Here is a 53,660-nt window from a genome sequence, read left to right as displayed (position 1 = left end):
TCATCGAGTCAGCTAACAAGTCAGAAGTGTACACAATTCTCATTCAATGTGTTAGGTCAAAAGAGAAACTTGATCGACTCACTTGCGAGCCTTAAACCTAGTAGAGCACACAAAAAATTTTATTGAATAGACAGATTTGCATTTCATGAAACATTTAGAGTTTAATAACTTAATCATACATTTATAAAATAAGCCCAATTGAATAAACAAAGCCCGAAGATCAAATGTAACATGTCTTTAAAAAAGCAGTGCTAATTCTCTTGGTCCACAAAACCTACGACAAATTATATTTTTAATAGCTCTTGCGAAGCTAACCTTAAGCCACAGTGAAAGTGCTATCAATTTTTTATTCATCACGTTAAGTTTTCAAATTTTAATTTATAAATATTAAAAACTAAAATTCTCGGCTAAGGACACCAACAATATCATCGCTCTTTGACTTTTCTTTGATAATTGAATTTACGAAAATTAATTTTTAAACATGAATGCTTATATTTGCAAAATGCATAGTGCAGCTAATTTCATGCTTAACTTATGCATGAATCCTTGTAAATACTAATAATTTAATTTATCTTCAATCAGCTCACTGAATTCAGCTCATGAAATCACTTGGGCTATATTCGTTCCTTTATGAGCTTTTAGAACTTAGCTGATCAATTAGTTTATGTAAGTCAACTTATGAAGATCAGCTCAGCTGATGTGATCAGTTTAAGGGGCTGAGCTTTCCAAATTAAGGCAGCCCAACTCATTTATAGTAAGCTCAGCCCAACTGAAGGTGAGTTTATTAAACTTAGTAAATTCTCGGCCCAACACAAACAGCCCAACCCTTTCTTTCCATTCACCACTCACGCTGCAAAGCCGCCGCCGCCCTGACTCCCACTCTGTTTTCGCCGGAGCAGTGGCCGGAACCCACTGCCGCCCGCCTTCTAATCAATATCTGTTGTTGCTCTACATTCATGGCTCTTGTTCATTTTGTATATACAAAATTCGGATAGGTATAGATTTGATCTTCAAATATATATACATTTTGTATAGATGAGTTGGTTCAATGTGACTCACTAAAATGAATGTATGCATGATTGATTTGATTTCTGTTCTCTACTCTCAATCGAGACTGAAATGTGATGTGTGAATCAAAATATCAAGTTGGAAATCAAGTGTGAAACTTTTGGTGAGTCATCTGACTTTGCTTGGCTATAACTTTTCTTGATAGTGATGATATGTAGAGTAAGAATTGACTTTGATGGTAAGGGTTGTCAAAGTAACGAGGTGATATGATGTAATAATTAAAATCCTTCTGCATTATTAATCGGATCTCTAAATTCGTTGGAGTTTCATTAAATTAAATGGTCCATCATATTCTTTTCACATGCTCAAACTTAAAAATTATGCAATCCATAAGAATTTAAATAAGTGATATTTAGAAAAACTTTTACATATAATTTTGTTGAAATTAAAATGATGAAAATTCATTTTCAATTTTCGGGTGTAGATCATCATAAGCTTCTAGTTTAAAAATTATTCTAAATTTAATAAGAATGAACGGAATATTACAGATATTTTGAAAATATTGTTTTATAAGGATATTTGTAATGCATTATCATTGCACAACGTATTCATGTGCCAAGCCAAAATTTTATGTAAGTTCATATTTTTATGCACAATTACTTTGCCTCATTATTCTAAAGGTAATTTTATACATGAATGGAGTATAATCCTCCGTTTAAAAAAATAAAAAATACTATATATAAATAAGAGTTCTATTTTATCTCTATAAAGCCTCCAATTAAATTCGTAACAAATATAATTACATCATTGTCGGAAATCACGTTGAGTTCAAATCCCCAAAAGTCAGCACCCTTATCTCAACGTCTTAGTGGAAAAGAAAATTTGTGAATTTTAATTTTCTATTCGGACATATATAGGTAATGGGCTTTTAGCAATATGTATTTAAATAATTAATTTATAATGGGCTTTTAGCATGTAATTTTTTTTTAATAAATCATGAAGATATTGAGTCAGCCTCACAAATCACGAGAGTAATTAAATTATCTTTGTTACTTTATTAGTATTTTATTTCATTATTTAATCTATTTGGCATAATTTTTGGTCTATATAAAATTATAAATCATGAAGATATTGGGCTCAATAATCTATTATTTTAAATTTTTATAGGTATATAAAATTAATTTAATATATTTTAATTAAATATTGAAAACAATCATAGAAAAGTAAAGAAAAGTTCACAATTGCAAAATGTGATATTATGGAAAGTAAATAAAATATTTAAAAAAAATACTAATATAAAAGAATTAAAAAGTAGATTTATTCAAAAAAAGATGAGAGAGGAGAGAGAAATTTTTAAAATTTTAATATTAAAAAAATACTAATATTTATATTTTAAATCAAATATTTACATAAAATATATCAAATTAAACCTATTATCGCGATCTTCAACGAAATTTCAAACTATGTTCAATGAAAATTTCCACTAATTCTAAAATTTGTCATAATTAAAACCACTATAACATGATTAAAAAATTGTCCAAGTCATTTTCAGTGAAATTCCTATCAATAATTACACTGGTCATTTGAATAAATACAAATTTAACATGAATAAATCAAGGTTTCCCGTAAATAATTATGTGGCTGACTATGAATGAGTATCGATTATTCTTGAATAAATAGCAGTTAATCATGAATAATCATGATTTTTGTGAATGATTATTCAATCATAATTAAAACTACTATATATTTCATTTAATATTTAATTTATATTCATAAATATTATTTAAAGTAATACATTATTTGAATGAAGTAACTTTTTATTTTTTTATATTTTCCTGATATATATATATATATATATATATATATATTACTTGATTTGACTATTAATTATAATTTTGAATCTGAAAGTAGTTGTTAATTAGGTTTATATCATTAGCAACTTATTATATAAGTGATACTATATCTATATATAAACAAATGTTATATTTTTGCATAAATTACATGATTATATTAAAATATTAGATCAATTTGCAAATAATAAATTTGAAAATAAAATTATTATTTTTAGGTTATACTAATAATTAGGGATGTCAATCGGGCCAGCCCACTCGGTTTCGGGCCAGTCCATTCGGTTTCGAGTTATTTTCGGTTCGGGCTAGTCGGTTTTTTATTTTTCGGGCTAAAATTTTTCGACCTTAACCCTAACCCACTCGGTTTCGGGCTAGCCCGTTCGGGCCCGCAAGTTTTACGATTTTTTTATATGTTTTTTTTATATATAAATAATCATATTCTTTTAATAAAAATATGTCGTATTTTTTAAATCAAAACAATTCGCTTTATTTTAGATACAAAAATTAGTATTTTTTTAACATAAGTTTACATAATATCTAACTTTAATTAAAAAAAAAAACTTTAATTTCATTTTGATAAAAATTGTATATAGATTTAATATAAATTACTATCTTTCTTTGACTTTTATATCATAGATGTTTGTTATTTACCGTTGGAAAAAATCAAAACATATTCTACATGCATCAAAATGTTATTATTGAATTAAAAAGTAAAGTATTAAAGTTTAAAAATCAATTATTAAGAATGTGTTCGGTTAATCGGGCCAACCCACTCGGTTTTCGGGCCAACCCTATCGGGCTCGGGTTATTTTCGGTTCGGGCCATTCAGGCTAAATTTTTTTCGGGCTAAAAATTTTCAGCCCTAAGCCACCTTTTTTATCGGTCTATTCGGGTCGACCCGTCGGTTTCGGGCTTTTTTGACATCCCTACTAATAATTGTTCTCTACGCCCACAAAAATAGTCTATTTTTACCATTTAAGGATGCCCACAAAAAATTAGTCTCATTATAGTTTTGGAAAAATTGCATCGCATGATGGATCTAATGGATCTTTTTCTTCACTCACAATATAATTAATTAATATTATTTATATTAATTTTTAAGTACGATCCTTTATTCATTTACAATACACTAACCATTTTTATTAAAATCTGTATCATCTATTTCTAGGACTATTTTTTGTGGACGAAGAAAATATAAAATACATACACAATTTATACGAGTTTAAGATTACAATCGCCGCGCATAGCGCGGGAGATACACTAGTATATAGGTAAAGAAACAATCATTGGATAAGCTGAGCATTGCGAACATTTTCTTTTATAATTTTATTTGAAAAACTTCGAAAAATTAAAGGAAATAATTTTGAAAATGGACCACAATGGACCTCGGAATTAGAACAATAACGTCGAAAATTTACTCGTAATTAGGCCTATCAACATTTATGAAAAAAGATGGGACACCCTAAATTCGTAATTTAATAAATCATAGTAATCCTCAATATTCTACTTTAAAAATATCAATCATCCACGGGAATACTACATTTAATTTTGATCTTTGTCGCGAAGTGGAGATGCAATCTTTTTGGTATTGAAATGTGAAACCTTCTTGAGAAACCAATATTTTTCAATATCTCCACAACCTATTTCCTAAAATTTAATAACTCGCATAGATACACGATTTTAATAGGAAAAAAATAAGTTGCGATTTTTAAAGAAAAATGATCATATGGTTGTTGTTAATCTAACCCTCGAAACTGATTTATAAGTCTAATACTCCATCTGTCGATAAAAAAAACTTCCTACTTTATCTTATTTTTTTTATTGGTCCTACTTTTTCTTTTTAAACGTCCACAAAAAAAAATTTCTACTTAACTTTAGACTATACTTCACTATTTATAATATTTCAATTACTTTACTTTTTATATTTTTTCATCACTATCAATATTAATTACAACACATTTTCATCACTCTCAATACACTCAACAATTTTTCTTCACTCTCAGTACACTCATTAATCTTTTCTTAAAATTCGTGTCAGTGCCTCTTGAAATTGTACCTATCCAACAATCAATTGTCTCGGCCACACACAAATAACGTAAGCAGCGATACTCAAAGAAAATCAAGCAGAAAGTAAAGAACACAAGACACCAATAATGGTTACACAGTTCGGTGATAAAACACCTACGTCTGGGGGGCCTCGCCCAGTTCAAACAGTTCACTAGTGAGGATAAGAAATACAAAGGACTTACACGTGAAGACTCGATCTTCCTAGCCTCTATTTCTTCCCAAATCGCCACCTATGTGAACTACTGAGAGCAAGATAAAACTCACTCTCACAAACGTGATTGATACTCAATCCACGTTCCACACAACAATAATAAACACTCCAACAAGCTGAGTACAGATCAATGAACTTGAAACCAACTCACACTTCCAATGAAATAAAGTGTAAAACAACAGCACACACTCACGGATGGTATGCTCACTCAAAGGCACGAAAATACTCTCTCAAAGAAGTAGAATGATCATTCACGCAGCAGCCGCCTCACCTCTTCATCAACCCAATAAATATGCAAACCCTTGGAGAGTTGGGTTGAGCCCATGGTCTGCCAAAGAAGAAACAAAAGGGCCCAAGTAGGGTTGACAAGGAGCTGCGAATTCTAGGGTACAAAGAGACCCTAATAACCTGGATTCTCAAGTTACCACAAGATCTCAAAGATATCTTTTCCATATGGAGACTAAAAGCCCGCAGGGAAGAGAAGGAGAATAACAAGCAGGGAGAATAACAAACAGAGACATGCAACTGAAGAAGCAACTCATGAAGAGACATTCTGTGGAACTCTTGAAGAAACAACCTATGGTCTACACAATGACAACCAAGCATAGAGTGAAGGAATACTCTAACAATCTTCCCCTTTGTCATTGGTGTAGACAAAAACAATTTCTGCACAACTCATGAATGCACAGCAGAACCAATCATGCGAAAACTCCCCCTTACTGTGATCGCTCCCCCTCAATGATATGCAAAACCAACCAAGACTTCGCCAACCAAGACATCAAAACCAAGCCAAAACAAGTATACTCCCCCTTTTTTTCACAACAATGACAAAGAGATAACTCTTCAAAGCTTGCTGCGTCTTCATCTTCCTGTTCCGGGTCAGAAGAAAGACTGCCATCAGGTGAACCATGCTTAAGATCAAATAACAGAGCTTCAAAGGCTGCCTTGCGTGAGCAATGTTTGCAGAGACATGATGAATTTTTCGTTCAATTTCTTTAACCACACGAGTAGACTGAACAGAGTGAACAGTAGAAGGAGATGAAAGGTCTCTGGGCTTGGGCTCTTTTTCATACCAAAAGGGCTAAAATAGAAGAAGCCCAGTTGCTGCTTTTAGGAAGAGAAATAATAAAAGCCCAAATAATTAACCAATAGAAATTGAAGCCCAAAATAGCTAATAAAAATTGATCCATTCGCACAACACTTGAATGATCACAGGACCAATAAACACAAGTCTTATCAAGTTTGACTTGATTAACAGAAGATCGACCAGGATCAGTGTTCATCATATCTGCAAAGGTGACACTTCTGAAGAGACTCCAGTGGAAACAAGAACTTGTACTGGTACTTGGGCTAGCAAAACTCACAAAATAGCAAAGTACCCAAGTTTTCTCTAAAACGTATAGTCATAATATGCAGAGCCCCAGCTCTCCACGTAACTTCTCAAATCTTTCGGCATCCAATGGCTTCGTCAGAATATCCGCTATCTGCCTTTCAGTAGGCATGAATTCCAAATTGAGAATTTTCTCATCCACCAATTCTCGAATAAAATGATGACGAATCTCTATGTGCTTAGTTCTAGAATGCAGCACTGGATTCTTAGTGATGTCAATTGCGCTCTTATTGTCACAGTACAGAGTATAATTTCCCATAGAACAGCCATAGTCCTCCATCATATGATTCATCCAAATAAGCTGTGTGCAAGCACTACCCGCAGCTATATATTCGGCCTCTGTGGAGGATAGAGAGACACAATTTTGCTTCTTGCTATGCCATGAGACCAAGTTGTTTCCCAAATAAAAACAACCATCTGTAGTACTTTTGCGATCATCTGGACTCCCTGCCCAATCGGCATCTGTAAACCCAACTAAAGACGTAGTGCTGTCCTTAGTAAACCATAAGCCCAAGTTGCTTGTGCCCTTGACATACTTGATGATGTTTTTCACGGCAGTCAAGTGACTTTCCTTAGGACAAGCCTGGTAGCGAGCACAAACTCCGACACTAAAGTTGATGTCAGGCCGACTAGCTGTGAGATAAAGCAAACTACCATTCATGCTTCGATACAACGTTTGATCAACATTCTTCCCTCCTTCGTCTTTGGATAACTTTGTGCTGGTACTCATAGGAGTGCGTCGAGGTTTAGAGGTCTCTATACCAAATTTTTTAATCAAATTCTCAGCATAAGTAGATTGGCTGACAAAAATTCCATCTTCACTTTGTTTGACCTGAAGTCCCAGAAAAAATCGAAGCTCGTCGAAAAGGCTCATATCATATTCACTGGTCATGTCATCCACAAACTCCTTAATGAGTTCTTGCGATCGTGATCCGAAAACAATATCATCTACATAGATTTGAATGATTATCATATCCTTGCCATTGTGTTTGACAAATAAGGTCTTGTCTGATCCACCTCTCTTGTATCCTTTAGATAAGAGAAAAACTAACAGAGTCTCGTACCAGGCTCTCGGAGCTTGTTTCAAACCGTAGAGAGCTTTTCTCAATCGATACACATGATTTGGGAACTTGGGATCTTCAAATCCTTTTGGTTGTTCCACATAAACTTTCTCCTCAAGATCGCCATTTAGAAAGGCGTTTTTGACATTCATTTGATATAATTTGAAATTCATGGAACAAGCAAGGGCAAAGAGAAGACGTACTGATTCGAGACGAGTAACGGGGGCGAAGGTTTCTTCGAAGTCAACTCCTTCCATCTGAGAATAACCCTGAGCAACAAGGCGAGCCTTGTTTCTTATAATAAATCCAGCAAGATCGAGTTTGTTGCGAAAAATCCACTTCGTTCCAATGATATTAGCTGAGATAGGCCTTGGAACAAGATACCACACATTGCATCTTTCGAAATGGAGGAGCTCTTCCTGCATAGCTGCGATCCAAAACTCATCTTGAAGGGCTTCTTTGATGCTTTTGGGTTCCAGTTTAGAGAGATAACACACGTGAGCAATGTGTGCAACCATTTTCTTAAAATCAATTTTGATGCCTCGAGTTTTTCTCCCATCATTCACTTCTCCAATAATGTCAGCTTGAGAATGATACTTCTCAACTCTACTGACTTTAGTATCCTTGTCAACTTGCACTTCCTCTCCATTTTCTGAGTCACTTTCAGCTTTGACATTGGAGGGCACTTCTGTTTTAACTGTCGAAGAGACATCAGGAGAGACAATCTGACCAACTTCATCATCTGAAACAATCTTTTCTACATCATCAAAAATAACATTTGTAGACTCTTGAATCATTTCAGTTTTCTTGTTAAAGACACGAAAACCATGGCCATCTGAGTAACCCAAGAATATACCCTCTGAACTTCTATCATCCAATTTCTTTTTCTGTTCACGATCATTTAGGATGTAGCAGGTGCATCCAAAAGTGTGAAAATACTTAACACTTGGTTTTCTTCCTTTCCAGATTTTATAAGGAGTGGATGAGGTCTTTGGTCGCAAATAAACACGATTGATGATATAGCAAGCCGTATTCATAGCTTCAGCCCAGAAATTTGTTGCTATGTTTTTGGCTTTCATCATGGTTCGAACCATGTCCTGAAGAGTATGATTCTTCCGTTCCACGACTCCATTTTGCTGAGGAGTTTTTGGAGCAGAATACTCGTGAGTGATTCCCTTTTCTTCATAGAAGTTGTCAAACTCAGAATTTTCAAATTCTCTTCCGTGATCACTTCTGATACGTTTCACCGATACTTCTTTATCCTTTTCAAGCTTGATACATAAAGTCTTGAACTTTTCGAAGGCTTCTGACTTATCTCTTAGAAAAAGCACCCAAGTTAATCGAGAGAAGTCATCGACACATACTAGTACATATTTCTTTCTCCCAATGCTTTCAACCTGCATTGGCCCCATGAGATCCATATGTATTAGTTCAAGAATACGAGTAGTTGTGATTTTGGAAACTCTCTTGTGACTTGAATGAGTTTGCTTCCCGATCTGACACGCACCGCAAACACCTTTAGTATTAATCACCAGCTTGGGAAGACCTCTGATAGCATCTGTCTTCACGAGTTTTTTCATGTTTCTCAGGCTGGTATGTCCAAGTTTTTGATGCCACGTATCAGTATCATCTCCAAGAACCTGAAAACATGAATTATCAGGAGATACAATGTAGCAATTATCACTTGATCGCTTGCCCAAGATATACTCCTTATCTCCATCTTTAACAATGCACTTATCTTTGTCGAAAATGACTGTCATTTGTTCATCGCAGAGCTGACTGATAATGATCAGATTGGCCTTCAAACCTTCAACTAGCATGACATTTTTTAGTTTAGGCATACCTGGAACATTCAAAGTACCTGTTCCTACGACCTTTGCCTGGACACCATCACCAAAAGTTACTCTTTCTTCAGAAATTATATGAATATCTTCCAGATGCTTCTCTTCTCCCGTCATATGTTTGGAGCTACCACTATCCAAATACCATGACTTATGGAAGCCAGACCAAAGAGAGTTGTGAACAACATAACCTCTGTTCATCCTTGGCCGATAATTTTGAGAATTTCTCATATTTTGGATGTCGCGTAGAAGAAATCGGCATCTAGGTCTGATATGACCTCTCATTCCACAGTAGTGACAGGTTGGAACAAAAGTTTGATTATAATTCTTCTTTGGAGGAAGATTTCTATAAGCAACAGGACGACGAACATGTTGTTGATGAAGATGATTATTCTCTTTGAGAGGTGCAGCTTTAGCTTTAGCTCCATCATATTTGGGAATCCATCCTTTTCCTTGAAAGCCCAATCATGCTTTGTTCTCAGCGCCTTGACCGTTTTCCAGAATTTTATCTAGCTTTTCAGCCCCGGTATTCATCATTTTGACAAGTTTTTGATGATGCTCAAGTTTCCTTGTCTTCAATTTCATGGTCTGTTGAAGAACTGTCAGTTCAGCCTTTTGTTTTTCACAGAGATCCACAAGCTCATCACGTTCCTTCGAGACATTGCTAAGTTGAGTAGAAAGTGATTTATTCAGCTCAAGCATAGCCACACACTTCTTGTACATCAGTTCATAATTCTCTGTCAAGAAGCTTTCATCAATATCCTCATTATCACTTTCAGTCTCTTCCACAGTAACAACATCTGAAGAGACTTTGGTTGGGACTTCCTCCATTTTAGCAGCATATGCGACATTGTTATCTTGAATGTCTGAATCTATTTCAAGTTTCAAGGGATCATCATCAACCTTCTTCCCTTTGGTAAGCTTAATAGAGCTTATAAGAGCAACCGATTCATCATCTGACTCGCTCCCACTGTCATCTGTTTCATCATCACTCAATGAAACATTGTAGGATTTGTTTTCCTTTTTCAGCTTCTTCAAAGTATTCGCACATTCAGCTTGAATGTGTCCATAACCATGACATTCATAGCATTGAATTCCAGATTTTGAAGCAGATCCTCGTTCTTTCTTGCTTTGATACGGTTGGAAACCCTCAGCATTCTGTAATCATTTGTTGCCCATATTATTTTTCCTGTACTTATTGAAGGCTTTACCAAAGTTCTTGGTGAATAGAGCAAGAGATTCAACCAAGTCATCAAAGTCGAATTTTGTTGAGTCCTTCTTGTTATTCCCGGAATCGGCGACAAAGGCGATACTCTTCTTTTTCTCAAATCTCTCTGGCCGAAGATTCATTTCGAACGTTCTTAAAGAACCTATTAGTTCTTCAAGCTTCATATCACTGACATCTCTTGCTTCATCTATGGCAGTGAGTTTGTAGTCAAATCTTTCAGGTAGAGCATGCATCACTTTTCGCACAAGCTTTTCCTCAGGAATTCTTTCTCCAAGAGAGAAACTTTCATTAGCAAGAGCAAGGAGTTTGCCATGAAAGGTGCTAATATCCTCATTCTCGTCCATCCTTAGCTCTTCAAACTTCGTAGCAAGTTGCTGGAGACGCTGTTTTTTAACTTTAGAATTCCCCTCATAAGTACTCATCAGAACATCCCACGCCTCTTTTGCGTTAGCACACATGGATATAAGAGCAAACACCTCCATAGTTACAGCATTCTGGATAGAATTCAGAGCTTTTTGATTGGCATTAGAAGCAGCCAATTCATTGAACGTCCACTTGATCCTTGGCTTGGGTTTCCCTTCCTCATCACAAGGAGCAGTCCACCCTTCTTCCACAGCGGTCCAGGCATTCTCATCAACCGCACGAATAAAAGATGTCATACGCATCTTCCAGTAGATGTAGTTGCTCCCATCCAGTAAAGGTGGTCTAGAGACTGAACCACCTTCTCTTTGTGTTGCCATAGAGAAAAAAAACGCAACAGCAGCGGAAAAGAACGGATAGATACACCAGGAACTACCACCGACAACTTGGGTGATCCTGCTCTGGTACCAATTGAAATTGTACCTATCCAACAATCAATTGTCTCGGCCACACACAAATAACGTAAGCAACGATACTAAAAAAAAATCAAGCGGAAAGTAAAAAACACAAGACACCAACAATGGTTACCCAGTTCGGTGATAAAACACCTACGTCTGGCCTCGCCCAGTTCAAACAGTTCACTAGTGAGGATAAGAAATACAAAGGACTTACACGTGAAGACTCGATCTTCCTAGCCTCTATTTCTTCCCAAATCGTCACCTATGTGAACTACCGAGAGCAAGATAAAACTCACTCTCACAAACGTGATTGATACTCAATCCACGTTCCACACAACAATAATAAACACTCCAACAAGCTGAGTACAGATCAATGAACTTGAAACCAACTCACACTTCCAATGAAATAAAGTGTAAAACAACAGCACACACTCACGGATGGTATGCTCACTCAAAGGCACGAAAATACTCTCTCAAAGAAGTAGAATGATCATTCACGCAGCAGCCGCCTCACCTCTTCATCAACCCAATAAATATGCAAACCCTTGGAGAGTTGGGTTGAGCCCATGGTCTGCCAAAGAAGAAACAAAAGGGCCTAAGTAGGGTTGACAAGGAGCTGCGAATTCTAGGGTACAAAGAGACCCTAATAACCTGGATTCTCAAGTCACCACAAGATCTCAAAGATATCTTTTCCATATGGAGACTAAAAACCCGCAGGGAAGAGAAGGAGAATAACAAACAGAGACATGCAACTGAAGAAGCAACTTACAAGAGACATTCTGTGGAACTCTTGAAGAAACAACCTATGGTCTACACAATGACAACCAAGCATAGAGTGAAGGAATACTCTAACACCTCTTAAAAGAGTTTTTTCATGAACGGAGAAATTACTTTTTTGTCCATTTAATTACTGCTTCCTTTTTTTGCGGAGAAATAATAAATTAAAGAATTTTGAAAGAAAATGAAGGAGAGAATGCAAAGGGAGCTGTGAGAATAGAATGATAAATTTATTATTTTTTTATTATTCGTTTGGTACGGGTGATTAGGGTGTATAATATATATATATATATATATATATATATATATATGACACTCTAATATCTTTTTTGGTAAGAAGTAATACGAACACACGGTTCTTTATAAAATAAAAGTCCGAAAGTATTATACTAATTTGAGGGATTCTGTATACCACCTACGAAGGCGAGTATACGTAATACAAATCTTAATTATAATTATTATTAACTTTAGATAATCTTAATACATCGTATCAAACAAGACATTATATTTTATAGATACTTTAATGCATTCTATCAAATATGATATCAATATGACATATAGTAAAAAATATCTCAATCAAATATATCAGATTTTATTTTATATCGCGTATCAAACGACCCTTATTATTTAATAGATACTACAGTGAGTAAAATAGGGCTATGAATATAATCACCCCCATTTTTTTTATTTTTATTTTTCTGAAGCTAATAATCACCCTTATTCTAATAATTGTATCTCTTTGTGCAATCGTGCCCGTCAAAAAATTGAGCTTGAAAATGGGCTGGGTCGATCAACAAACCTTTCTACTTAGATGGCTTTGGGCCAACCGAAATAATCATCAAACCATCGGGAACAGTATTAAATTTCGGGCCGTATAATCGGGCCTACCCCAGCCTTAAAAGTATGGGCACTCATAAAATGTAATGTAATTAACCCATTATATAATCATTTACATGCACACATATGTATTTCGTAAATATGGAGTAGTAAAAGAAATTGGTTGGTGGTCCAAATTAAAAGTAAGAAATAAAGTTATGAAATCCATTAATGTGCGACAATAAAAGATTCCATTGAAGGGAGATGTGTAGAGATAGAAGAAAAAGTTAAAGAGAGAAGATCCAAAAAGTACATTCATTCATTGCTTTTCCTTTTTAATAGGTACACTACGTGAGTTTGCAGTATTAACGTCCAAATCTAATCTTAACCCATGTGAATCTGCAACTCCTTGTCTCACTATCAATAATCAATCATATATGTCCCCTTGGGATGACCTAGTGGTTGGGGTGGTTGCCTGTTGTCCAAGAGATCACAGGTTCGAGTACTCTCGGCCACAATAACCACTAGGTGGGGTGTGTGTGTGGTTTGTATTATTTATATTGTAATTTCATCAAAAAAAAAAATAATCAATCATATATTAACTCTTCTTCACATAAGAGTAGATGCTACATTTAGTGATGGGCCATACTTTTGATTCAGGAATGTTTACTTTTCATTCGATAAAATTAATATTGATTAAAAATTAATAATAAATCATTAACATAATTATAATATCATAAATTATAAAAAGTACCTTTCAAATTGACTTGCGATTTTATACAAAGCAACTTCAAAAAATTAAGACGGATAAAATTTTACAAGGTGAACTAGCTTTTAATATTAAATTCAAAAAATGAATCTCTAAGCATAAATTAATTAGAAAATATGTTGTCATATGACCATTTTGAACAAAAAAACATCAATTTTGGCCACTGATTTGTAAAACACAAAATCTGGCCATATTTTACGCATTCTACCCAAACTATCATTTTACCCATAGATCACGCCTATTTGTGTTGCACGAATGGTACAAGTGACCATATTAGTGCCAATAGAGTTATATAAATGCGTTGATATACTGTCTTATCTTATATAGATGAGTGTAGTTATATGGTAAGGTTTAAATTCTCCATTTATGGTTTAATCATCGAATGATACTTTTGACACTAATATTACCATTTGTGCCAAAATATCAATTTACTACTTTTTTAATTTCTATTGGTACTTTTGTCATTAATATTATAATTTGTGTCAAAATTACAAATTTACTTGATTTTTTTGTTGCTTTCTGTTTGTACTTTTGACACTAGTATTGTCATTTGTGCCAAAAATACCAATTTACTTGAGTTTTTTTTATATTGATATTTGTCGTATATCGCACGGGTAGACGTACTAGTATTTTATAAAGAAACACTAAAAACTAAGAACACAAAATATGATAACCTTATTCTTTATCATATTTTCTCAACTTATTCATAGAAAAAACCCCACCCACCGCAAAGTAAAACCTTTTCTCCATCAAAGAGACACTAAACTAACATTTCGTATACATATTTATTTTGATAAATTACATAAATAAATAAAAAAATTTAAAGACCACGCGACGAATGACTCGAACCCAGTACCTCAGGTCTTGAACATTAACCTCCTACGACTAGGCCAACACTTGCATATTATATTATCAATGCGCACAATTCGTATGGTATTATACTCTCTTTGTTTCACAAAAACATGATTTTTTTTTTGTCATTTCATCTGACAAAAGCATAAACATTTCTATTTACAATATAATTTTATCTAACATTTTTTAAAACACATATCACTTATAAATATTTATATTTTTGTGAGACAGATAAAGTATTACTCATTATAAAAAATAATAAGTGATGAAACATTAACATCATCAACCCACACCAACTCCCTCCAAATCCCATTTTCAGACCCCCAACACAAGAACCATCAAATCAATATATACCCCCAAATCCCAATAAGAAATATTTTCATTTTCTTTTATTCTGCAACTTAGTAAATAATCAAATATACTATCTCTCCACTAAACCATGTAAACCCAAGACTTTTTAAGAGGCTCTTAAGTCATCCCCACATGTAGAGAGGCTCTTCCATCGTATTGAGAGTTTTTTATAAATTAAATTTTAATTTTAATCTTATATTAAAATAAAATAAAATTACAGTAAATAAAATAATTTGCGAATTACATCCACTCCTTTTGTAAATTTTAACAACCAAATTATTGTGAACAAAAGCCAGTTCAATCAGGCACATTCTTGACATATCCTTGCTCATGATTTGGGAGTCGGCAAGGTCACGTTATGCTCGGCCGAAAACATCCATGTATTTTGTCACGTATTTTATAGCCTTAACATATTTGTCTTTTTCCCCTTTTGCTGACAACTCGATTTGTTTTGCTTTTTCCCTTGTCTCGCTTGCCCGCATTTTGACCTATAGACCTTGTCGTGATGCTCGAGTCGGAGCACGTCGTCGTATACCCCCATAAGAGCCCTTCGAATGCATCGAAGAATGGACGTCGTAGCCGATGGATGCGAATGTTTGAGATTCATGGAGAATATGCCAAGCCCCGAGGTGTTTGAATTGACCTCCATGCCTGGTTTGGTAATTTCTTCAGTCGCCGTCGTGATTTAGTCATCACGCATGCCGTTCTCTCAAGTTGCTCAGCATTTTTCCTAGATGGCCTCCCAAATCATGACGTCCTTTTGGACCTGTTGAAAGTGAGTAGGGCTGGGAATCGGGTCGGGATCGGGTACCCTACCCGAAAAAATCGGGTACCCGACCCCGAATAAGGTCCGAAAACGATACCCGACCCCGAACCCGATTTGTAAATCGGGTACCCTAATACCCGACTCGGGTACCCTAAATTACCCGGTCAAATTGCCAATTTCCAAAGTCAAACTGTAAATTCGGGTAAATCGGGTATTAGGGTACCCGAATTACCCAATTTGGCTTAATAGGGTATTCGTGTACCCTAATACCCGATTTATAAAAAAAAAAAAAAAGTATAGAAAAATGCGCACAACCAAACACACCCTCTATATATTTTAGGCTAAATTAACAAAAGCAAAGAAGTTTGTTAATAGAAAACACAATTGCACAAAACAGTAACCAAACATCCATTGCTAAAAGATAAAAACTAGGAATCAAACATCCATTACTTAAAGATAAAAACTAGGAATTCAGAAGACCAAATATTTCGATACAAGCCAAGCCAAAAATATAACAGTCAGCTTAACTGGTAATTCTAACAAATTCGATGCAGCAAATTTTACCAAGAATAGGAAATCGTCAAATCGAAATTCTAACAAGTCCTCTCTAACCACATTGACATCAATGACAAGGAAATGAATTCGAAATCTGTATAAAAAAAAAAAAGAAAAAAAAAAGAAGAAAAAGAAGAAGAAGAAGCTCATCTGTCCTCGGAGCTCGGAGGCAGCACAGCTGCTGCGGAGAGACAAGCTCGGCGGCGAACGGCGGGGCGACTGCTGACTGGGCGAGGGTCGCGGTGGGAGTCGCGGCCTCGTGGGACTGGGGAGGTTGGGACGACTGGCTCTTAAATATGAACGACGGCGAGGCCGAGCAGACGAGGGGCGCCGCCTCCCACGCCGGAGACGGGAACGATTTCTGGAGACTGGAGTGGGGCGGCCGGGCGGGAGTGCAGAGTTAGGGTTGGGACGATTTGGGGAGGAAGGAAATCAAATCAAAACAAATGGGAACAGGGGGTGAGGTATACGGGAGTGCAGAGTTTAGACTTTAGTTTTAATTTTAATTTTTAAATTTCATATTTAATTTAATTAAATAATTTAAAATTTATTAATTAAAATATCGGGTATTTCGGGTATACCCGATACCCGATTTTTTCACACCCTAAATACCCGACCCCGACCCCGATCCCGAATTTTTCGGGTATAGGGTACCCGATACCCGATTTTTTCGGGTCGGGTATCGGGTACCCGATTACCCGATCCCGAAATTCCCACCCCTAAAAGTGAGATTTGTTTTGCTTGTTGTCACGTAAAATAGTGTTGGGAGGTCGTTGCTCGTTGTATTTCTTCGTAATTTAACCCCCAATACACGAATGCCTTTTGATTGGCTCTCTTGATGATGTTGAGCGTCACCTCGGCCCATAGTTGGCAAATAAGCTCTGTCTCCACCCAAATGTAGCTGTCGCATTGCTCGACCGTATTTAGAAGGCACGAATCTCGGTCACTTGATCATCTTAAACAAATTGAAATTTGTTCAAATTGAGATTTGTTGTAATGACCCGACTTTTAATTAATGATTAAATTCTTCTAATGACTGATTTAAGGATTTATTATGATAATTAGGGTTCGGCATCCATAAATAAAATACAGACTTATATGAATTTGATGATTTATATACGTGATGAGTTATTTTATTTTTGTTTCCAGTGGACGATGCACTCAAAATATATTTTGAGTCCATTAATTTATTAATGAGGATTTAACATTGAAGTGTTAAAAATGAATTTTTATTAATTACTAAAGTTGATCCATGTGGTTAGTTAATTTATTAAATTGACAAGCCCAAATGAATTTTATACTTCAAATAAGAAATTGTCTTGTATGTGTCAATGTATTTAAATGAGTGTGGAACCATATGATTAATGTATTAATCTCTTAGATATTTTGATGATTAAGTTGGAACCATATTAAGTATGCTAAAGAAATTCCCCAGTCACACTAAGCATGCTGAAGAAATTCCCCAGTCATACTCAGCATGCTGAAGAATTTCAGTCATACTAAGCATGCTGAAAAAGAATTCCACATTCATACCAATCAAGCTGAATTTCCACGATCCTCATTCTTCTTTAAAGCCAACCCCACGCCTTCACCATCTTCACCATTTTCAACAACTGCAACCCATTTTCAACAGCAAGATTCACGGTAATAGTGCTGATGTTTACTACTATCATTTTCAATATTTCTTCACAGCACATATCTAACTTATGATGTATACCAGATTTCGCAGAAATACAAATCAAATTCCAATATTGAAGGTTTTACATCCTTCATTCTATGCCTACTTCACGGTTTCAACCCACACACACAATTGCTTAGTAATTCTTATATGCGTGTATATTTTTCTTTGAAACCTATTACAGATATACATGCAAGGATACAATGATTTGCTTGAATTACAGACTTTTAAAGAAAATACAAAGAGTATACAGTTTAGTAATTGAATTTGTGCTAATTTCTCTATGTCTTTTTGAACTGAATTTGAGGCTTGAAACCTTTGAGGGGGGGCTGACCCTGCTGTGTGTGTGTGAGTCGAGATCAGAGGGAGGCGGCAGCTGCGGCGGCTCGTCGCCGGCGACGGAGCGGCGGCGGTGAACCTGCCGTTGTTTTCGTTCTGCCAAAGGGAAAAAGAAGAGAGAGGGATTTCAGATTTTTATTTAGAAAAAGGGAAAAATAGAAAATGAAGGATTAGAGCTTACCTTAGGCTGCCGGCGACGGCGAGGCGGTGGCTGGTACTCCGAAGACGGCACATGCAGTGGAGGAGTGACCTCTGCCGACCTGTTCTAGGGTCGAGAACGGCCGGGAAACGATGGCAACCGGCGAGAGCCGTGTTCTGCCATGGCGGATGGGCGGTGCTAGATCTGGAAAAGGAGGGGTGGCGGCTGGGCTGTGCTGCTGTCGACGCAGGGGCGGCGATGGCGGTGGAAGAAGGCGGCCGTGTGGCCGGAGATGAGGAACAGGCGGCGGCCCACCGCGTTAATGGTGTCTGCTGTCCTGTTTCCGGCAGAGTGAGCGAGAGAGATAGAGGCGAGAGGGTGAGAGAGGAGAGTTCAGGGAGAGATGAGAGGAGCCGACGCCGGAGCCTCCGTCCGGCGAGCGTCCCGGCGAGGCGGCGGCAGGCGGACGAGATTCGTCCGAGAGAGAGAGCAGAGAGAGTCGGGAGAGAGCCGAGAGATAGAGAGAGAGGCGCATGCTTTGTGTGTGTGTTTGAATGTGTTGTGTGTGTGTTTATTTTAGGGTTAGAAATGAGAATGGGCTTCGGGCCCTTGTTTTTATTTTATTACTGATGGGCTTAAATTTAAATGTTTGGGCTCGGCCCTTTACAAATATAAGCTGATGGGCTTATTTCACTTAAAAGTTTTGGGCCTATTTTAATTTAAATGTTTGGGCTCTTGGTTAATAAAAATTGAATGGATCTAATTTATCTAATTAATTTGGGCTTCTATCCATTTAAATTATTTGAGCTCTTAATTATTAATTTAAATTGAGCTTGATTAATTTAATTATATATTATCCTTTAAATTAATTATATAAATGGAGTTTTTTTTTTATTTCAAGTATTTTTTTTTTTTTGCAAATGGACTTTAAAATAAAATATTTTGAGTTAAACTCTTATTTAATTTAATTCTTTCAAATGACTTATTAATATGGATTATTTGAAAATGATTAAATTATTTTAAGTATGAGAAAGAATGATCTATGATGATTTAATTTGTCTATGTGATATTGTTTGATTTGTTGTTAAAAAATGGAATATTTGACTTGATGACGTGAGTAGAACGAGTTATGATTAATGCGCACGTTGATGTTCGAATAAATAGTTTTGAACCTAAATGTTAGTTATGTGGTAAATGTTTTGAGTTTAAGGTTTTGAACGAGACAAGATTAATATGGATGCTAGTACCCTAAAATCATTAAAAAGGAGATAGTTTAATTTAGAGACCTATCTTCCTTTTCTTCACGACTTCTTCTCAAACTTATCGATTCTTCGTCAATAAAGGTCCAGGCGGGAAGTGATAGCTAAAGAGGGAAGTAACTCTACGCCCGTTGTGGGAACGAATAAGGTGGGCTTTCTTAAAACACGTATATAGAGATCCCCTGCACACAGGCCTCTTATACGAAATGAAATGATATAACTGTGATATTTCAAATGATGAATGATTATTATGAAATGAAATGTTTATGGAAATGATTAATTGATGAATGGTTCTTATGAAAGGAAAGGAAATGTTTATGAAATGATTGTCTGCCAAAAATGTTTATGTTTTATGTATGTATCCTATCTGTGTTGGTTCGCCAACTATAAAGGAAATCGAATTCGGACCCTACGCTAGACGAAGGTTTGCTAGTAAGGGTTAACGTGTACACTCATGGAGACTGTGTGTCGCTTGCGACCGGTCTTAGCGTCCGTGGAAGGAGGCCTCCTTCCCGGCGCGTAAAAGGAACAGATATGGATCATATAGACTGAAAATGGGATGCGCATCCAACTTTATGAAATGAAAGAAAATGTTTAGTAAGCACAGGTCCTTCAAGTAAAACCCTGTGTGTTACTGTTGGCAGTACAATAAATGATATAAAATGTTATATTTCCGGCATATGTTCACTGAGTATTTTTACTCAGCCCTGCATGTTGTTTTCCCTAATGTGCAGGTTGAGCGGGTGATGGAATGGAGTGGAGTTGAGCGGATGTACCTTTTGACATAGAACAATAATGTAACCTTGAGTATACATCTTCATATGTATAACTCACACGTATTTCCGCTGAAAGATACTCTGATTATGTTAATGTTTTATTTTAAGTATGATACTCTTTTGTTGGGTAATCCACTTTGACGGGCCTTCCCGAACAAACGTCTTGTATTTGCCCAAGTGATCAGTTATGATCCTAGTGTTATATAATAAATGTCTCTTTTCGTAAAATGTATGATTGTTAAGTAAATGCCCCTTTCTTTTCCCGCTTCTTAATCCCCTTCCCGAGTCATAACCCCGGTTAAACCATCCTTAGGGATTACGGGCTGTGACAGAGTGGTATCAGAGCAGTTCATTTGCTCTGGCCCAAGAATTTTCCTTCAAAAGCCAAGTATAGATCGAGTCAATTGACTTAAATGAATCTTATGACACCGCTCAACGCTCCATTGCATCACGCTCAATCAAAGAAAAAGGTAACTGAAGTTACAATGTTTAATTATGTTATGGTTTTAAACAGTTGCAAGGATGTGATTGTGAAACGCATGTTATGAATGATATGTTGATGCTTTACCTATTTATGGCACAATTTGTGCATATTATGTAGATACGATTGTACGAATGAAAGGACATGGACACGTTTTCAAGGAATGTAGATTGTTATAAGTTTTATGATCACATTTGCAAAAGAACATAGATTGATGGATTTATAGGGTATCCCTATAACCTAGATGCTTGAGAATGACGAATCAGAAAATGACTGAACATCACGAATGTTTTGGTTTCCTTCGGGAGACTGTAGCTTCTTTGAAACTCAAAGATAGACTGAAAGGATACGTGCCACGTTGAAAGTAAGTCAACGAAAGGTGGCATGAGACAACTTCAAGATGAACGTTACACCACGAAGGTTTTAAGCATAGTCTCTACGTTCGAAAGTTCACACATGACAGAATATTAAATTAACTTCGTTTCGTGATGAGTTGTAGAAAGAATATGGTTTGACTGTTACATTACTATGTTGTAATATGTCTACTTATGTAAGAATGTTGAATGTTCAGAATATGAGTCTAGAACTAATGATCCTAAGTTTGAGCTATTAGCTTACTGTTACGAACTTAAGTTTTGTTATGTAAGTATGATGAGAATTTAGAAGACCCATAATTACCAAGTCCGAGATGATGTTTCCCGTGTAACTGGGAAGTGATTATGTTGGACCTGGCCAGTCCACATGATCCAAATCTCAGTAGACGTCTTTTGGGTTTATAAATCCCTGTATTTCAACTTCAGTTTAAAAATCAGATGTGTTCTCACTCTAGGTCATTTTATTCGACCTAGTAGTTACTCCTTTCTACCATCTGGTTATTCGTTTGAGTTTCTCAACAAATTTTTCTGCAACACTTTGTTTTGATATCGTTCAAGAATTGAGCCCTTACAATTGTTGAGTTGTCCTAGTAACCTCTTGTGATCAATAAGGATTTACATGTTTTGTTATGATGCTTTCATGATTAAATCAAGAGGAATATGTTATAAGGAATATGATAAGGATCTTTTATCTTTGAATCACAGAATGCCTCCTAGACGTGCCCCAAGAAACCAAGTAGATGTAGAAATTGAACCGCCACGAAGGGTTGAGGAACTTTTCCTCAAACAAAGTCCGCCTTCATTTAATGGGGTTGGGAGTCCAGTGGATGCTGAACATTGGATTAGGGCGATGGAGAGGATTTTCGATTTCCTCCATTGTAATGCACAAGAACGTTTGTCATGTGTTGCGTTCCAGCTGACTGGGTCTGCGGATTTTTGGTGGGAGCCCAAAAGGAAGGCAATGACTCCTCAACAGTTGGCAAATTTGTCTTGGGAAGACTTTAAGACGGAAGTACATTCCAAAAAGCTACCGCAAGAGAAAGGAAACTGAATTCTACAACCTAAAGCAAAACAAGATGTCTGTAACAGAGTATGATCGTGTTTTCTGCGACATGTCCCGCTATGCTCCACAACAGGTGGATACTGATGAAAAGATGTCGGAGAAGTTTCGTTCTGGTCTTAGACACGAGATAAAAATGGCACTCGCCAGTCACGGTGATCTTACTTACTCTGAGGCGCTCAGCAGAGCTTTGGATGTCGAGGCAGCTATGCCCGAGGATCGCCCAGCTCAAACTCAAGCTCAGGGAGCAAATGATCGAGGAAAGAGAAAATGGGAAGGTAACAACAATAACAACAGAGGCTATTATAACAGTCGGGACGAAAAGAGGCCTTGGCAGGGAAACATAGTGCCACAAGGGCAAGGACAAGGACAACAGACTCACCCAGGATCCGTTGGAAACAATCAAGGTCAACTCAGGGCACCTGTGTGCCCAAAGTGCTCCAAACAACATCATGGTGTATGTCTGGCTGGCAGTAATACCTGCTTTAAATGTGGTCAGAAGGGCCATTTTGCTAAGAATTGTCAAGGCAAGGCGCCGGGAGGAATGGGAAGGCCGAATCAGTCGGGCCAAGCCCAACCACTCAGAGCCATTCAGGGCCAACAACTGCCATATCCACCACGTCAACATCAACTTGCACCTCGCCCACCACAACCTCCTCAGGCTAGAGCCTACGCCCTGCACAAGAACAATCAGGGAAATAACCAAGGAAACCTGGCAGGTATGGGCATGTTACTCAAAACACCTGTTGTACTTTTGTTTGACACGGGTGCTTCACATTCTTTCATTGCAAGTGCATGCGTCGACACTCTAGAACTTAAACAGGAAAGAGCTAATCAGGATATGAGAATTTCTTCACCAATAGGAGGGGTGACGACAGTTACACACGTTTGCTCGAACTTAGATTTGAACATAGGGTCACTTAAGGTTGTAGCGAACAACTTGCATGTTATACCAATGTGGGACGTGGACTTAATCCTAGGAATGGATTGGCTAGCAGAGAACTATGCCACGATTTTATGCAAGGAACGGGAGATCTCATTCAAATATCCAGGGAAAGACGCTTTGAGTTTTCACGGGATAAGTATGGGTAGGAACATACCAGTCATTTCAGCCCTACAAGCGAGAAAGATGATGAACAAGAAAGACTGCAGAGCTTTTCTTGTGTACCTAAACGGAGAAGCTGGAACAGAAGGAGCAATCGAAGATGTGGAAGTTGTACGAGAATACAATGACGTTTTTCCAGATAATTTGCCAGGACTACCACCAAATAGGCAAGTGGAATTTACCATTGACCTGGAACCGGGATCAGCACCAGTTTCAAAAGCACCCTACAGGATGGCTCCAAGGGAATTGGAGGAACTGAAGATCCAATTACAGGAATTATTGGACCTAGGTTTCATCAGACCTAGTGTATCTCCATGGGGAGCGCCAGTTTTGTTTGTTAAGAAGAAAGACGGCACTTTGAGAATGTGCATCGATTACAGAGAGTTGAATAAGCTAACGCTCAAGAATAAATATCCTTTGCCAAGGATAGACGACTTGTTTGATCAACTCAAGGGCGCGAGCGTGTTTTCAAAAATTGATTTAAGGTCTGGGTATCACCAGTTAAAGGTCAGACAAGAAGATATACCTAAGACGGCGTTTCGAACAAGATATGGCCACTATGAGTTTGTAGTTGTGCCTTTCGGATTAACAAATGCGCCAGCTGTATTCATGGACCTCATGAATAGAGTATTCCACCCTTACTTAGACAAGTTTGTCTTAGTATTCATAAATGACGTCCTCATCTATTCCAAAAACAAAGAGGAACATCAACAACACTTAAGGACTACCTTGCAAACACTAAGGGATGAACGACTTTACGCCAAATTCAGCAAGTGTGAGTTTTGGCTTAAAGAAGTTACATTTTTGGGACACATCGTGTCATCAGAAGGAATCAAAGTGGACCCCGCTAAGGTGGAAGCGGTGCAAGGATGGAGGTCACCAACAACTCCAAATGAGATAAGAAGTTTCTTAGGATTGGCTGGCTACTATCGAAGATTCATTAAAGGATTTTCAAAAATAGCAAGACCGATGACGCAGTTACTTAGGAAAGGAATCAAGTATACTTGGACTGATGAGTGCGAGAGGAATTTTCAGCAGCTTAAGGACATGCTAACTACTGCACCAGTGCTAGCAGTTCCAGAACCAGACAAGGAATATGTGATCTATACGGATGCGTCGAAAAATGGACTAGGTTGTGTGTTAATGCAAGAGGGAAAGGTAATAGCATATGCATCGCGACAACTTAGACCACATGAACTGAATTATCCAACCCATGATTTAGAATTTGCTGCTGTGGTGCATGCACTGAAAATCTGGAGACATCACCTATACGGAGTTAGGTGTGAGATATTCACCGATCATAAAAGCCTGAAATACTTTTTCGAGCAAAGAGATCTGAACATGAGGCAAAGAAGATGGCTCGAACTAGTAAAGGATTATGATTGTGGTATAAACTACCACCCAGGCAAGGCCAATGTAGTAGCCGATGCATTGAGTCGTAAAGTCTCGTCTAAATTAGGATACCTTCTCACGAGGGAAGATGAACTAATTAAAAACTTTGACAAGATGAGGATAGAAGTGATTAAACCACCTAATACAATAGCGAGTGTTGTTGCGACAATACCCAGTTTGAGAAAAATGGTGGTAGAAGCACAAAGGAAGGACGAAAAGATGGAGAAGCTACGAGGAAGGATAAGGAAAGGAGAACTCAAGAATTACCATGAGGAATCAGACAATGCTATCTTCTTTGAAGAGAGGATATGCATTCCACATGACGATGAACTTAGGAATAAGATAATGAGCGAAGCTCATGACACTCCTTACACTGCCCACCCAGGAAGTACTAAGATGTATCAGGACCTAAAACAGAATTTCTGGTGGGAAGGAATGAAACGAGATGTGGCCTCGTTTGTTGAAAGATGTCTTGCTTGTCAGCAAGTGAAGGCTTTGCACCAAAGACCCTATGGTGAGTTACAGCCTTTGGATATACCAAAATGGAAATGGGATGATATTGCAATGGACTTCGTCACAGGACTACCAAGATCAAAACGAGGTAACACAGCTATATGGGTCATTGTTGACAGACTTACGAAGTGTGCACACTTTATACCAATCCCAATTACTCATGGATCAGATAAGTTAGCCCAACTTTATGTCAAAGAGATTATACGTTTGCACGGAGTACCAAGGACAATTACATCAGATAGGGATTCCAAGTTTACATCCAGATTCTGGATAAGCTTGCAGAAGGAACTGGGAACGAGGTTAAATTTTAGTACAGCTTTTCACCCACAAACAGATGGTCAGTCTGAAAGAACAATTCAGACACTAGAAGATATGTTAAGAACGGTCGTGCTAGACCGGGGTGAAAGTTGGGAACATGTTTTACCGCTTATCGAGTTCGCATATAATAACAGTCATCAAGCCACTATCGCTATGGCACCATATGAGGCATTGTACGGGAAGAAATGTAGATCGCCACTTTACTGGGATGAAGTGGGCGAAAGAAGAATCCTAGGGCCTGACACAGTAGGCGAGATGATTGAGATCGTCCGTCAAATCAGACAAAGAATCAAGGAGGCCCAGGATAGACAGAAGTCATATGCTGACAAACGCCGAACGGACCTACAGTTTGAAGATGGAGAAAAAGTTTTTCTGAAGGTTTCTCCATCAAGAGGAATCGTTAGATTCGGTGTGAAGGGTAAACTCAAGCCACGTTTCATAGGACCATATGAGATACTAGAACGAATAGGCCATGTAGCCTACAGGTTGGCGTTGCCGCCAAGCCTTGGGAATGTGCACAATGTATTCCACGTGTCGCAGTTAAGGAAGTATGTTTACGATCCAAAGCATGTAATCCATAGAAACGACATTGTCCTTAGTCCAGATATGAGTTATGAGGAAAGACCCGAATCTATTTTAGATCGGAAGGTTCAGATACTAAGGAATAAATCGATACCAATAGTTAAGGTCTTATGGAGACATCATGGTCAAGAAGAGGCGACATGGGAACCCGAGTCTACCATGAAAGAGAAGTACCCAGAGTTGTTTCCTGAGGTACAAATTTCGGGGCGAAATTTCTTTTAAGGGGGATAGTATGTAATGACCCGACTTTTAATTAATGATTAAATTCTTCTAATGACTGATTTAAGGATTTATTATGATAATTAGGGTTCGGCATCCATAAATAAAATACAGACTTATATGAATTTGATGATTTATATACGTGATGAGTTATTTTATTTTTGTTTCCAGTGGACGATGCACTCAAAATATATTTTGAGTCCATTAATTTATTAATGAGGATTTAACATTGAAGTGTTAAAAATGAATTTTTATTAATTACTAAAGTTGATCCATGTGGTTAGTTAATTTATTAAATTGACAAGCCCAAATGAATTTTATACTTCAAATAAGAAATTGTCTTGTATGTGTCAATGTATTTAAATGAGTGTGGAACCATATGATTAATGTATTAATCTCTTAGATATTTTGATGATTAAGTTGGAACCATATTAAGTATGCTAAAGAAATTCCCCAGTCACACTAAGCATGCTGAAGAAATTCCCCAGTCATACTCAGCATGCTGAAGAATTTCAGTCATACTAAGCATGCTGAAAAAGAATTCCACATTCATACCAATCAAGCTGAATTTCCACGATCCTCATTCTTCTTTAAAGCCAACCCCACGCCTTCACCATCTTCACCATTTTCAACAACTGCAACCCATTTTCAACAGCAAGATTCACGGTAATAGTGCTGATGTTTACTACTATCATTTTCAATATTTCTTCACAGCACATATCTAACTTATGATGTATACCAGATTTCGCAGAAATACAAATCAAATTCCAATATTGAAGGTTTTACATCCTTCATTCTATGCCTACTTCACGGTTTCAACCCACACACACAATTGCTTAGTAATTCTTATATGCGTGTATATTTTTCTTTGAAACCTATTACAGATATACATGCAAGGATACAATGATTTGCTTGAATTACAGACTTTTAAAGAAAATACAAAGAGTATACAGTTTAGTAATTGAATTTGTGCTAATTTCTCTATGTCTTTTTGAACTGAATTTGAGGCTTGAAACCTTTGAGGGGGGGCTGACCCTGCTGTGTGTGTGTGAGTCGAGATCAGAGGGAGGCGGCAGCTGCGGCGGCTCGTCGCCGGCGACGGAGCGGCGGCGGTGAACCTGCCGTTGTTTTCGTTCTGCCAAAGGGAAAAAGAAGAGAGAGGGATTTCAGATTTTTATTTAGAAAAAGGGAAAAATAGAAAATGAAGGATTAGAGCTTACCTTAGGCTGCCGGCGACGGCGAGGCGGCGGCTGGTACTCCGAAGACGGCACATGCAGTGGAGGAGTGACCTCTGCCGACCTGTTCTAGGGTCGAGAACGGCCGGGAAACGATGGCAACCGGCGAGAGCCGTGTTCTGCCATGGCGGATGGGCGGTGCTAGATCTGGAAAAGGAGGGGTGGCGGCTGGGCTGTGCTGCTGTCGACGCAGGGGCGGCGATGGCGGTGGAAGAAGGCGGCCGTGTGGCCGGAGATGAGGAACAGGCGGCGGCCCACCGCGTTAATGGTGTCTGCTGTCCTGTTTCCGGCAGAGTGAGCGAGAGAGATAGAGGCGAGAGGGTGAGAGAGGAGAGTTCAGGGAGAGATGAGAGGAGCCGACGCCGGAGCCTCCGTCCGGCGAGCGTCCCGGCGAGGCGGCGGCAGGCGGACGAGATTCGTCCGAGAGAGAGAGCAGAGAGAGTCGGGAGAGAGCCGAGAGATAGAGAGAGAGGCGCATGCTTTGTGTGTGTGTTTGAATGTGTTGTGTGTGTGTTTATTTTAGGGTTAGAAATGAGAATGGGCTTCGGGCCCTTGTTTTTATTTTATTACTGATGGGCTTAAATTTAAATGTTTGGGCTCGGCCCTTTACAAATAAAAGCTGATGGGCTTATTTCACTTAAAAGTTTTGGGCCTATTTTAATTTAAATGTTTGGGCTCTTGGTTAATAAAAATTGAATGGATCTAATTTATCTAATTAATTTGGGCTTCTATCCATTTAAATTATTTGAGCTCTTAATTATTAATTTAAATTGAGCTTGATTAATTTAATTATATATTATCCTTTAAATTAATTATATAAATGGAGTTTTTTTTTATTTCAAGTATTTTTTTTTTTTGCAAATGGACTTTAAAATAAAATATTTTGAGTTAAACTCTTATTTAATTTAATTCTTTCAAATGACTTATTAATATGGATTATTTGAAAATGATTAAATTATTTTAAGTATGAGAAAGAATGATCTATGATGATTTAATTTGTCTATGTGATATTGTTTGATTTGTTGTTAAAAAATGGAATATTTGACTTGATGACGTGAGTAGAACGAGTTATGATTAATGCGCACGTTGATGTTCGAATAAATAGTTTTGAACCTAAATGTTAGTTATGTGGTAAATGTTTTGAGTTTAAGGTTTTGAACGAGACAAGATTAATATGGATGCTAGTACCCTAAAATCATTAAAAAGGAGATAGTTTAATTTAGAGACCTATCTTCCTTTTCTTCACGACTTCTTCTCAAACTTATCGATTCTTCGTCAATAAAGGTCCAGGCGGGAAGTGATAGCTAAAGAGGGAAGTAACTCTACGCCCGTTGTGGGAACGAATAAGGTGGGCTTTCTTAAAACACGTATATAGAGATCCCCTGCACACAGGCCTCTTATACGAAATGAAATGATATAACTGTGATATTTCAAATGATGAATGATTATTATGAAATGAAATGTTTATGGAAATGATTAATTGATGAATGGTTCTTATGAAAGGAAAGGAAATGTTTATGAAATGATTGTCTGCCAAAAATGTTTATGTTTTATGTATGTATCCTATCTGTGTTGGTTCGCCAACTATAAAGGAAATCGAATTCGGACCCTACGCTAGACGAAGGTTTGCTAGTAAGGGTTAACGTGTACACTCATGGAGACTGTGTGTCGCTTGCGACCGGTCTTAGCGTCCGTGGAAGGAGGCCTCCTTCCTGGCGCGTAAAAGGAACAGATATGGATCATATAGACTGAAAATGGGATGCGCATCCAACTTTATGAAATGAAAGAAAATGTTTAGTAAGCACAGGTCCTTCAAGTAAAACCCTGTGTGTTACTGTTGGCAGTACAATAAATGATATAAAATGTTATATTTCCAGCATATGTTCACTGAGTATTTTTACTCAGCCCTGCATGTTGTTTTCCCTAATGTGCAGGTTGAGCGGGTGATGGAATGGAGTGGAGTTGAGCGGATGTACCTTTTGACATAGAACAATAATGTAACCTTGAGTATACATCTTCATATGTATAACTCACACGTATTTCCGCTGAAAGATACTCTGATTATGTTAATGTTTTATTTTAAGTATGATACTCTTTTGTTGGGTAATCCACTTTGACGGGCCTTCCCGAACAAACGTCTTGTATTTGCCCAAGTGATCAGTTATGATCCTAGTGTTATATAATAAATGTCTCTTTTCGTAAAATGTATGATTGTTAAGTAAATGCCCCTTTCTTTTCCCGCTTCTTAATCCCCTTCCCGAGTCATAACCCCGGTTAAACCATCCTTAGGGATTACGGGCTGTGACATTTGTTCAATTTAATTCCCTCAAGATCCGTCAAAAAAAATATAAATAAAGAAAAAAAATATTGAATGTGATCATTTGAGAACCAACTGATATAAAACATCAAACTTTTTTTCTAATTGGCGCGTGCCTTGGACGCGCCGCGCCCTCTCTCTCCTCTCCGCACCAGGCGCGCTGCGCGACCCCCGTTTGAGCTCCCTTCCCCAACCCCCTTTGCCCTACAGCGCATGGGGACTCGTTGGCACTGGACTTGCGTCGATCATGCGATTCTGGTGTACATGATATAAAGATCTTATTATTTTTAAAATAATCTTATTAATTATTACATTTATAATTCTCATATATTTACAAACATTACTAATTCTACTATTTTGAAAATAGCCACTCTAATTATTACTCCGACTCTCTTCTTGTTGTTCACGTGCTTCACGATTCTCCCATGGTTCGGATTCTCTCTGCAACGATCTTTGGGAAGCGTTTTCTCATGCTCGACAGTACATTGTGGTGGATTTCTTGCATATGCGGCGAGATGCAAACAGAGCGGCTCATGAGTTGGCTCAGTTTTCTTTATCTGTTTCTGATGCTGTTATTTGGAAGGCTGATTTTCCTAATTGGCTTCTAAATATTGTACTCTCTGATCTCTCTTAATCATATTCCGTTTGTTGTGTTTCAAAAAAAAAATTATTACTATCATTTCTGTTAATCATTAAAAAAAATATATTCTTTTATTTTCATCCGTCCATAAAAATATCTTCTTAAATTATTTTTCGAAATAATTCTATTAATTATCACTTTTATAATTTTATAAGCATTATTAATCCATCACTTTTGAAAATAACCACATCAAATATACAATTAACTTTTTTTAAAAATCTTGTGGAGAGTTGAATTAAAAGATGTTTCATGGACACGGAATTATAATCAAATTATCACTCCCTAAAAAAAAAAGCCTAATAAGAAAAACAAAAACTTGATAAGTACATTGATACAATCAGCAGCGCTGTAGCACATACGATGAGGCTAATTGAAAAACTATCGACAATCAAATCATCAAACAGGTGATCTGCAAGAAAAGCTTCTCCATCAAATAGACGATTTCGCCAATGGAAATCCTCCTCCCCCCAACCAAAAAAGAGAGACATGAACATGAACTACAGAAGCTCAAGAAATTGCTAATAAATAATGACTGCGATAACTATACATAAAATTTACTAGTGCAGCAGTTTGATTTCAGCGAGAAGAAATGGGGTTCAGATTTCTGGTAAATCCGCTGAAAGCTCCATAACTCTTGGAGCTGAAACCCAAGCACCCGAGCAGCCCCTGCCGGTAGGGCAAAAACGTCTTTCTCTTCATCTCTGCCGCCTGCGCTCGGTTCGCCGTGTAGTGCAGCTCGTGAGCTGATGGCGCCGCCCGCCTCCTCCACACGCCGTTCGCTGGTTTCCTGGACCCCGGAGCTTTCGTCTCCTTGTTCTTCATATCCTTTCCGCCCTTTTTCTCGTCGCGCGAGGACGACGGCGACAGCACCAGCGGCGTCTTCTTCTCCTTCGCCGCCGAGAACGAAATCGCCGACCAGAATCTCTCCTTGCTATGCGCTCGCCCCTCGCTTTTGCTACGATTCAGAAGATCCTTGAGGAATATCCACTTCTTCGAGTTCCTCCCGGAGGAAGACGACCGCGACGACGACGCCGAGCAAGACGGCGTTGTCTCACCGGACTCGGCTTCTCTCTCCTCGACGGTGGCGGAGGCACATTGCGAATCCAATCCTCCGGCGACTCGCCACTGATCGAAGCGGAGCGGCGACATGGATCTAGCTCTGCGGTTCGCGAGCTTCGCGCCCCGTAGCCTCAGATCTCTGCCTCTGGAGCTCGCCGTACCACCGTCGAGATCCATCGACGGCGGCGGGAAACCGTCCTGCGGCGTGGCGAGGTGCGATGACAGCTTCATCGGGCGGATCTGGCCGTTGAAGAACAGCTCATCCGCCGACGTCATGGAGCCGATTCCGCCATAACCGTTGGGGGAGAACCTGGATGAGAACTCGAACTCGAAGGATCCGGAATCGCTGGAGAGGAACACGGCCTCGTAATCAGCCGATGAAGGAGATTTGGATCTGGTGTTGGTGTGGAGGAAATGCATGGGGCTAGCAGGGGCGCTGTAGAAGTAGCCAGAGGGGCCGTGTCCGGGACTGGAGGGGGCGCTGACGAAGGGGGTGGAGCAGGTGCTGTCGATGTCTTCGCTGTAGCGCGGCGGGTCGACGGCGGGGATGGGCGGCGGCATTGTTGTATAGAGAGAGAGAGTAGTGAAAGGAATCTTGTTGGACACGTAATTATTGTGACGCAGGAAAGCAGAGTGCGCTCTGAAGTCTGAACAACGAGGGAGGTGCAGTGAGTCCTGACAATGGTGCTCTCTTTCTGTTTTCTTCTTGCCTCTTATAAAAATAATTTTACCTCATTTTTTTATACTCCCTCCGTCCCCAAAATAAGTTTCTCTTTGGGGACGACACGAGTTTTAAAAAAAAGTGGTAAAGTGTATTGATAGTGGAAAAAAATATGTTATACAGTAATTAGTATTGGAAATAGTGAAAATGTGAAAACGTGTTATAATTAGTATTGAGAGTGGTGAAAAAGTGAAAAGTAAGAATAAATAAAGTACTCCCTCCGTCCCAATATTCAAGTCCCGTATTCCTTTTTGGGCCGTCCCATGTAACAAGTCCCCTTTCCTTTTTTGGCATTAATTAGGGGTTGATTAGTTGATTTAATTAAGTGTTAATACTTTCCACCCCCAATTTCACCCCACCCCCTCTGCTCTCTCTCTCTCTCTCTCTCTCTCTCTCTAGTCTTCCTCCCACCGGCCGCCGCCCTCTTCCTCCTGCCGCCACCACCACCAACCTCGCGCCTCCACCGCGACGCCAATCTCCCCCTCTTCTCACCGTCCCCCTGAATCCGATGAGCTTTCCCCCTTTTCTCCTTGTCTGGTTCTTTCTCTCCCTTCACCTAACACCACTTCCCCTTTCTCCTAGAAACCCTTAACTCCACCGGCGCCGCCTCCCTCCTTTCCCCCCTCTCTCTCTTCGCCTTTTCTCTCTGAAACAAGGCTCGCCGCCGGCCTTCCTTCCCCTACGACCGCCGCCCGTCTTCCTTCCCCAATTCCAGAGCCGCCTCCGCCACCATCCTCCTGAGCCGCTTCCACCTTCCTCCTGCTCCGCCTCCAACGCCTCCGCCTCCTCGCGTCTCCGCGGGCTCCAACGCCGCCTCTGCCGCCTCCTCCGCTGCCCTCTGCCTCCTTCCACCGCCAGGCACCTCCGGCGCCTCGCGCCTTCGCCACCATCTTCCTGCGCCGCCTCCACCATCCTCCTGCTCGCCCAAAACGATTAGGGCTCGCCTCCACCCTTTCAATTATTTTTGTTGTTTTAATTTCAGAAATTGAAAGATTTCCATTTTTTGATTTCTCTGTGGTGGTGTTTTGGTGTTCCGGCTCAGAAATTGAAATTAAGGCCCAGTGTTTTGGTGATTTCCGTTTTTTGATTTCCAGTGTTCTGGTGATTTCCGTTTTTTGATTTCAAGGTGCCTCCGTTTTTTGATTTCCGTTCACTGTTCTGGCGGTGGTGCGGTGGTGCACAGGCGGTGGTGCGGTGGTCCGGTGGTGCACAGGCGGTGGTGCGGTGGTTCAGAAATTGTGGTGGTGCACAGGCGGTGGTGCGGCAGGGAGTAATTAAGTGGGAATAAGGGGACTTGATTTAACTCTTAATTTTAGTCTCCTAAATACTCGTGCCCAAAAGAAAGGGGACTTCATTAACGGGACGGAGGGAGTATTATTAGTGGTGGGGTAGTTGTCCAAAAATAGAAAGAAAGAAAGAGGAACTTATTTGGGGACGTCCCAAAAATGAAAAAAAAAGAAACTTATTTCAGGGACGGAGGGAGTATCTTATTATTAAAAGTGTGAAAAAGGGTTACCAGTGATTTGTATATTTAATTTTTAGTATTTTTCGTAAAATATCTACATTTTTTATTTTTTATTTAAAAACTTGAACTCTCAAAATATCCACAAAATATGATACTGCATAAAATTTAGTGATGGATAAATGATTTATCTCATTGGAGTTTGAGGTGTATTTTACTTTTCCACCTCATCATAGAAATAAATAGTACTCACTTGTATCCTCAACTTTTAATATTTTTCATAAAATATCTCTAATTTTCACTTTTTATTTATAAATCTTAAACTTTCAACATTTTTTATAAAATGTCTTGTTATATAAAATTTGATAATTCTATGTTATAATTCAATTACAAAATTATTCAAATTCATAAGTCTTATAGATCGTATAATTTTGGATGTAACCACCCACCAATTGTGCTCAAGTAAGATGGACGAAGGATAAAACATGCGCGATAACAAAGGGCTCAATAAACTTCTCAAACTCAGTGGAATTGTGAATTTTGCGCCACTAAATTGATAAACATGATTAATGATGTGAAGATTTCTTTCATGATATGTATGACCCATATATAAGATTTATGGATAAAAGTAATTTGTAATTTTTAATGATGTGATACTATCACATTTTGCTTGAAAGGAATGCAAGAAGATTCCGACAAACAACAAGAGCAGAGGAGGTAATGATACGCATGTATCAAGTTCAAAATTACTATTCGTTGTAATGGAAATACTCCCTCCGTCCACTAATTCATGACCTAAGTAGCAAAACACGGGTTTTAAGAAAAAATGTATTTTTATTAGTTGAGTGGAGAAAGGGACCCACAATTAATGTACTCCCTCCGTCCCATTAAAGTTGGCCACATTTCTTTTTTGGGTGTCCCACTAAAGTTGGCCACTTTCTAAAAATGGAAATAATTTAACTTAATTAGAATCATTAATTAAGTTACTAATTAAACCCTAAATTATGTTTAAAATAAAGGGTTAAGGTGCAGATAGGCCCCTGAACTGTACACCCTTAGAGCGATTTACTCCTCATACTAAGTGTGTGTGCAAAATAGCCCCTAAACTATCAAAAACCTAACATTTAAACCCTCATGACTAAACGACGTTAGTCAACGTTTGGTCAATTTTTTTTTTTTATTTCAAAATTGCGGGGCCCTCATTGCAATGCTTTACAACGGCCATTTGATTTGGGGCAATTTTAGGGATCGCAGAACCCTAATTCGCGTTTAGGGGTTATAAATTGGTGAGAAATACACCAAATCACGTTGAACTAGTGTAGGGTTTTCCATTATTGTTGGTATTCGAGATCGTACCATGAGTTTCCACTCAGGTAATGCTTCTACCCAGTCACGGGATTGGCGGCAGAGAAGGAACGAGTGTTTGGGTGATTCGACGTATTGTTTTTGCGTTATTGAAGGTGAGAGGTTGAAATCACCGATAAGAACTTCGTGGACTGAAGACAATTGTTCGCTATTTTATTAACACGCCGCAAGTGTACGGGTGCAATTGTATATAGTGGCAAACAAGGTCGAATCCACAGAGACTAATGATTATCAATTCCTACTCTTAATTATTTTACTCTATCTGGATGAACGAATATTAAAGTTTTGATTTTGGAAAATAAATTTAAATTAAAATAAAGAAACACTAAAAAGAAATCAAGCTGTGAAAAAATACGAAGTAACAGAAGAAAGAGAGTTTTCCAAGGCAAAGGTTTCAACAGATTCTCCTAACTAACACGTTTGATTCAATTAATGAGATAATTCCTAAGGCAATCTCAAAGTTAATTCATACCCACTCCCGTGGCATACAAATCGTTGATTACATGCAAGGCTACCATCCCTGGATCACACTTCTAACATGTAACTCCTAAAAGTTCCTAGGATTAACGCCTTCACAATTATTAATTCCCTTTAGAATTAAAATAAATGTGTTCTATGTTCTTAGTTCAGGTATTAATTATCATCTCCCGATCTCAAATTAAAACCTATGATAATGCTAAATTGGTGATCAAGCAATAAAGCAAACAGTTATAACAAGAACATAGAAAGGAATATAAATCTCAATTAATTAAATCAACAGTCAGAAATTTGAATCATGTTTACTCCCTAAACCCTGGGAAAAAGGGATTTAGCCACACATAGACATATGACTAACAATCACAATCTCAATAAAACTAATGAACATTAAACAATGAAAAATCGTAGTGAAGTCGAGATTCTTCAGTCTTGCTCTTGCTCCGTGTCTCACAGCTCTCAGGAAATTCAGAAAATGATAAAAAGGTGTCTGGGATAAGCTAAAAGATGGTATTTATATGCCCTAGGTCGTCTAACTCGAAAATACTCCAAAAATCGCGTTTTAGGTGAAAAAACGGAAAAGTTGGGCTGACTCGGCGCCTCGCGCGGGCTGGTCGCGCGGCCGCGCGCCTGGCCCGCGCGGTCTTCCAGCGGGTTCTGCATCCTCGCGCGGCCGTGGCATGCGGCCGCATGCCCGGACCGCGCGACTTCCCGGCGCCCGTCCTCGTGCACGGCCGCGTGTCCTCCAACACACGGACTTCCCGGCGCCCGTTCTTGCTCATCCGATGCCCGATTCTTGCCCCGTTCGTGCCTATGGACTCGTCACTTCGCGTATTCCACTACGCTTCATCCAAAACTCCACTAATTGAGTCCAAAACCTGTAAAAACAACACGAACACGGACGAGTAGTCTATTCCACACAAATTTAACAATTCAAACCAAAGACTCTCAAGAACTCAATGAAAACGCCCAAAAACTATGAATAAACGCGACAAAGGAGATGAAAAATGCATGTAGAACAACAATCCCGGAAGAAGGTTCTATGGGTGCCAAAATTGGAAGGTAATGATTTTTTTTCATACAAAATTTTCTTGATGTGTGAAGTTTTGATTTGAATTAATTTTTGAATGTTTGTAGACCAAAAAATGTCGATTTTTCAAATGGTACGATGAACCTATGGGCGAGAGAGCTATTGAAGTTATAAATGAGTTGAGGATTGAGAACTTGAAGCTTACAGAAATGAATTCAAGATCAGCCACTCCTACTGATTTAGAAGCTGATATTGGTCTTATCTGGGACATGGTTCAAGATTTGAAAGATGATTCCAAAAGAGCAAGAAACACAAATAGATTTCTTGTTAGCATTTTGTTTGTAACTTGGTTGGTGTTAATCTATGTAGTTGTAGCATAGTTGGAGAATTAGTTTGGTGGTTGATGTAAGAATGAACATCTGAAATATTGCTTTATTGTTGTTTGTTTTTGGTTTATGAACATCTGTATTGGCTTCATCGTTGTTAGTTTTTGTTGATGAACTTCTGTAATGGATTTTGGTGTTAATATAGTTGACATTATGTTGCTACCATTAGTGTTAATATCCAAAATACATCAACTAGAGAGAGTGTATGAATCACAAAGAAGATTGAACAAGTATAACATAAAGCATATCATTAAATTCACAAGTCATGGGCAAAATGCCAGTTTTCAAGTGAGTAATCCAGTCAAATGAAACCAAGTGAGTGATGGCTGCAAAAGCTAATATCCAAACCATTATAACCACTCAAAACAAATGAAAACACATAAAATCAGTTTTAAAGTACTTCTTAACAAGATGACAAAGGTGATATCAACTGTGAGTTGTTGATCCTGCAGTTGACACCACATTTAGTCTCCTAGGAGACCTTCTAAGCACTGGTTCTTGGTGTTGTTCCTGTGTTTTGTCTCTTGGAGCCTTAAAAGGCTTTGTTCATGTCTTCTTGATCTTCGAGGAAGGACCAACTGATGTGGTTGGTGGACTGCTCTTCCTCTTCTCCATTCTCTTTTGCATTCTGAGCTCTCTCTCATTGGGGATAGCAAATCTGACATTTGGTTCTGATTCTCTTGGAGTCCCCTCATTTATGACTAAAGACTGTGATCCTCCGGGCTGTAACAAACATTGAGAGGAAACACTATGAGTCATTTAGTTCAGTTCTATCAACAATGGAGTCCAGTTGTATCTAATAACTTACATTTAGAATTTGTTTTCCTGTTTCTTCATTGACATATAGTCCGAGTCCTACTGGTGCTTTTCCTTTAGCTTTAGTTGAGGTGGAACACTCTGCTTCTTTGTTCACCTACACATTTTACACAAGTAAATAAAATTTTATGGTACATATTAGTTAAGTGAATGCAAATTAGATATCCTGTGATAATACCTTAGTAGGGTTCAGTGGACATGTCATTTTCTTGTGGGTTGCACTCCTACAGAGGGTGCAGTGTTGTTTTTTCCCCACCCTTGACAACTTGTGCTTCTTCTTTGGCTCGTGAGTTGCTCTCACTCTGTTCTTCTTAGGCCGTCCTATCTTCTTTTCCACTTGGGGTGGTTCTATGGCATCTTGAGCTTTCACATTCCAAAACTTCACACCGGGCAGTGGTTGGATCAAGTGTTCATATGTTTTGGCATATGTGTCCCTGTGGTAACACTCACTAATGGAAAGAAGTGGATCCAGTGAGCTTGAAAAAAAAGAAGCGATGGCATGTGAACATGGGATTCCAGTCAAGTCCCAACCCCTACAGGTGCAAGTCTTTGTATCAATAAACACTATGTGTCTATCCAATCCATCAGTCACCTCATACCCATACTCACCATTCCACACCACATTACAGTACACTGAGTCACTCTTATTTGCTTCAAATGTTTTCATTGCAGATGGGGACCAGACACTCTTCCAACTATCCAATCCAGTTTTCCTCTCCCTAATCCTCTTCATGGCAAGCAACCTAATATCCTCTAGCATGCTGATAATAGGTTTGTGTCTTGCATCACTTATGCTAGAATTAAAAGACTCAGAGCAATTGTTATCTACCATGTTTGTAGAGCATCTGGTGCTTTGATATGCCCTGGACCAGTGAGCAGGAGGGTAGTGTAGAAGCTCATCATGGGCCTTCTTGTTTATGCTCCTCAGTTTGGCCATGTTCAGTTTGAACTCTTCATCAAAGCTACTCCATGCTGCAATCCAAAATCTCTTCTTCATCTCCTCTCCTCTCCACTTCTTAGCCCAGTTGGCATATATATGCCTTGCACACCACCGGTGCTCAGCATATGGAATTATGTCTTTCACAGCTTCCATCAAACCCTGTTACATCAAAGATGAATTAGTCATGTGTAATAAAATCTGACTTTCACATTCTAAAACTAAGTAATTGAGTACCTTCTGCATATCTGAGATTATGGTGATGTTCTCTCCTCCCTCAAGCTGTAAATCTTGCTTTAGATGTCTCACAAACCATGTCCAGTTACTTTTGTTTTCCTTGTTTACAACAGCCCAAGCTATAGGCAATATCCCATCATTGCCATCATTTCCCACTGCTGTCAAAAGGCAGCCAAAGGTGACCCCCTTTAGATGGCATCCATCAAGACAAATTAACTTCCTACACCCTCCCAACCAGTTCTGTTTCAATGGCTCCAACATAACAAACAACTTCTTGAAGACTCTTTTGTTGCTCTCTAACTGTTCAACAGACAAACCAAGCTCCATTTTTATACCGGGCATGACTTCCTTAACCTTTTCAATATATGCACAAAGCCTATTGAATTCTTCCTTGTAGCTGCCCTTAAGGTTACTTATGATGTCTTTCTTAGCCCTCTTACACTTGTGAAGACTCACATGCAGCTTAAGATGCTCCTTTACATGGCCTTGCATATCTTTACTAGTGAACTTTGGGTTTCTATATACAGCATTCTTAAAATACTTAGCAAGATAACCTTGACTGGCACTTGGAACTTCCCTCTGCTTGTTACATGTTGTTCAACCACTAAGGTCTTCACAACTAACCCTTCTACATCACCATCATTAGACACATGAATAACAAATGGACACTGTGCTTCATTCATACAAACAACTCTTATTCTCTTAGGTTCATTTTTAAGGAACTTCAATTTGTACCCAAACTTCACCCCATATGCATGTATAGCATCCCTAGCATCCTGGGCATTTGCAAAAGTCATGCCCAAAGCAAAACTACCATCCTCCCCATCTTGTACAGACCCAACCATCACACTCTTAGTTTCTTCCTCACAATCTGATGATTCCTGACTAAACACACTGGAATCATCAGAATCTCTCTCATCATGCTCACTCTCTGCCTCTTCTCTCTCATGACTAATCTCAGTCTCTGCCTCCTCTCCCTCATGATCATTACCCTCCTCTCCAAGCCTAACCTCCCTCTCTGCCTCTTGTTCAACTACACTACCTGGCTCTGCCCCTTCCACCCCAGTTGGTTCTGCCCCTTCCACCCCAGTTGGTTCTGCCCCTGCCCCATCTACTGCCTCATTATCACTATCATCCGGGAACAAGGCAAATAGAGTGATAGAAGGCATAGGATCTCGGTCATGGTCAGCATATAGTAGTATCTCATCTTGGCCAACTAACTCAAAGTAATCTAACACCTTATGACAGTGCCTAGAATCCCTAAGGTGAACTAGCCCAAGCTCTAGCTTATAGTCCTCATCACACGCATAAATTTTCTTAGGTTTACTCCCATATATCTTCTCATATTCTTCGTTAATTCGATCAAAAGTCATATTATCAATAGTTTCCTCAAACTCAGCAGAATTATAACCATCGTGAATCAAATCACCAGAAACTTCATCCTTTTTCCATATACCCCAAAAGTTGAAAACAAAGTTAACACGACCCGCCATACTGCACATAATTACATACGACAAGACAAAACATCACAACCACGTTCAAGCCATAATCGATGAATCAGAAACAAAAAAAATTCCCCAAAGAGGTTTGCATGCGGCAAAATACTGGTCAAACAATAAAAACTCTATGCGTACTCACCTGGAAATCCTCTTCTTCTTCGTTGTTTCCTTCTTCTTCCCAGAGTCGGGCTTCTCCTGCTAGTCGGCGATTCAATCTTGAAGTTTGGATGATTTCAGATGAATTCTCTACTTTGGAATACTTGGGCGACGTTTGGGATGAAAGGGGGTTGGAAAAACCCGCGTAACAATTAAATGAGGGCCCCGCAATATTTAAATAATAAAAAAAATTAACCAAACGTTGACTAACGTCGTTTAGTCATGAGGGTTTAAATGTTAGGTTTTTGATAGTTTAGGGGCTATTTTGCACACACACTTAGTATGGGGAGTAAATCGCTCTAAGGGTGTACAGTTCAGGGGCCTATCTGCACCTTAACCCTAAAATAAACATACACCCTATACATACACAAACACACACATAGAGAGCAGCCGCCCCTCTCTCTTCTTCTCCAGCGGGATGCCACCCCCATCGCCGCCGCCTCTTGCCTCTCCGGCCGCCGTCTTTCGCCCATTCGGCCGTCGCCGCCTCTCTCCTTCTCTCTCTCGTTACAGATCTCGTGATCTCTCTCTCCCTCCCTCTCACCGTCGCATCCTTGGGCGATTTGGGGGTTCGAAGCTCGCCGCCCAAATGCGTGAGGTCGTGCGCCGATTTGGGGGCTAGGGCTCGCCTGCGCCGATTTGGGTGCTAGGGCTAGGGCTCGCCTGCGCCGATTTGGTTTTTGATTTCTGGTTTTTGAGTGGATTTTGAAGGGTTCTGGTTGGCGGCGGTGGTGGTTGTTGGCGACGGTGGTGGAGGTTGTTGGCAGATTTGAGGGTGGTCTGTGTGAGTACTTCTTTGGTTGCTCATTGCCCATTAAATCTCAATTCTTGGTGCTTTTTTTGCTGAAACTGAAAGCATTGTTGCTTTGTGAATTTGCAGATTCACATCAACCCCTGAAAAAATATCGAATAAGTATTATCTAGGGCGGCCCCTTTGGAGGAGATGGACGGGCAAATCGCGACGGCCTTTGGCCCCTGCGGCAACAATAGGGACTACCTTTTCTTGCTGGAGAAGGCCATGTTTGATATTGGTAAAAATCTTGGTGTTCTTACAATTTTGATCTTGAATGAGACGCGAGATTGTGGTAGAGTTGTTTGATTGAGTGAATGTGTTGGAACAGGTCATGAAGATGACTACGTTATCGAGCTAGCTAACGAGGTAAGGAAGGTGCTTCTGAATCTCAGCGGTTTGCTCAAGGAAAACAAGTTGTCGAGTTTGTCGCCACTGAAAATGAAGGCTTCGCCTGGGGCAATCGCCATGGATTTGAGGGTGGTCGGTGCCGGCGACTTCGCCGGAGGAGGGGGTGACTGATGCCGGCGACTTCGCCAGAGGTGGGTGGCAGTGGATGAAGAAGAAAGTGAAAGGAGAAAGAAATAATTTAAATAACTCAATAATTTTGATGGGCCCCACCCAATTAAAACATAACACTCCATTTCTTAATCTCCGTGCGGAAACAAATGTAGCCAACTTTAGCGGGACGGAGGGAGTATTGTTTATTAATTGAGTGGAGAAAAAATGTATTATTTTGGGACGACCCACCAATTAAATATAAATAAAAACTTACTAAAAATGGATAGGCCTTGAGTTGGTGGACGTACCAAAAAGGAAAGAAGGCCTTGAATTAGTGGACGGATGGAGTAATAAACTTAGGAGAATGCTGCAAAATTGAGCTTTAGAGTAGTTGTTGGTGAGATTGATGATTGTAATTTTACTTGTTTTGTCACGCAAATGATAATAAAATTCTTTACTTACCAAAAAAAAAGAGTAATTTTATGTCCTATAAGACTTATGAATTTGGATAGTTTTGTAATTGGATTATGATGTAGAGTTATTGAATTTTGTGTAGTACGACATTTTATAAAAATTATTGAAAGTTCGAGATTTTTTAATATAAAACGAGAGTTAGCAATATTTTGTAGAGACCGCTAAAAGTTAAAGACACAAAAAAATATTTTTGTAGTTACTTTAATGAGTTTAATCATCCTTCGATCACCAAAATATTGCATTGTATAGAGGAATATTTTAACACACGTTGAAAGTTATAGGTTTTTAAAGAGAACACGAAAGTTAGAAGATATATTATAAAAGGTATTGAAAATGATATACACTAGAAAATACTAACTAGTAGTATTAAAAATCGTTCAAATTTTGACCTGAAGCTCATTTTTTAATCTATATATACAAAATTACAATAATAGGGTACAATAATCTTTATTGTGTCAATTTATAATTGAAATCAAAATTCGGCCAAAAGTTGACTTTTCCTGTCAAACAGATGACTTATAAATTATTAACAAAAATTACACATATAACAAATTAATTTGTAAAAATAACAGAAGTTGACATTTTTTTTTTCAAATCATGTATCCACCACCACCACGCACTCTCTCCGTCTACATCTTCACGGAGATGTTGCTGCGGTTTCAAATGAGTGGCAATGCAGCGTCGTATAGCTTTGGGGTTGGATACGACGTTGACGGATATATATGAGCCAAGTGAGGAGGAGCTTCCACCACCAACAATGGAGGCAAGGCAGCTGCAACAAAAATAACAATGTCGGTATTTTTTGGAAGTGCTCAAAAACAGAATTACTGTAGCTGTTACTAGTATTATCTCTAATTAAATTTCTAGAATTTTGATTATGAGGCGGAATTCACAATTCACCGCGTTTAAGTTGATGCATGTTTATGTTTTTTGTGGAGAATGTGAGTGAGTGAGTGTTGTTGAAATTAGAGTTTCACGTCTCAAACCAGCATCTTTTAATATAAAATTGATTCAACTCAATTATCATTAAAAAAATTATAAACATAATAAACAATAGGAGTATAATTTAACTGAATAAAACAATAAAGAATAATTCTCAATAATAAAAATTGATATTGTAAAAAACAAAAGAATATTTAAAATAAAATAAGTAAAAGACAAAATAATTATAACATAGATTTATTTAAAAAAACCGAGGAGATGTGAGAGATGATTTTTTTAAGTTTTAATCTTTAAATAAATATAACTTTGATACTTTAAATTCAATATTTATATAAAATAATCAAATTAAAGCTCTTATCTTGATCTTTATTTTGATATACATATCAAGTTTTCATAATTAGTCGGATTTCATAATTTTAAGAAATAATTAAAATAGAAAAATAAGAAGATAAATAAAAACAAAATATAATTTAAAAATAAACCTTCATTTATATTATAATAACATAATTATCACTCAAATATAAATACGAATTAAAAATTGCATTTTTAATTTCTCCTCCCTTGCTTCGTCCGACAATCGTGAGGGACTTCAAGTGTGACGAATCTCTTCGATTCATGGCCAAGTTACTTTCTCTCTCTCTTCGTCGTCTTCCTCTTCGGTGCCTTCTACCAGTACATGGAAGAGGGTCGCTGCTGCTCCTCACTCGGAGATTCAACAAAGGTTGTTCTTCCAGCACTCTGACTCACGATAACAAACAAATCAAGTCGTACTTTCAATGTGTCCAAAAGGACGTCAAGTTTTGGGAGGCCACGTACGAGAAATGTCGAGCCAATTGGGGAAGGGACATGTAATTGCCAATTCACTCAACAAGCTCGAGAAAAATATCAAGCCAACAATGGAGCGTCATTCAAATATTTTGAGGTTTGGCGTGTTCTCCGCAAATCTCAATAATTCGCAATACCCGGCGACAATGTCCACTCTTTGAAGTGTTCGAAGAATTTCGATAGGGGATATACGACAACACCCTCCGATCCGAACATGACGACTAGGCCTATAGGTTAAAAAGCGGCAAAGAGCGATGAGGGAAAAGGTAAGAAGGTCGAATTGTCGATGTTAAGGGGAAAAGGGAAATGCTACGCAACAATAGATAGAGTAGCAAACTCCATCAAAAATTTCAACCTGACGCGAATTTGCTGACCTCTAAATTCTTGAAATGGATAAGTCGAAGATAAATATGGAGGAATTGGCCTTTCACCACTTAATGATTGAAGAAGTTAACGAACGTCAAGAATAGAAGTAATTCTTTTTTATTTATTTTAATTTTAATCTATTTTTATTATTGTAATATTTGTATTTCATTTTAATAAAAAAATTAATTGAAAAAGAATATTTATTTTAATTTTAAAACGTACTGTAGTAATTTAAATTTGAGAGATGAAATTTTGACAGTCAATTTAGAGCTCCGAGTGTGGAGGAGGCAGACAGGGGATTTAAAGTGGAATCCACTTTTTAGAGGTTGGGGCTCTATGGATGCGGATAAAAACAGTGTAGTGGAGCCCACGATGGGTAAGAAGCACGTGATTTTATTCGACGTCACAGACTGCACCATTTTCAATGTCCATCCGCACTTCTCGCTTCTCAATTCAATTCCATCTCCAAGCCTGCTTCTTACAAATTACTGAATTAGTAGTACATTTATGATGTATATTTATGGTTAAGTGGAGTATTAAAATTAGGATTTCTAACAATTTGTTTAGGTCCAAACTGCAAATTTAAACATGGTTTCAAAATATAACAAATAGACACGAAACCTTTTTTATACTCCCTTTATTTCATAAAAATAAGCATGTGTGATTATTGATAGTATATATTTTTAAAAAATCTTAGATGGATGTGTTATTAGTGAAAGAATGAGTCCAAAAAAATGTACTACAATTTTATAAAATTTAATAAAATAATAAAAAATTGCACATTTTTATGAGACGAAGGAAGTATATTGTAATAAGAGTCACGCCATATTTTCTGGCCACATAAAATTTCGACCGATGAATGAATTGAGTAAGTGCATGATTTAGAAAGTCCTTCGAATATAGAACACGTCCAATTAATAGCTGAAATAATGAGAATTTGTATGAAAATAAATGTTTTCAATATTTTATTGTTGTCGAAAAATTTGAGTATAATTCTAATTGGAACAAATTAAAAAGTTATTCATTTATTTGTTACATTTTAAATTTGATGTTAAATTTACAGTTCAGATAAAAAAACGTTGTATAAATGACAATCAATCATGTCTTTAATGGGTAAGGGTTTGGATCTTGTCCATACTACTATACGGTCAGATTGGGTGAGACGGAAATCATGTTTATAAAAATTAGAGACTTAGTTGGGTGAGACGGAAATCATGTTTATAATAATTAGAGACTTCGTTAGCAAAGTCCGATCTACGTGTCTTAGCCTAGCGATAATAGGTTAATACCCAACTATCCAAAATCTAAGGTACTGGGTTCGAGTCCTTCAAATTTATTTATTTATATATATATATTTTTAAAAGTTAAAATTTGAAAACAATAGAATAATCCACGATGGGTGCGTAGACAACCAATGCTCAAATATAGTCATAGTTCAGTATTCTTTGTGAAAACAAAGTTATAAAAAATATAAATATAGACTCTCAAAATATATATATATATATATATATATATATATATATATATATATATATATATAGGGAAGGGATCAAAAAAGAATGCTAAATGTAGAGAGAATAGAGAATAAATAGGGAGCATTGATTTTCCAAATCTAACGGTTCATGATGCATTTCAATCCATTCATTTGATTTTCCAAATATCCGTGTCTTTTTAATTGAAAAGGACATATGTGTAATCTTATTTACTCTATAACCGTCAATCCTATTTTTATGGACATAATGATTGCTTTAGTTTTGGTAGATAATCACTAATACTGAATAACCTATTTTTATTCGACATTATTTTACAATATTAATGTTATAGGAATTTATTGTTTAAAGTTTAATTTATCTGGTAATTATCGTTAATTTAGTAGTATGACTTTTTCATTTAATTGATTAATATTACGAATCGATTTTGGTTTATTTCTTATACAGCATTGTTTATTTATTTTTTTTAATATATTAATGATTGTATCTAATTCAATGCTTCATTGTAAATTGAATATTTAGTTCATTTAAATTTCTAAATTGCTATGTATATGTTTGAAACATAAATTTTGATCACCGAACAAAAAATATATAATAATAATGTACAAAGTCAATAATTCAATGAATATGCTCAGTTTGATCACTAAATTATTATGTATATAATTTTAAAATATGATTTGATATCCGAATACAATATACAATATTAATGAACAATGTCAATAATTCAATGAATAAGATAAGAATTAGTTTCAATATGTAAACTAATATGCGATTCACATTTCATATTTAATGAATATGTCATTATAAGATGTCGAATAACAATACAAATATTCTAAATAAAAATAAATGTTATATAAATCTACAATAATTTAAAGCAATCCACAATTCATATTAAAACGAATATGTCACTATAAAATGTCGAATAACAATACAACTTTTCTGAACAAACATAAATGACATACAAATCCAACACTTCATCTTAATACTGCTCTTCATCCAAGAGGAAATCCAATTCTTGCTTGGTGATCTTAGTGTTGTCTGCTTCTCCCAGGATTCCTTAATCACCTTCATGATTGTAGTGGGAGATTCAAGTCAAATTTAACATTCTGAATAAAAATACGTATATTTTTATTAATCCATTAATTAATTACGCATGCAGAATTTAAGTCTTAAATAAAATTAGTAATTCATATTGCATTTTGCGAATAATTATATTGTATTTAAATATTGTTCAAATAGTATCTAAATAAGAATTATATTTTTGCGAATAAATAATTTGGTTATTTGTATGATAATAAATAATTATATTGTATTTGAATATTGTTCAAAACGTACCAAAATAAGAATTATATTTTTGTGAATATGGATACTAATTTGATGAATAACGTAACTGTTACTCATAAATTATGAATAAGAAAAATATTAATTGAATAAAGTAACATTATTCATGAATATATCATTTTCGAATAAAAATCATATTTATCTGAATAAGGATAAGAGTTTGCTGAATAATTTATATGATACTCATAAATTGTGAATAAGGAAACTATTTTGTTGAATAAAGTAGCATTTTTCATGAATAATCGTATCTGAATTTTGTTCAAGATTTATCGAATAAAAATCAAATGAAAATATATTGTTACAAAATCTAGATCTACATGGTATTCTTGTATCTCCGCAGACTGCGGTAATGTTACGAAGAATGTATACTTCTGATTTTGGTACGACCAATCCGTTGGCGCTCTAAAGTTTGAATTTTACATCCTCGACGTTTTGTTCCTTGGCCAAGTCACCATCATTTTTTTTCGATGATCCCTCTCCACCCTCGTTGTCATCGACCCTTCCAGTGTTTACCTTAAACCCTAACATTCAACGAAATCCATTTTAATATGTACTTAATTAGGTTATAAAACAGACTCTGAATAACTTATCAAATATACTGAACAACAAGAGGATATTTCCTGAATAAAATTACTAATATTCTGAATATAAACTACTATTTCGCTGAATAACTTGACAAACAAACTGAACAAATAGCTTACGCAAATACTCAAATACTCAAACAAGGAAGACTCTGAATAACTTATCAAATATACTGAACAACAAGCGACATTTCCTGAATAAACTTACAAATATTCTGAATAATTTTCTTATACCCAACTACTGAAAATAGCTTACGAATAAAGCAACAAACAAACTGAACAAAAAAGCAATATATACTGAATAAACTTAACATATATTATGAATAACTACAAATATTTTTGAATATCCTCATAAATATAATGAATAACTTTATATAATATCAATATTAGTGATACACAGAATGTGTACGCAAATACTCAAACAAGAGCAATTTCCAAATTTGATTGCTCCTAATAAAAAGATTAATCCAAATTTTAGAAATCCCAAAATAAGGTTTCGTGTTTCTCACCTGATTTCTTGTTTTGCCGACTTCGTCAAGTCCGTTTCCCCTACCAGAGGAAGTCACCAAGTTTCTGCAGGAAGAAGAGGCGAATGGGTAAATCAGCTTCAACGCCGAGGCCCGCATCCTCGCCGGTGTTGGATGGGAATCCTTGTAGCCTTACCTCCGACTCCGACGATGCTGTTTATACGATTCAAGCCGCCATCGAAAACTACTAGAGTGCAGTCGCCACTGCTCTATAGATGGGGAGTCAACATTCATGTATTCCTAGGGTTAGAGACGTGGTGGTGATGGTTTGTAAATGGAGTAATTTTCGGGAGCTATTTTTGGACGGTTATTCAGTAAAATAATGATACCATTTATGCCCCTCAACGAATTTTCATCTAATATTTTGGTCTGTTATTTAAATTAAAACGAGAAATTATTGACACTACAAAATTAATCTTGACCGTATATCTCTACTAATTCAGCGGTTAAGATATATTCTTTAATCTCTACTCTAAGGGGATTCTTTATAGATCTCAACCCTATATATATATATATATATATATATATATATATATATATATATATATATATAGGGAAGGGATCAAAAAAGAAAGCTAAATGTATGAAGAATAAGGAATGAATCTCAGCCCTTCAAATTTGCCAATCCTACGGCCAATAAATTATATGATTGCTGCGTTTTTTAATAGCTAAAAGGTTAGAATTGTAAAACTCTTATATGCTTATTTTTAGGTAACCGATGAATACTATAATTAAGCTAATTATATTCCTTTGAATTTAGGAAAGAGATCATACATATCCATTCTCATAATTTAAATTGCCAAGTAGTCAACGTATATTATTATGTAAATATATTTTTATAATCTCTTTGTATTTTTCTCCTTTTCTTATTCTACTTTAGTCTTTGCCTTGATTTGATCGACAATGATGGTTTATTGGTTTGGTTGGATATTATTCTTTATTCCAATTATTTTCATTTTTATTTTTGTTTTGTTTTTTCATGAACTTTATTTTTCTTTGCATCTTCATATATTTATTTTTTTATTTCATATAATTAGTTAACTTTTACGTTTTTTTGTCTTTCATAATAAATTTTTTAACATTAGTTCGAAAACAAGCAATTACATACATATTGATTTTTTTATGGATGACATTTCATTTTTTTTTTTTCATTTTTAGATTAAATAATGTGCAATTACGACATTATTTCAAAAACAAACAATTAGATATGTAATGATTTTTTGTATTTATTTATTATATTTGTATTACTTATTCACCAAAGAATTGAATCTATTCATTACATTTATTTATATATTTATTCATTATAATAATTTATTTATTCAATTAAATGTAAACAATATTCAACACGTATTCATTAAATTAACAAAACGTATTCATTAAGTTAACGCTTCGATTTCAAGCATGAATAAGTTCTGAATAATCTAGTGTACCTTTCGAATAACTACTATTCACTTATGAATAAGTTTTGAATAATCTAGTGTACCTTTCGAATAACTACTATTCAATTCTGAATAAAAATAAATTAGTTCTGAATAAATAGTATTCAGTAATGAATATCATTCAATAAGTTTTGAACATAAGTAAACAAAAGTAATCGAATATCTACTTTAACACTCTGAATAGTTGTTCAACTCATTCTAGAGACACAAATCCTGCTGACCAAACTCGACAGAGTTGACATTCATTCGCCAGAGCTGGACATCACTCGCCAGAGCTCATGCGACAGAATTGACAATCATTCGCCAGAGCTGACAATCATCCAGATGCCTCATTATCATTGCCCCTTCCAATGTTTACCTTATACCATAACATTTATGTAGATACTATTAAAACCTTAATGAATAAATAATTAAATTTAACGAGTTCCATTTCAATATGCACTTATTTAGTTTATAAGATAGTTTCTGAATAACATATCAAACATACTGAACAGAATAACTCGTTTTCTGAACAAACTAACAAATATTCTGAATAATAACTTCTACTTACTGAATAACTTAACAAATACACTGATCACATAATAATTACCTTACACCTAATTAATAAAAATAGCTTATGAATAACTAAACAAACATATATGAAATCAGGATAATATATTATTTGTTTTTAGGTGCAAAATGATTTATAATAAATTTTACAAATACAACTATAAGTTACACTGAATAAATATATGAATTTAACAAATAAACTACAATATATACTGAATAACACATAAGCTAACTGCATAATTCCTAAAATTATAGTGACTAATATTGATAATTCATCGAATAACACTTTATTATTAATCGAATAAGTAAAGCAAGAAACTGAATAAATAAACTAATACAACGAATATAGTATAGATATGTACAGTATAGTGAATATGTCACTATAAGATGTCGAATAGAAGTACAATTTTTCTGAATGAAAACAAATATTATACAAAACCAATACTTCATATTAACGGAACACAATTCGAGCACAGGCATGACGCTCCGATTCGGTCATAACGATCTAGCCTTTAAACTTATGTGTAACCTCATCATTGCAGCATCCAACTAGCAAGTATGTATTCGGAAACCTACAAATATACATAGCATCAATTAAGCACATTAATTCAAGCACAGCAAATTGCAAATCAACATAATCCTCACAGCAAAAAAATTAAGTTGACTAAGGAGTGAAATCACAACGAAAATCAGATAGCCACAACCACAAACTCTTAGAATTTCACCAACATCAGCAAGATCACCACACTAACCTAAAATCGAACAACTCACACCTCACGAAAGCTAAACTCCACGCTAATATCCCAATCCACCAAAAATTAAAAGCTAAACCGAGTCAATTAAACGAACACAGTAAAGATCAGGATCAAAACCATACGATTTTTTAGCTTGCTCGAGGGAGACGAATCGAAAATCTAAACCCTATTCACCAACCAACAAGAACAAATCGAAACCTAAAACCTAACAACAGCAACTTACACAGTTTCAGACGGCCAAAGCAATTCTTTGCCGCCGGATATCTGCAATGTCGCCGGCTAAATCAAAGCGCCGCTTTCACTGTTGTGGTTGGAGACGAATTGTGGCTGGTTGGAGAGGGAATCGCCTCTACTGTAGGGTTTCCAAAGTGAGTAGAGGTGGTTTGCAAAATCGTGGGGTGGGAAGAGTAACTTTCGGAAATGACAGTTCACTGAATAGCGAAAATTACATATACACCCCCATCTGACTTTTTTTTAGTATGTTTTAATTATTCAGAATTAAAAAAAAAAACGGAAATAATTATTAATTTGGTGTAATCCTCACCCTTAATCTATTCATATTGTATGGTTAAGATTAATTCTTTAATCTTTATACTAAGGGGATTCTTTGTAGATCCCTACCCTATATATATATATATAAATATAGATTAGTTGGGCTTTTTAGTTTCGGTTGCCTATGGTGTCCAATATTTTCCGTGTTAGCTCGGTTTAAATTGGGCTGGCAAGACAGAAAATAGCATCAACGTGCCCAATAAATTTTCTCACCGCCAATAATAGTACATATAAAATGCTTCATGTACAAGAATATTTGAAAATAATAAATTATCAACTGAGAATGTAATTTAACTATATGATATTACATTTTTCCACCGATTATTGACCTATTTTATTATTTTGATCTGTCCATTAATTCTGAACTCATTTCATTTTTGATAAGTTTACTTCACATATAATCCTCTAATTTTTTAAAAACAATATTGCCCTTTATTTATCAATATTGATATTGTTCAAATTATAAAAAAGGTGATACCTAGATTGCACAGGTGCGGAGGGGCGGGTGCGGGAGCGATATGATTCGGGTGCGGGGATACGGATTTTCAAAAATTATAGGGTGCGATTCGTGAAGGATACGTCTATTATATTTATAAATTTTATTTTATATAATTAATCAAATACATATATATTTATATATTTTATTATATATAATCAATCGAATTTAAAAATTAAAATAAAATTTGAAAGACTATACTAAAAGAACCCATTTAAAATAAAATAAAATCTAAAAAGCTATATTTAGGTCCATTTAAAATCAAATCAGTTAAAATCAATTAAAAGTAATGCACCCCTAAAAATATCATTTTAAAGAAGTGCTTAATATATGTTAGTGACACCAATTAAATGTTTAGTACTCCCTCCGTCCCAATATTCAAGTCCCGTATTCCTTTTTGAGCCGTCCCATGTAACAAGTCCCCTTTCCTTTTTTGGCTAAAATTAGGGATGAATTAGTAACTTAATTAGCTATACTATAAAACACAAAAATTAACCCTAAAACCTACCCACCCACCCGATCTGCCACTCTCTCTCTCCTCTCTTCTCTCTGACGCCTCCACCATCCTCACGCCTTCCTCCACCTTCCACCGCTTCCAACACCTTCCACCGCCTCGCACCTCCGCCGCCATCCTCTTGCACTGACGCCTCCACCATCCTCCTGCGACGCCTCTACCTTCCTCCTGCTCCGCCTCCAACGCCTCCGCCGCCTCGCGCCTCTGCGGGCTCCAACGCCGCCTCAGCCGCCGCCCTCCGCCTTCTTCCACCGCCTCGCGCCTTCGCCACCATCTTCCTGCGCCGCCTCCACCGCCATCCTCTTCCACCGCTTCCCACCTCTCCACCTTCACCGCCTCTACAACCATTTTCTTCGGCCGAACAAACAGAGCCACCACTGCGCCGGACTCCAACACCTCCGCGCTCCGCCGCCAACGCAACTCTACGCCGCCTCGCGCTTCCGTCTTCACGCATCTCCAACGCCACCGCCGCTTCGCGCCTCCTCCTGCGCCGCCTTCCACCGCGGGCAGATCTGCTCAAATAATTTAGGGATCTGCTCAAATATTTCTGTGTAAGGTGTTGGCCGATTTCGATTTTAATTTTGTGTGA

The 53,660-nt window shown here is 37.2% G+C and overlaps 4 protein-coding genes and 1 long non-coding RNA gene across 5 annotated transcripts; 1 reads left to right on the top strand and 4 right to left on the bottom strand.

The window, feature by feature from the left end:
- Positions 1-31,048: 31,048 nt before the first annotated feature.
- Positions 31,049-32,579, bottom strand: LOC130995404 (uncharacterized). Its single transcript, XM_057920674.1, has one exon. The coding sequence runs from the start codon at positions 32,405-32,407 to the stop codon at positions 31,364-31,366; it is 1,044 nt and encodes a 347-aa protein (XP_057776657.1). The 5' UTR covers positions 32,408-32,579; the 3' UTR covers positions 31,049-31,363.
- A 5,010-nt stretch (positions 32,580-37,589) lies between these two features.
- Positions 37,590-38,375, bottom strand: LOC130995403 (uncharacterized). The gene is made up of 3 exons (XM_057920673.1): positions 38,279-38,375; positions 38,093-38,197; positions 37,590-38,007 (listed from the first exon to the last, which is right to left on the bottom strand). The coding sequence occupies exons 1-3, from the start codon at positions 38,303-38,305 to the stop codon at positions 37,831-37,833; spliced, it is 309 nt and encodes a 102-aa protein (XP_057776656.1). The 5' UTR covers positions 38,306-38,375; the 3' UTR covers positions 37,590-37,830.
- On the bottom strand, positions 38,325-40,767 carry LOC130993861 (uncharacterized). Its single transcript, XM_057918898.1, has 4 exons — positions 39,899-40,767; positions 39,275-39,791; positions 38,402-39,199; positions 38,325-38,357 (listed from the first exon to the last, which is right to left on the bottom strand). The coding sequence occupies exons 1-4, from the start codon at positions 40,765-40,767 to the stop codon at positions 38,325-38,327; spliced, it is 2,217 nt and encodes a 738-aa protein (XP_057774881.1).
- A 962-nt stretch (positions 40,768-41,729) lies between these two features.
- LOC130995402 (gamma-glutamylcyclotransferase 2-2-like) lies at positions 41,730-42,323 on the top strand. Its single transcript, XM_057920672.1, has 2 exons — positions 41,730-41,960; positions 42,051-42,323. Exons 1-2 carry the CDS (start codon positions 41,873-41,875, stop codon positions 42,239-42,241), a joined length of 279 nt encoding a protein of 92 aa, XP_057776655.1. The 5' UTR covers positions 41,730-41,872; the 3' UTR covers positions 42,242-42,323.
- Positions 42,324-51,077: 8,754 nt separating this feature from the next.
- LOC130995401 (uncharacterized) lies at positions 51,078-51,869 on the bottom strand. Its single transcript, XR_009092145.1, has 2 exons — positions 51,733-51,869; positions 51,078-51,326 (listed from the first exon to the last, which is right to left on the bottom strand). It is a non-coding gene; the product is annotated as an uncharacterized LOC130995401 (long non-coding RNA).
- Positions 51,870-53,660: the final 1,791 nt, after the last annotated feature.

This window comes from Salvia miltiorrhiza, chromosome 7, assembly GCF_028751815.1.
Source record: "Salvia miltiorrhiza cultivar Shanhuang (shh) chromosome 7, IMPLAD_Smil_shh, whole genome shotgun sequence".
Lineage (NCBI taxonomy): Eukaryota > Viridiplantae > Streptophyta > Magnoliopsida > Lamiales > Lamiaceae > Salvia > Salvia miltiorrhiza.
This window is presented reverse-complemented; position numbering and strand designations above follow the sequence as displayed.

Bases quoted from the DNA above. Each gene is read 5' to 3' on its own strand.
- LOC130995402 (XM_057920672.1), top strand. From the start codon at position 41,873: ATGGACGGGCAAATCGCGACGGCCTTTGGCCCCTGCGGCAACAATAGG. The intron at 41,961-42,050 runs GTAAAAATCTTG...GTGTTGGAACAG, and splicing joins GAAGGCCATGTTTGATATTG to GTCATGAAGATGACTACGTT.
- LOC130993861 (XM_057918898.1), bottom strand. From the start codon at position 40,767: ATGGCGGGTCGTGTTAACTTTGTTTTCAACTTTTGGGGTATATGGAAA. The intron at 39,200-39,274 runs GTACTCAATTAC...TTGATGTAACAG, and splicing joins TAATCTCAGATATGCAGAAG to GGTTTGATGGAAGCTGTGAA. The intron at 38,358-38,401 runs GTGAGAGCAACT...CAAGTTGTCAAG, and splicing joins GACGGCCTAAGAAGAACAGA to GGTGGGGAAAAAACAACACT.
- LOC130995404 (XM_057920674.1), bottom strand. From the start codon at position 32,407: ATGCCGCCGCCCATCCCCGCCGTCGACCCGCCGCGCTACAGCGAAGAC.
- LOC130995403 (XM_057920673.1), bottom strand. From the start codon at position 38,305: ATGACATGTCCACTGAACCCTACTAAG. The intron at 38,198-38,278 runs GTATTATCACAG...TAAAATGTGTAG, and splicing joins GTCCACTGAACCCTACTAAG to GTGAACAAAGAAGCAGAGTG. The intron at 38,008-38,092 runs GTAAGTTATTAG...TGTTTGTTACAG, and splicing joins CAGGAAAACAAATTCTAAAT to CCCGGAGGATCACAGTCTTT.